Source organism: Brassica napus, chromosome C7 (genome assembly GCF_020379485.1).
Source record: "Brassica napus cultivar Da-Ae chromosome C7, Da-Ae, whole genome shotgun sequence".
Lineage (NCBI taxonomy): Eukaryota > Viridiplantae > Streptophyta > Magnoliopsida > Brassicales > Brassicaceae > Brassica > Brassica napus.
Window position 1 is genome coordinate 47,971,087 of NC_063450.1, and position 69,711 is coordinate 48,040,797.

The window sequence follows — 69,711 nt, forward strand, 5'->3', positions numbered from 1 at the left end:
TATAAGCTAAATATATCATACAACAAACAATTAGACTTCGTGGCCCAATGGATAAGGCACTGGTCTACGATATATCACACAACCAGAGATTATGGGATCGATCCCCCGCAGAGTCTCTTTTGTTTTTGTTTTAACGCTATCAGCCTCAACAACACGGCTCCTTGTTCAAATTGTTCCTTTTGATTTACACCAGTACGAAGAGGAAAAGATCGGAGAAAGATCGTGGGAGTAGGAGAAAAACGTGGGAGAAAATATTCTATGAGAGATTTAGGGTAGATTTAGTTTAGATTTAGGAAACATCTTTAACCGAATATGGAAGTTTCCATATTTTTCGGATTTGTCTAGAATATGTATCCTACCTTACGCAGAACATAGTAGAGTAGATGAGAAACACATTCTTCATTAAGCGTCACACAAGGTAAAAGGCAAAACATATTATGACAAATAATATAGATAAGGTATATCATTGCGTTGTAGCTATATGTCGTTATCAAGCTGTAGGTAGATTGAAGACAATTTTCTTGATTATAACGTAACAGATTATAGTTTCGTTAGAATATATAAGAAATGTTAGTTTACGCTATATATCCTGGATATATCTATGTATAAAACTTAGTATCCGATTTCTAAATTAAGTAGATTACTAGAATGTGTTTTCTAACTGTAGCTAGAAAATAAAATAAAATATGATTCAACTTTTTTCAAAAAAAAAATTAAGCATATATATTGTCATACTTATGTTTCCAATAGTCTTAATATTTTTTTACATTTTTAAAATTCAGTTTACTATTTTTCCCATAAAAGAAGGGTAAAACATGTCTAGAATTGCCAAAAATATCAGAAGTCCTAAAAAGACAAATAAAAGTTGAGAGTGTCCCATTTTTCCAATTTTCCCTTTAATATATGCGTTTCAATCTATTCTATACAACTTATAGTCAATATCCTCTTGTGAATAAGAAAAATTTCGTGGACCAACTATGATTTTGACTCGACGTAATATTCTACACAACTACTCCATTTTTTTGTTAATCTTACTAATATATATTGTTCAATGAAAGAAAGCTGATTCGATAAAAACCTCTCGTAAGAGTAAAAAAGGTGTGGTCTTCATCTCTGTTTTAAGACACAATTCGATTCAGGAAACTGCATCGACTTCATTGAGGCACTCAAGATGGGAAAGGTAGCTACTCTTTTTTGAAAAAAGTTTGTTACTTCAGATATTTTTCAATGGGTATTTTGGTATATTTAGATAGCGAGAAACCAGCTAGTTTTCAAAAGGAGAAAGATCACCCCGGAAGATACAATATCAAAAGCCATATGGAGCGCAAGAGAGTGGAATATGTCCCAACCGGATACTCTCATTCGGACTCAGAGACATTGCTCAAACAGTTCATTGATCACTCCCGACCTGTTTCTCAGATGCGGCATGGAGACACAAAAACAACATGGCAGGATTCGGATGTATCTTCAAGAACAAAGCGGGTGGTACTGATCACCAAGCTACTCAGGTGTATCTAAATATCGCCTCACCGTTGCAGAAGCACTGACTCTTCGATGGGCTCTCCTCGCAGCTCACGCACAAGACTACTCCAGAATCTGCTTCAACACAGATTGTTAAACACTCTTAAAAGCAATCACTTCGAAGGCTCCTCTGGCTGACTTCTACAGGATCATCTAGGACATCGATCAACTATCTCTATTTTTCATCTCTGTTTCCTTTAAATAAGTTGCTTGATTGTCAAATTCAGCAGCTGATCAGCTTGCTAAGACTCATGGCAGTGCCTGATAGGAAGCAGGTCAAGCATTGGCTTCGGGGCCGGTTAAACTAAATATTATTATGGGGCCAATTTGCCAAACTTTTCTTTGGTTCAGTGGTTGAGTAAAGTGTTTTAATTGATCATGTCATGAGTTCGAGCAAGCTTAGCACCATTTTTGTATTATTTTTGTTTTTGTCAGTTATTTTAGATTAAATATTTTATATTAAAATAATTAAAGGGTCAAAAATAAATTCTATGCTTCTAACCTAGAAAAAGTTAAGCACGGGCCTCTGCTAAGACTGCATTATGTAAGGCTATTTCATCTCTTTCCTCCTCGGGGGTCTGAGCTTTTAATCAAGTTACTATATTTTGAGTTTATTTTGTTTTTCATTTATTAATCGAAAACTGATTTACAAATTACCATTATTTTTCATTTCGAACCATAACAATTGATTTTTTAGGTTTTTATCATTTGTTTTTTTTCTCTTCAAAATATGGTATTTGTTCGAAATATGGTAGCTGTTCTATAATAATGTTTGAGTTTTAAAATTTGTTTTCATATCTGACCTAGATTCATGTTTGAACCTATAGACCCGATACATTGTATATAATCCTGTTCGGATTTAATGAAAAATTTGTTAATTAAAAATCCGATATAACCCGGTAAAAACCTAAAAACTCACTATTAACCCGCGATCTGATACTATTGATCCGATAACAAAATATCTTATAGTACTTTTTAAAAAAATTGATTAAATTACTCATATATTTATTAATATTACATAAATTAGTGATTCCTTAGAATTTGATAAAATTTTATCATGTTATCTAAATAAAAAATGATAATATAAAATAACTTATTGATATGACAATATTAGTTTATTTTCGTTATTAATAACCTATTATAAGTTTGTGTTTGTATTTTAGATTTAAAAATTTATTTTAAGATAGTTTTTAAAATATTCTTGAACACTCGTAATTGCCATATTAATATTATGTATAAAATGACATTATACACTGAAAAATGATATTCAAATATGTATATGATATATGGTGTAGGATATACGATTTTGGTTTGTATTGAAAATATGTATAATATTCAAATGATCTATTTTGAATATTGATACGTATATTTAAGAAAATAATATTTTCATGTTTCTTAATTCATTTATTGTTCATAATATATTTATACTTATATAAAATTTAAAATTAATATATATTTTAAATATATATATAGACCTATTATTTATAGATCCATTTAGGTGTATCTGTAGGCCCAAAACCAAAAGACTTAAATGCCATTAATGAATTTTATTAATTCTTTGTAAAAAATAAGGGTATTTTTGAGAAAACTGCAATTTTCATTAAGGATATAATTTGAGAATGATCCTCTTTTAATGGTATTGATGTTTTGTGTTAAAAAAAAGGGAAGAAGAGTAAAATAGATTGTCATGTTTGGGCTTCGTATAAGCCCATTAGGTATAGTAGTAGACACGGAATTTTTATAGTCTAGATAATCTGAGTAAAATATATGCATCTTGTGGGATTATTTCTCTAGTATAAGTCTAGTTAAAGTTGTTTGGTCTTCTTGATAAGGGTGAACTATCCAAGGATTTGAATTATTGGATTTTATATCAGAATGATAAAAAATGATTTATGAATAAAACAATAAGAATCTAATCAGAAATGTTGTTGACATTTGTTACATTACCTACTTTAATTCTTTTCCAAAAGGTTTGAATTCAAATTAAACGATAAGAAATTTTAAGAAGGTTTCGTGACATGAGATGATTGACGGACGACGAATGCCCTTTGCTGAAAGAGAAGACAGTGAAGCTTATACTTGCAAAGAGGGCCATCGTGCAAAGCTCCATCAAAGTAAGCTTTACCCTCATGGACTTAAAACGCCAGTCTTAATTTCTCTTCACCATTAAACTGGAAGGGACAGTTTTGCATCATTGTTTCGTTTAGTCCATGACATTGACAGGTTAGGCCCGGTCCACTTTTTGTATCCCCTAGGTTGATAGAAGAATGCTGGCTAGATAAACCCGCCACGCGACAGAGATATTAACAAACGGTTTGAGTTCATTCTACATCATATGGGTCACAAGAGGCAATGAAGGGTCTCTCTCTCTCTCTATTGCGCACACAGTTCCTTCATTGAGATTGTTGTTTATTGGCTTCTGGATTATGTTTTATTTGTCTCTAACATGCTTCTTCTTGTACATGTTTGTATCAGATGAGGCCATTGACATATTTTCAGAATTTCGAACACAAGAAAAAACATAACTGGGATATGAGCAGGAGCAGCCATAGGCCCATGACGGCTCATCATCCGGTTCACATTTGTGATTCTTTTAACCGGTTAAGAAATTATTTTTTGTATTCCTTCCGATTTAGTGCCCCCCTGTAATTTTGTTCTATTATAGAGAGTCTTCGTGTGGATAAAAGCTGAATTTTTATTATAGTACTAGTGGTTTTCCATCACTACGCGCCGGTTTCATATGTTTTATTCTTAAAAGAATTTATAATTTATTTTATGGTTTTAGTAAAAAAATATGTTCAAAAAATATGAAGATGAAAATACATCGAAAGAAAAAAATATTTTTTCTGTACCATTTGATATTTGATTAGCGACCGTAGTGGTATTATTTTGTTTTGAAGTTGTTTAGTTCAAAATGAAATATCATAAGTGGTTATGACTGATTGATTTAATAAAAGTAGAATAAAAAGATGATAATCGTAACAAAATTAATTTAGTTAAACTTTAAACATAAAGTAAAGTTGATGTTAGAGAAAGAAAATGTAAAATGATTATGTTAGTAATGGCTGTCTTATGCCAATTACATTGCATTTACAGTATGCATTAAGGATTCATTTGGGAGGCGTATAGTCACCTGCCACCTGCAACTGTAACAGTTTAATTTGTGTGTCAGGATAGTAATTGTTGACGACGTTTAACGTATCACTGTTACTAATATTGTGAACCTTATCTTAGCTCTAAATCTGACTTGGAACATGTTTCAAACTGTCATTGGCAAACGCGGAGTGGCCAATACGTTGAACGCAACGATGGTCGTGTTTTTTCAATGTTATTGTATTTAAATCTTGTGTGCTTGAAAATTTTGGTGTGTGAACTTCTGATTGTGTAATTGTGTTTTATTATTTTCAGTTTATTATTCTTAAGCTTGCCCTGAACACCATAAATGTTGGGCCAAAATATGTTTTGCGAACTCAGCATGTTGCTTATGGGTGCCATTGGAAAGTAAACACTTGTCTGTAGCCTAAACGGTTTTATAAGCATTGTAAGTTTGAACGTCCATATGCAAGGGTACATGACTATTGACTTTACAGATCCACGTGATGTAAATCTTTTGTTCTGAAAGTGATTTCCATTACTAATTGGAACAACAACCACCACGTAGAGTTTAAAAAGGAGAAATAGAGCTAAAGAAATTTGAAAGTTTTAAAATGAGAAAATAACTAAAGAAAATTGAGTATTTTAATATAGATTCAAAGAAAATTGAAAGAAACAAAACAAATTATTTGATAAAGAGAAGACGTGGTTGTTTAATAAGTTCTCATAGTATACTCATTCCAAACGTGGGTTCTACGGTGGATTCTCATCCAAAGCAATTTGTTCTTTGGCTGATGCTTTACTTCCTGCAAGTGAACCATCAGATGTTGATGGCGCCTCTGTAACACAGCAGGTGTTATCAACTTTGGCATCTGATCCTGTTGCTACAACTTCAGGCTGCGCTGCTTCAGGGGTGCACCTTCCTTATTAATAAGGCAAAAAACACAGAGATTATATACTTTAGATAGCAGCAAATTGACATTAAGAAAAGAGACCAACATTTACAACAAAGGCTGGCGCAGGTGCAAGCTCTTACGAAGGAAAAACGCAAGAAACAGTGAAGGTTTGGTGCTTTGAAGTAAAATTGAAGTCCTTTAACTTGAGCTGGAAGGTGTAGGTATTCCCAAAAATCTCAGCAAAGGACCGAGGCAGGTCCGTGTCAACCTGAGCATCAACACCTATCCCCTGCAAACCAGTTTACAACATTGTATATGAATCATCATGGAAAAGTAATAGTAAAAGTTAATTGTTAGTGCTTGATTATAGGTTATACCACAATCTGTGCAGCCTTAGAAGCTTGAATGTTTCTCAGTTTAGCCACCTCCATATCAAAACCAAGGAAAGCCGCTGTATCAGTGGCGTCTGACACTGTCAGTATCACTCGGTACCTGTTGTAAGGGAAAGGGTAAGTCTACAACATCAGTGCCTGGAAATATATGGCATTTGCTTCTAATAAGTGGAAGATGCAAAGTTCCAAATTTTCTTACACGAGTGCAGCCACAACATTAGTTTCATTACATGTGACACATGTGAAGGAAGATATCTCTCGGAAAATTTTCTTTGAACATCCGGAGCAGCCAATATAACACCAACCCTCATCTTGCTGAATTCCGGTCACTTTAGCCATACTCAATTACCTGTTAAGTGACAAGTGCAGTAGAAGCAAACAAATAAGAAGAATAATCTCAAAGAATATTAAATTTAAATAGATCAAATTTCACCTGAGGATCAGCAATAATAACATATTGGTTAAGCTCAGCAATGGTTAGAGGTTCAACTTTTTGGGCATGAACCAGCTTTGATGAAGACGTTGTCTGGTATGTACCATCGCCTGTCAATCTGCAATGGGATGAGCATGAAAAACAATCAACAAAGCAGAAATTCAATTTCATCAGGATTAGACTGAAGTTGCGATTATCTAATCAGAATGAGGGCACTTACTTGTCAAACTCTTCTTTTCATGCAGGTGTCTCAGAATCAAAGTAGATATATGCGCCAGAAGAGGCGTTCAGAAATAACCGGCCTGACAACGCATATGGTTTTTTTAAAGAAAATGTCAGTTCAAAACAAACACTATATTGTATAGATTTGTTGAACCTATGTTAAATGAAACTACAGTGAAAAGAGATAAGTCTCTTACCCCCAACAATCTTAGGATTGATGCTGGTGGAACGCACAATTTTAGGCTCTTTCTTGTAGCTATCAAATATTTATGAAATGCAAGAGCCAAAGAATCAAACATACAAACACAAACATTTACATCCATGAAAAAAACCCAAAGATTTAGAGTCACATGGTGATATATTTAGAGTATCTATTGTAAGAAATGAAGATTTAACAATTCAAAGTACCTTTATAGACCCAGAGTTAGCATTACATGATGGGTCCCCGGTATACCGTCGGTGATTGTGCTCCTGATTGCACTTAGCTCACCAATTATATCCGAAGAATCCTACAAAACCAGTATGATGTAAGGTAAATCTAACAATTTCAGAATGAGGTCAAATAAAGAAACTGAAAAACAACAAACACTCACTTTTGCATATAATATGCAAACCAACCAGCAATCATCAGAGACGCTTTCTGCAGGCAAAAGGTCCAACTACATCTTCGCCAATCCTCCAGAAAAGACAAGAACAACTCGACTTCTGTTTAGAGCCGTCAAATCCGGCCGCTATTTGACGGAATCCAGATAGATTGAAACAAGGAAGAGGCGGGTTGGATAATTGGCTACATGAGGGGAGGCAGAGAACGGAACGCTAGTTGGGGTGGCGACTGACAGTTGAGAAAGCACTGCCCACCATCGTGAAGGAAGTTATGAGAGACGCCGAGAGAAGAGGTCGAAGGGGAGAGAACCGAGAGAAAGTCTGTCACCTCTCTCTAACTTTTTTCTCGCTATTTTGACTTAGTTGATGTTATTCTTGGCAATCGTCTTTTTACTTGTTACAACTTTACATTTTAATTATTTTCTTATATCTATTATTTTCTTCACATCATGTCTCACGTTATGTCTCATTGTTCTGACTCATAAGAACTAATGTTAGCTTTTAAGGTTTCGTATTAAAATCACTTAACTGAGCAAGTGGGCGATTTGACCCTTACAGTTATGTTTGTAAATGCTGAATTAAGCGTAAATTGTATTTTAAACTTCTAATTAACTTATTAATTCCTTAACAAAACTGTTGCAGTGTAAAAGGGACAATCGAGAGGTACAAGAAGGCAATATCGGATAATACCCCTGTTCGGGAACGCGCTAGGCGCTAGTCGGACGGTCGGGTTGGACCTAGCGCCTAAAGAGAAAATCGGGGATTAATCGGAAATTATGCGGGGCGGAATTTTTAGATGGTTTACTATGTTATAAACATGTTAATCTTTAATTGTGTATAACATTAATACATTTTCATGTTTAAGATTGTATAAAACACACAAATAGAATATATAAACTTAATATAGTGTAATTTTCATCAAAATTATGAATATAAATGATATTTTTAAATTTTAGATCAAATAAATAAATAAAAATATTATTAAAAAAAATAAAAAAAAATAAAAAAAAATAAAAAAAAATAGATTAGGCGGCTAGGCGGTCTAGGCGGAAAAAAATCGGATATCCGATTTTTTAAAACGATTTGACATAAATCGGGGCAGAAAAGTGACGCGGCCGCCTAGGCGGCTAGGCGGCCGAGTTTTAGAACAGGGGATAATACTAACACCGGAACCGTGGCAGAAATTAACGCACAGGTAACTTAAGACCACACATATGAAATCCCCCCCCCCCCCCCCCCCCCCCCCCGGGGCCCAAATTTGCGTATTAATATGCCATTTATAATAAAAAAAATTTATACTTTTTCTGTTCAAGTATTACCAACAAGAATCGGCCAAATTGCGTCAACAAATTATCAGCATACAAAACTCGAATAGGTTAATATTACCTAAATAACTTGAAATTGATTAATTAAATTATTTGTTTTTAACTATTTGATATATTAATACTTTTGAAAACTTAATTAGGCAATTGATGGGTGAGACAATAGGGTCAATATCTCCCAAAGAGCTTAGGAATTTGGAACGCAGGTTAGACAGAAGTATTAATCGAATCCGATCCAAGAAGGTAATTTTATTTAGTAAATGTTCTCCGAAATCAAATTGTTTCCTACAAAATTATTATTTATATATTCATGTTTGCTAAATTTATAAATTATTCTTTAAAATGTTTTTTGCAGAATGAACTCTTATTCGCTGAAATTGACTACATGCAGAAGCGAGTAAGGCACATCTTATTATTTCCATTGTTAATCTGTATATATATGGTAATTTGGCTCATTTCATTTGTAATGAAAGTCTATGCAGGAAGTTGACTTGCATAGTGAGAACCAGCTTCTTCGTGCTAAGGTAGATTCATATTGTCTTGATTTGTTTTAACGTCCTAACGATTCGTTTCTAAATATATAACTAGACCAAAAAATTATTAAAATAATGAAATACTAAACAAATATCTATGATATATTTGGTATATAGATAGCTGAAAATGAGAGGAACAATCCAAGTATGAATCTTATGCCAGGAGGATACGAACAGACTGTGCAGCCGCTTCAAACGCAATCTCAACCGTTTGACTCACGGAACTATTTCCAAGTCGCTGCATTGCAACCTAACAATCACCATTACTCATCCACAGGTCGCCAAGACCAAACCGCACTTCAGTTAGTGTAATAAAACAAATATTGGTGTTGGATGATCAAAGCCACTTTCAGCATTGATTTGATCAAAAATTAACTTCGTTTCATTTTTTTTCAGGTAATATTGGGTGGAAGCCTTAAGGGACGAGGAGTAAGAACCGGGGATTGGGTTAAGGAATGAGCAATATAAAGCTAATGCAGTGTTATATATAAATGTGTAATATCCCCTAGACTATATTTGCGAAGTGATTTTGCCACATGTCATTTGTCCAATCAATTTCACAAAACAAATATGACATGGTTATTGAAATTAATGACATGTCTTATAGTTTAATATGATATGGACAATTGCATTTAATATTAATTTATATTTTTGGTAAACTTTTTAAAATATGGTAATAACTCATATATTACATTTAATGTCGATTTATATATTTGGAAATGTTTTTAGAATATGAGAATAACTCACAAATCATCATTAAAATAAATATATTCAAATATGGCATTATAAATTTCGAAATATAATATAATTATATATTTTTAAATTATAAAATTTTATTACTAAAATTTTCAAAAATGTATACAATTTTTTAGAAAATAATAAAAATTTAATCATAAAATCATTATTTTCTTACATATCTACAAATTTTATAAATATTGTTTAATTTTAATTTTTGGTAATTATGCAAATTTTACAAATCTATTTAATATATTTAATTAAAATAAATAGATAAAAAATCTATCTAAGATTATAATTTCAAATATATACATGCATATTCTTAAATATAATTTTTATGTTTAATTAAATCAAATTTATATTAAAATATTGATACGAAAAGAAATTTACAATATTAATAAAATTTTATTTTTAAAATATAATTTATATTTATCTGTTAAAAAATATTTTAAATTTTTTTACACCTAGTCTATATTTATATCTCACGAGTGTTGTGTCAGTGATTTTTTTTTTTTGATCAACTGGATAATTTCTATTAAAACAGGCCTAAAGCAGTTCAAGACTGGGCCCAAATAGAGAGTTTAGAAGACATGCATGATTTAGAGAGCAGATCCGCGAGCCCATTAGAGGCCCGGGGGATGAAAGTAATGCGACAAAAAGAAAACGAGACGATAGTCGCTTCAACATCCGAAAGCACTCCGTGAAGTTCCATCGGTCGTCGAGAAGCGGAGATGGCTTGTACAAGCCCTTTGCAGTCTAATCGAAGCCAGATACTGGTGAAGTTGAGGGAGGATGCGTGGAGAAGAGCATTTCGGATTGCTAGGGCCTCCGCCATGCAACATGCTTTTGGAATTGGGTTCCCCTTGCTAGCTCTTGGGATGATAGATCAGTGAAAATCCAAACCATACCCCCTTCTCGTGTGATAGGGTTCCAAGCTGCGTCGGTGTTGATGAAGACTGTTCCTGCCGGTGGTGTCATCTGTACTTGGAGAGCCGTCATGTTGTGATTTATGTTGGGAGATTTTGATTGGGCGAGTTCCCATTCCCTCTGAGATGATATTGCTTTGGATATCGTTTAAATTGTTTATGGCGATGTGAAATTCTACCTTAAAGACATTTCATTAATGTGTATATAAGTGTATTTTTAGTTCAAATGTTTTACTTTACCAATTCATGCCCTTGTTTTTTTACATGATGGCTCCATATCTACTCTTAAAACCAGCAAATAGTGCTCATTTCAAGCCTATTTTCCATGCCTTCCTTTACAAGATTTGAAGGGAATGCAACATCTGGCTCCATTGCTACCAGGAGCTGTACTTAGTATAATCCATTTTGGGTTTCTAAATTTTTTTTTTGTTTTTGTTTTATCTGATTAAAAAAAAAAAAATTTAAAACGGAACCAATCGCGGACCGCCACGTGTCATGGGGCCCGCAAAATAGTGTAAGAAACTGGCCAAAAGTGATCCGTAATTGGCGACGTTGGTGACCGTTTTTTAAAGAAAACGTGGGACCCACACACTGATTTCATGCAGAAACTCATTTTGGGTTCCGCCATAATCACGTTCTTAGTGTCTTATCATTCGACTAGTATACCCTTTACACTTAAATTTTGTACATTAAAGCGTAACTGAACTAAAAGTTTTAATATTTAACCAAAAATATCATCAAATTACCGTTCCACTCTGGTTTTCAATTACATTTCAACTTATGTGTAGCTTGAATTTATGGGTCATATATTAGCTTTTAAACATCAAAACACTGTGCTAGGCCCGTTTTCCTCTCATGCGTTTCAAAACAAGAATATTCAAAAGGAAGTTATCATTTTCAACACGTAAATGTGTATTATGACAGAACAACATCCAGTGAAAAGTTAAGTTGGTGCTTGGTTCTTCATAGATCTATGCTAACAAAGATGGTCAAAACATCCCAAATTTTTAATCATACATAAAAAAAAGAACAGAAAATTCATGTCATTATATAGAACAATGATACATTAGCTCCACAACACAAACAATTCTTCTGCAACAACAAAAACAAGTATCAAACACAAGCAAAAGATTATACATCTTTCTCTTTCTCTCTTTGTGTGTTTGGAGTAAGTTTCATGGACTAGAGCAAAGCAAGCTGCTGGATATCATAAGGGTGAGCATCAGATGGAGATTCTCTCCTAAAAGATCGACTACCGATCACGATATTCGCTGCTTCTCCCGGATGAAACGCATCCCAGAACACAAACTCATCCCTGTTCAGACATGGAGCTTGACCTGGAAGACAAGTTATCTGTCCATTGTTCCTCCCAACTCCACAACAACCCGCGTTTGTCACCCTAAACCCTGAAACCATTAATGTAAACTAATCAAGAAAATGTCTCATGTAAAAAACGATTCATTCATGTGATGGTTAAGAGGTGAGACTCTTACCATAGCGAGAAGGGTTAGCTACCATGTCTTGGAAGATACCATAAGCATTGATGTAAGTGAACTTAGCATCTGGAGTGTTTTGGTTGAAATGGTCCACCAGAGACACCAGCTTGCTGTTAAAGATCCTGTTTGCTGAGTTGATCCTTTCGTCACAAGTCGTCCCGTCTCTGCTGTTCTGCGCCAGCTCGTTAGGGCTACATCCTATTGCGCCGATACCAATTAGCGCAAACTTCCTCGCTCCATTGTTATACAATATCTACTCCAAACCAAACAAAAAAAAAACAGAGGAAACAGAAACATTAGACACAAAAACAGAGGATATAGCACGAGTAAATGAACGGACCCTGAGTTGCTCAGTGTAGCGGTTGATAAGGTCGTTGGCAAAGGAATCTGGAGAGTACTGGTTCCCGGTGGAGTAATAGAGAGGCATAAAGTAGTTATTGAGATAGTCGTTACTTCCCAAACCAATCGAGTAGATGCATTTGCTTAGGTAATTAGCAGCTTGGTTCTCGTCTCCGAGAATGTTCACCACTTGCGACACAGTGTTCACGTGATTAGCTACTTGCCCTGCAAACGTTATTCTAGCTCCCTGAAACCAAACAATGGAAACACAGTTATGCTTCCTAGTCAAGAAACCTAAACCTAAGTGATATGAATGACTTACCAGCTGACGGCCGGTTTCTTCTCGAACTCCAGCAGCTGCAGAAGCGTAGTTTACTCCTCGTAGGATGTCTTCTCCGCTTGCTTGAGAATATGGTGTAATGTAGTCATCGAAACCAAGAAGCTCAGCTTTTCAACGAAAACAGAACAAGTTAGTTTTGTTTGTTCAGTTACATGTTTTGGAGAGAAAAAAAAAAAAAAAAAACAAGGGTGTTGTTATAAGATTACTGATGGCATCGACGGTTGTTTTTCCATTACAGAATCTGCCTGTTGGACCAAACTGGAAGTCGATACCGTAAGGGAAGTAGTCAGCTCTTGCTAAGGATTGAAGCTGATTGTTGTTTCCACTGTCAACCAAAGAATCACCAAATATGAAGTAACACGGTGCTATTGGTTCACCTATAGCTACGTTCAAGATCATAGCTACCATCATCATAATCATTACACAAACTCTAGCCATCTCTCTGGAAAAAACCTTATCCGGTAAGAGAGAGAGTGCGTGAAGAAGTGAAGAGAGACTGCTTTGAGAACGTGAAGAATGTAAATAGGTGTATATAATAGAGGTCAGAAGAATATGGAGGGAATTACAAAAGAACAAAAAAAAAAGAAAAGGAAAGTTGGAGCTTTTGATAGTTGAAGAAGCATTTAATGTCACGCGGTGATAATGTTTGTGTAGATATGTAAAGTAACTGTATAAATATGGATCTAGAAACAGAAAAAGTGTAGCAGAGTTATTAATATTCAGGGCCACCTTGTATGTAATGTGATAATTCTGTTACACTTTGCCAGAAAAATTAAGAACTTTATCTTAAGAGGGAACTACATGTTTCAATCATGATTGGATTGTTGATGGGTTATTTAAAGTATTAGGAAGTTGATATTTGAAACCAAGATTGAGATGGTGACAATGACTTTTTTTTATTTTTTTGCTAAAATTTGGTGCAATGGTGACAATGACTTACTCTTTTGTTTAGCTTGTTTTACTATGGATGGCAAATTGTAATCAAATCATGAGATGGGAGTGAGTGCCACTTGCATAATCTTGATCATGTGTCCTGTATCCTGGGATTGTGGCTATCTAACGGTTAAGACTTATCATGGTTGGGTTTGAGGGTGAGGTATGGATGTATGTATTAATTGAGGTAGATGGAAGAAACATTAAATGGGAAGAGGAAGAGACACTATGTCATGAAGATGATCATCATGATGTATAAAATATGGTAGTTGAAGTTCATAAATTCTTTGTCTTTGTTCATGCTTCTTGTTCAGTGATAAAGAAACAAAGTAATCACTTTGGGACACAGATTCAAGTTTACTGTACTTAGTAGCCACCAAAAGAATTAACAAAGACGAAATTAGAATAGGGTTGGTAAATAATGAAGATTGAATGGAGAATTTAAAGAATGATAAATGAAGTTGTTGTTATAATGTGACTTTGAAGTTTTGAAGTCAGTGATTCATAAATTTGAAGCATGATCTATCTTGTGGGGTTTTGTGACGGGGTAAGTTAGTTAAGCAGCCACTCTGGATTCTTTACCAAAATAAAGAAACCATTAAAAAAAAAAAGATAAGAACAGAAGAAATGATCATGTCTACACCAACCACATGCAAGTATTTATGAACACTACAAAGCATGAGTGTCATTTAACACTGACAATTCATTTGTTTTATCAAGAAAAATGATAAGTTTATTAATGTAGATTCTTTCTAGCATCTTCTTGGTGAATTAACAGTTTAGATATCACAATCAGGATTTAAGAGCTTTGGGGTAATGTTTTTCACTAGACTACTCAACTCGTGACACCATCGATAGCAACACTTGCACTTTGAGGCATAGGTAGTCATGTTGCTTACTTGAATCACACGGATGCCATTGGCTTGTCTTCAAAGCTCCATAAACAGCCTCTTTTTTTTGCTTTATTACCGTTCTATGATGTGCTTTCTTCCCTCACTTTCTTTATCTCCTTCCTACAATAAACAAACAAAAAAACTTACTAACTAATCAATCAAGACAAGAAAACAGAAACAGTTACTCAAGAGACAATTTGGAACCAGACTTTAGTCAAAACTACAAACATTCACTTGTTTAATACAAAACAGCAAATCTACTATTCACAGTGGATCCATGACTTCCGTTAACCTTCCTGTCGTGCTCCTCTGAGAACTTGAAAAACAAAGTCCACCATTGTGACATGTTGTGTTTCATCTCAAACGAAGCAAGTTTTAAAGCCAAAGAGACACTAAAACAGAACAACAGTAACTACAAATACTTTTTCTTTGCCTTTGCCCTGATGCAAAAACCAAACCTTTTCGCCTTCAGACAACTTGTAAGTTCGAGCAATGAAAAGTTACATAGGGCCATTGTTAGATAAGCTTGAGTTGCAAATTTATTTTCCTTATTTAAAGTTATGATTATCTATAAGGATTAGGATATTATGTTTTGTGATAATACTATGAGGATTAGGAATTGTCTAAGTCCTATATATAGTGATGCATATTGTGATGCATAGGTGTGTGAGTTTGTGATCTTGATATTGAACTTGGTGATTGAATAATAAGAAAGAACTTCTTATCGATATTGTGATTCTATATTTGGTATCAGAGCTTCAATTAACGCAATGACTGATGCAAAAGACGATCTCGTGCTAAGCAACAAAGATGTCGGAGCCGCCTCTGTTAAACTTCCAATGCTCACTTCTTCTAACTATACAGTTTGGGCTATGAGAATGAAGATAGCATTAAAGGTTAGCAAAGTCTGGGAAACAATCGACCCCGGGAGCAAAGCAGAAGATAAAAACAATATGGCCATCGCCTTGTTGTTCCAATCAATACCTGAAGCTTTGGTTCTTCAAGTCGGGGAATTAGACGACGCAAAATCTGTTTGGGATGCTGTGAAATCGCGCCATATAGGAGCAGAAAGAGTACGTGAAGCGAGACTACAAACTCTGATGGCAGAGTTTGATAGACTCAAGATGAAGGAAGCAAACACAATCGACACATTCGTGGGAAAACTTTCAGAGATTTCCTCCAAGTCAGCTTCCTTAGGAGAGACGATAGAGGAACCGAAAATTGTTAAGAAATTTTTGTCAAGCTTGCCAAGAAAAAAATATATTCATATCGTTGCTTCACTTGAGCAAGTATTGGATCTAAACTCAACAAGTTTTGAGGATATCATTGGGAGATTGAAAGCTTATGAAGAAAGAGTCAACAAAGATGAAGAAGAAGCAGTTGATGACTCTAGTAAGCTGATGTACGCAGATTCAAAACAAGAGAGCTATGGCAACAACTACAATAACCGTGGACGTGGGCGTGGTGGTCGATCGGGTTGGCGAGGAAGAGGTCGCGCGCGAGGTTCGTTTCAACAACAAAGAGACGCGTATCGGCAAGGACGAGGTGGGGGTGGAGATGCATCTCACATTACCTGCTTCAATTGTGATAAGCTTGGTCACTATGCTACAGATTGTCCCGATAAGCTATTAAATCTTCAAGAAACTGTCGAGAAGAAGGAGGAAGACACACATGAAGCTGATGCTCTCATGATGAATGAGGTAGTTTACCTTAATGAGAACAAGGTGAACCCTAAGAGGTTTGAGGCAGAATCTGACACAATGGATGTGTGGTATAATGAGGTCGAAGAAGAACTCGATAACGGCAACAATGGCAGCAGCGAAGAAGACGAAGTCGAGCCATTACCTAGACGATCAACAAGGATCACCACCAGACCCTCATATCTCGATGATTACGTCCTTCTTGCTGAGATAGAAGGAGAGCGACTGCTGATGATTGTTAACGATGAGCCTTGGGATTACAATGAAGCTAAGAAGATGAAAGTTTGGATTGATGCTTGCAAGGATGAGATCTTCTCTATAGAGAAGAACAATACTTGGGATCTTGTTGAGCTACCGGATGGTATAAAGCCAATAGGCTTGAAGTGGGTCTTCAAGATCAAACGCAACGCTGACGGGACTATCAGCAAATACAAAGCGCGGCTGGTAGCTAAAGGTTATGTTCAAAGGCATGGAGTGGACTACGACGAAGTGTTCGCTCCGGTGGCTCGTATTGAGACTATACGGTTGATTATTGCGCTGGCTGGTTCACATGGTTGGGAGATACATCATCTCGACGTCAAGACCGCTTTTCTCCACGGAGATCTGAAGGAGGAAGTCTTTGTGAAACAACCTGAGGGTTTCACGGTTGCAGGAGAAGAACACAAAGTCTATAGACTTAAGAAAGCCCTGTACGGTCTACGGCAAGCTCCGAGAGCATGGAATATAAAACTTAACATGATCTTGCGAGGCTTAAACTTCCAGAGATGTTCCAAAGAACCCTCTCTTTATCGTAGAGAAGAAAATAAGGAGCTTCTCATCGTGGTAGTATATGTTGATGACATGCTAGTCACCGGCTCTTCTCTACGAGCTATACTGTAGTTTAAGAAAGAGATGGGAGCTAAGTTCGAGATGAGTGATCTTGGGAAGTTGACGTATTATTTGGGAATAGAAGTCTTGCAGTATGACGGAGGCATCATACTCAAACAGGATAGATATGCGCGACGGATCCTTGAGGAATGTGGCATGAGCTCGTGTAACCTAACACATGTACCTTTGGAACAGAACGCACAGTTCTCTAAGGCGAATGACGAGGATAAGGTTGATGAGAAGGAGTTTCGCCGGAACATTGGGTGCTTACGCTACTTGTTGCATACACGACCGGATCTTGCATTCAGTGTTGGAGTCTTGAGTAGATATATGCAAGATCCTAAGGTATCACACGGAGCTGCAATGAAACAAGTTCTTAGGTACCTTCGAGGTACTGTCTCTCTCGGCTTGCGTTATGAACGGGGAAAAGGTACTGGTTTGTTAGGTTACAGCGACAGTTCATGCAATGTAGACATAGATGATGGTAAAGGCACAACAGGACATATATTTTATTTCGGTGAGAGTCCTATAACCTGGAGCTCGACAAAACAAGAGCTGGTAGCTCTTTCGTCGTGTGAATCAAAATTTATGGCTGCAACAGAAGCTGCAAAACAAGCTATTTGGTTGCAGGAATTACTAAGCGAAGCTAATGGAGAAGCTAGTAAACGTGTGGTCATTAAGGTTGATAACAAGTCAGCAATTGCGCTATCAAAGAATCTGGTGTTTCATGGACGAAGCAAGCACATTCATAGGAGATTTCATTTTATAAGAGAGTGTGTCGAGAATGAGTTGGTTGAAGTTGAACATATTCCGGGAAGTGAGCAAAAGACGGATATCCTCACCAAATCACTTGGTCGAAATAAGTTTAAAGAGATGCGAGAACTTATTGGAGTTCAAAATGTGTGTGAAGACAAGTTTAAGTTTAAGGGAGAGAATGTTGGATAAGCTTGAGTTGCAAGTTTCCTTTTTCTTTATTTAAAGTTATGATTATCTATAAGGATTAGGATATTATGTTTTGTGATAATACTACGAGGAGGATTACGAATTGTCTAAGTCCTATATATAGTGATGCATATTGTGATGCATAGGTGTGAGTTTGTGATCTTGATATTGAACTGGTGATTGAATAATAAGAAAGAACTTCTTATGGATATTGTGATTCTATAGCCATCACTGTTCTGATTGAAGATTTCTTTTATGAAAATGGAACGACGCAAATCGATTCAGGGTTCATAGATTCGAATTTCAGTTATGAGGTGATGATTAGAGAGAATAAGATATTTTGGTAAGCAGAGGCAAATCGGTTTATTTAATTACTAAACCGACCAAGAACCGAAGCAATTTGGTTAAAATTTTAAGTCAACCTAATGATTAATATTGGGCTTTTAAATTAAAGATGGGCCTCATATGAACCATTTTTAAGCATTGCTTATTGCTTGTTAATTGTTTATGAATTATGACTGAAGATTTTTTTGACTCTGATGCAGCGGTTGGAGTTCCTCGGTCACTCGGTGTTCTATTATCTAGCACATATGATCTATACATAACATATTATATTTTAGTCATCTATTAGTTTTACTTGAATTGATCATTCCAAAATTTAGTTCTACAGTATTGGATTTCACCTTTTTAGAGTATGTTATATATCCGTGATATTTATTGCATTGATTAGGACGATTTGAGGTGTTTCTTTTTATTACCTGATGACTATCGTCTAAGACAGAAAATCGAACAATGTTCATTGTATCTCTGTGAACCTGAAACTAGGAGGCTGATTATACCATTAAAAAAATGTAGATCATCTCTTTCAAAGAAGGTTAGACCTAGGAATAGAATAGTGAATCAGCTATTACTATTTCACTGTATGGCACATGGATTTCCAATTTACCATGATATTAACAGATTCTAGCAAGACCAAAAAAAAGAAGTATTCTCTATTAAGAAAAAAGAACTCCAGGGAAAATTAACATCAACGTCCATGTGATTAAGAAAATTTCATACAAATTGATACTTCCCTCCGTTTCATATTAAATGTCGTTCTAGAAAAAAAAAATTTGTTGCACAATAAGTGTCATTTTAGTATTTCGATGCAGAATTGATTTACTTTATTTTGCAGTTTATTTTTCTATAAGTTGAAATAGGAGTAGGTGTATGGGCAATAACATTTTTATATGGAAAAAACATGCAAAATTAAATGATTTCTTAATCTGTGTGCAAAAGTCTCAAATGACACTTATAATGAAACAGAGGAGTATATAACTAATTAGAAAATAAACACCTTGTCTCTATCTTCACTTCTCCCCAGTTAAGTTGTATTAATATCATCTGAATCCATTTGAAATTAATCAAGGCACAATCTATGAGTCATGCATGATATATGACTATAAACATATGACATATGAAAAAGAGAAGAAAAATGCATCTAATGCACCGGATTGCATGCATATACATTTATTTGAAATTAATTAAGGGATGTAATTATTGTAGCACTAATGCACTGAATCCCATAAAAACTCTAGCCAAGAAATAACAGTTTTTTGGCTTTTTTTTTTCCTTGAACTATTACTTTCACTTTTTTTGCTAAACAGAGATAGCACAATTTTTAAATAACAAAATGTATAGTGGAAATGATAGCATTTTTTTTTTTTGAAACACAGATGGAAATGATAGCATAAATATGAAACAATAGTAAAATGAAAATGACATTACGTACATAGTGTTAAACAACTGTTTCACCTTTTTACCAAAGAAAACAATGGCTTCACTTTCGAAATATAAAGTAAGAATGTTGTTTATGTTTTTTTCTTAATATTAGCAACACCAAGATCACGAGGCAGGATACGTAAAACTAGCAAAATAATTATGTGAGTTTGTATGTATTTGGAATGGTTTCAAATTATGAGTATCCAACATCTGAAATTATCGAAGGGACCACTAGGAGTAGAAACCACACTTGTCCAAAAATATTCTAAGTTTTGTCAAGTCATTGTCTTTATGATGAGATTATATGCATCTATCAAATGCCCCAATTCGTCCAGTGTCCAATTCACTCGACTCTATCTGTCTACCTTTTTGTTCATTTTCATCGTCTCTTTTCATTTTTAAGATGTATAGTAGGATAAGCACAAAATTTGATTTCACCGAATTGTTCCAACATTAAATCATATAATAAATAATGGTGTGTGCAATGATGCTTTTACGTACCGTGTTTGTTTTGTTGTGAACACGTAAAAATGTAAATACAAAACTACTATACATCTTAAAACGAAGTGTTTTGTTTTGTTGTGAACACGTAAAAGACACCACTAGTCATATAAATATCTATACTACAAAAATACAAAAAAGGAGCATATAACAATAACTTGTGTCATCCTAATTCGAAGTATTGTTTTCTGAACAAAGAAAAATCGTTTTAATCATTCGAGATTTCAAAACTATTACCTAACTAAAGCCTGGTAATTTGTATACTTCTGAATTACCACTTAAATACATTTTTTGTTTACTTAACGTTTGATCTACTTCCCATTCAATATTTCAATTTTTGGTTTGTTTTGTTTGCTTTGCACTAAATGCATTTATTTCGTTTGCTTTGTTTCACACCTATCATTCTCTAATTTTAGTTTTGTAAGATTTAACACCTATATAATCAAAATCACAAAAGAAAATTTTGCCTCAATCATCAAAGGTTCTAACTCTATGATGGTTTGATGGAATCAATCATTTTCAGTAACCCTTTTTGTTATATGTACTGCTCAAGGCATGTCTTGCTCACTAATAATTGTGTCTCAATTAATAAAATCTTGCTTTTGCGACAACTTCACGGATAAATTTGTTTTGTCAAGAAAATATAACTAAATATAGCATTAATAAATTTTAAATTTTCCTTGGAATCACTCAACCAAACCCAGAGAAATATCAAAGAAGTTTTATTATATTTCAAGAAATTCCTCAATATTTTACTTTTTAATAACTTTACTTGTTATTTTTAATTTATTGAGTTATTTTGTTATATGATTGAAAGATTAACTTCATTACAACTTCATTCCGTGATAACTTAATAGTTTGTATAGCGCGTTAATAATTATCATACACACAGTTTGTTTCCTTTAGAATCAACATTAATATGTAGTTTTAAGTTTTTAACAATTTAGAAGATGACTTTTTAAGCCATATTTGATATTTTCCCTTTTCTTCTCCGAAAGCAACAAATTATTGGCCGTTAACAAACGCCGCCAAGTAATCGCCAAAGACCCAGTTCTGGATAATTCGGACACGGCACCGTGTGGTACAAGTTAGCGCACGAGTGGAAGGGAATATCATAGCGTTGAGCGAGTAACCGCGTAGCCACGAAACGCGCAGGACTTGCTTTCAGTAGCGTTACACCTACTCAGCTTCGCAATCATTGAAATTTCGTAGTAAGTGTAAATATAATTTTTTTTCCTGAAGATGTAAAATAAACTTAATTTAATAATCATCAGTACATGAGTTAATTTTTTTGTAGAAGAGTTAATTAGAATACATACATCAACAATATATTTATTTAAACAGCTAGATGCAATGTCAGATAAAGAAAATGTTAAGAACTTCGAAGTTCGAACTATAAATTACTAAAATATTTTTTATTTGTATTTATCTTTCGATCCACATAATTTATATGCTAAATATATTCGAATAGTTACAATTATTTTATAATAATATATATACAGGGCCGGACCTTAATATTTTAGACCCTCAATCATATAAAATTTTTTGGCTCATTAATATTAGCTTTTGAAAAAAAACTCAAAAACGGATTTGAATTCGTGATCTTAACTACGCATACAAAGACAATTACCAATAGTGTTATACTCCCTCTCCCTCTGTATCATTTTAAGAGGTGTTTAAGATTTTTGCACAAATATTAAAAAAATACAACCCCAATTTATGTAATTGGCTTTGGTTACATAAAATAACATTAAACAAAACTAATTCAACCAATTAAAAAAATGCAGTACTTTATAATAGGTCAAAAATTTCAAATGACATTAAATTTCACCTAGAACTGTGAGAACATCACTTATTTTGAAACAAAATCAAAATCCTTAAACACCAGTTAAACTGATACGGAGGGAGTATGTGTTTTTTTTTAAACTATTTTCCCCTTAAAATATTAAAATAATTTTACCCCCAAATACATATTTCGACTAGCTTCTAGTTAGGCATGCATGTGTATGGTTCCGAATGGTAAAAGCAGTTCAAGCGGTGCAGATCAAGCGGATCATGCAGATCAAGCAGGAGAAGTGCAGATCAAGCGGATCATGCAGGAGAGGTGCAGATCATGCAGGAGAGATGCAGATCAAGCGGATCAACTAATTTACTATATTTATGAATGGCAAAAGCAGATTGAAAATGCAAATCATATATTTAAATAAGAAAAATGATACTTACAAAATATCAAAACACTTAATATATAAACAATACATAAACAAAAGTAAAATAATTTACAGAAAAGTATTTTGATTTGCCTACAAAATAATAATAATACTAATAGTATAATGTTTTCTTAAATAAATATGCTCATATATATATATATATATATATATATATATATATATAAATTTACTCTTACTTCTGTTTTACATTAATTATATAAATTTTTGTATGCAATTTTTTTTGAAATTAGTAATATTATTCTTTATTTTACTATGTAATTATGCATGAATTAAAATTTTACATATTTTCTACTTTCAGTGAGAACATATATATACTTTATAATTTATATTTGCATGCATGTATTATAGGTACAACTACAAAATTACTAGTGCATCAATTCTGAACAAAGTAGATAATATTTTTTTTACATCATTATTTTTATTACACAGTGGCTAGTTCCATTTCTGCTAGTAAATTGGTTTAATTTCAATTAAATAATTTCAAAAATAAAATAAATAAAAGAATGTTTCTTATGACCTAAACTTATAAAAAGATTTGCATAGTATGCTAATTAATGTTCTGCCAAGTTTTTAGTTTAGAATAGATCAGCTATTGGTCAGAAAAAAATGACTGTTTATAGCAAAAAAAAAAAAAAAGAAAAAAAAAAAGAATTGTCGAACAGCTCTAAAAATTGGGTGAACCACATGAGGAGCAGTGGAACTGCTTTTTAGTAGAAGAAGACAAAAAAAATGACTATAGGTGCAGTTCTCCTATTATGTTTTTTAAAATTTTAAAAAAATTTGATTGGCAATAAATTTCATATAAAAGGCAGATGCAGTTGACCTGTTTTTATCATGCCTCCCCATTCAAACACTATATATCACAAATTGAGAAACTAATAATAAAATACTATATTTGTTTCAAAATAATCCATGTTTTATAGTTTTCAGACATTAATCAAATATATTAATTTTTTATATAAATGCATTTTTATGATGACAAAATGCATTATTTTCTTATTAATTACTCAATCCGTTTCAAAATAATGTATATTCTAGAATTTTCACACTTATTAAGAAAACACGTAAAATTTTGGCAATAAATGCATTGTTTTCCGTATTTAGTTATTTCTTATGATTTTTAACCAATCAAAATTCAGTAAATACAATTAATGTTTTTGAAATTTATAATTTGCCATTATTACATACATTGAAAATATAAAATATGGATCTTTTATAAACAATTTTTATTTCTAAAACATGGATTATTCTGAAATGTAGGGAGTATTTTTTACAAATTTTAGTAAATAACAGTTCAGTAAATGCAATTAACTTTTTAAAGTTTCTAATTTACCTTTATTTCCTAATAAAAAATTTAAAACATTTTTTTCTAAACATAGTTCATCTTGAAACTAGTAAAGTATATATTTAAGTTATAAGTTTAAAAGTAGAAACATTGAAAATTATATATTTTGCCCCGTTCCTAATAATTGTGGCATTGTTCAAATTCCCTAAACGTCTTTTATGAGGAACTTTGAATCAAACGAGGCATGAATGCATGATGTTACTAATTAGTAATTACATACCCACACGGATTACGATTATTTTGTGGCAAATTGATGTGTAAGTGTATACAAAGTCTTGTGTAATTCACGATACTTGTCACATTCTTAATGATTAATTAATTATTACATCGAATCCCTTGACTTCACTCAAACACATTCACGATGACGCCATCTGATGCACACAAGAAAATATTAATACTCACGTATATACGTGTAAAACATGAGATTCTGTTAGCGATTATATAAGTTCCACTTTCCCCCATAGTTGTGTCTTCTTGTCCTAACCACGCTCTTCAATAAAGTCATTTCCCTAACGTTCTTGGCAAAGATATTTTCGACCTTTCAATGTCAGAACTTCAAGAATCAGAGGTTATATTTTCCGATGAATATTATACTAGGAACAACAAGAAGAGTAGCAACGACGAAAGCAACAAAACAAAGACGACGGCGATGGAGAAAAAGTCATCTCCGGTGAGAATCCCGTCGAGAAGTATTTTCCGGCGTACGGAGGAGGAGGAGGAGGAAGAAGAGAAGGGAGAGATGACTCCGCCACATATAATCATCGGAAAACGAAGAATTGAGGCACAAATGGCGTTTTCCTTTTGTACCCTCAAAGGAAGAGAGTTGAGTCGTCACCGTAACTTTGTTCTTAGAATGACCGGTTTTTTGGAAGTCTAATTGAAAATTTTTCCGGTTTAGTTTGGTTCGGTTTCATATCGTTTTTCTCAATTCTTCCTTTGGGGTGTATACAACAGCACAGAAATGAAACAACGGAGAACGATTTTTTCCGTTACTTGGTGAATGAAAGTTTCAAGTATTAGGAATATATTTTCCCATGTTTTATCAGGTAACAGTAAGATGTTAATCTTTTAATATTATTTAAACTTATTGTTTGGTTTCTTGAGAAGAGGAAAAACCATAAGAATCAAATCTTATGTTAAATTGAGTTATATATGGGTTTGCTTGTGAAGTTATTGGTTTCTTGGCTTGTAAATTTTGTTTTTGGTCCACATCCATGGGATTCTGCAATTTGCTTGCTAATATGAACCGTAAAAGCTTTTTTTAGAAATCGATATCTTGGAAAGGACTGTTAAATTAAATACATGATTTGTTTAAATAAACCAAATTGATACCTTAAAAAATCAATCTGGCTTTTGGTTGGGTATATGCAGATGATCCAAATATACTAATCAACATGGACTTTATTTATGTTCATGGAATGTTACATGTCATCTATTAAGCACACGAGTTAAAAAAAAAAGTAGTTGCTTACGATTTATAAAGTTCAGATCAATTAGTCATTCGAGTATACGACTAGTCACTAATGACTAATATATCTGACCATATAAATTGTCAGCAAATCACTCGTATACTCGTAGCAGGAGTGGGCACTTCGGTTATTTTCTCGGTTCGGTTCTAGTATTTTTCCAACTGAAATAAATCATAGTTAGATTGGTTTGGTTCAATTCGGTTTGTGTTCGGTTCGGTTTATATTCGGTTTGGTTTGTGTTCGGTTCGGTTTTTATTCGGTTCGGTTCGGTTGGATTTATTTTTTGGATCAGTTTATTTAGGTTCTTCTTAATTAGGTTTTTCTCTTAGTTTAATTTTTTTAAGAGAAATTATGTTTTAAAACATAAATTATGTAAACATAAACTATGTGAACTAAATTCAATATAAAACTGAAACAAAAACCTTTAAAAAGTCACAAAAATATATAAAAATTAAAACAAATGAAAGTTAACTAAAAAAACAACATCATTAGTAATGTCTCTTATATCATTATTAAAAAAAACTAGCAATGAATCATCTTCCATGTGACGCTGTGGAGAAAAACTTTTGTTTTTAATAAAATTTGTTTTACATTTTAGGTTTAAATTTAACATCCATGTTTACATATATAAGAATATAAAGATACATACTTTTCTATTTTTTAAATGAAATATTTTAATGATACATATTCGGTTAGAAAAATATATATATGTTAATAAGTGAAAAATAGAAAATATGTGGTATGATATTAGAATTTTAGTATATTAGTATTACTAATATTTTTAATTTAAATAATTACAAAAACACATCAGTTTCTCGGTTTGGTTCGGTTTAAAATCGAACCATTCGGGTTGGGGAAATCTTCAACCGAATGGTTTGAAATAGACTTTGGTTCGGTTTGAATCGGTTTTGGTTCGGTTGATACGGTTCGACTCGGTTCGGTTCGTTTTTTTTGCCCACCCCTAACTCGTAGTGTATGTTTAACTTCAACTTGTTTATTCATTAGCTCCTTCCCCATATTTAGCTTTTATTGGTCCATAAGGACTACTTTTTTTTTTTTGAGAATTGGCTTCCATAAGGACTAACTACTTTACTACTAGATTAAGGCTAGTATAAGCTTAAACCTATTTCTCAAAAGCTACGATCTCAAGCTATATGACCGTTAGTCATATCCATGTAAAATTTATTTTGCATTTTAATAGAATACCATTAAACAAAATAAGGTAATAAAAAAATAAAATAGCAGATTAAGATTTTTATGGTATATAATAACGCAACAATGAAGCTTACGTTTTGGTAGATTTCGATTTTTTCATTAATTATAAAATTTTAACATGTGTGCTCTATATAAGAAATATTTTAAAATGTAAACGTGAAAACATGTTGAAATCTATAACAAAAACACTATATATATACATACTCGGGAATCAATTCAACTAATTAATGCTATAGTTCAGCCGATACCACCGGCGTGGACCGGTTCCGCCTCCTTTTTTTACGTGCTCTATGCACTTTAGTATGACTACCACCGAACTTCAACCGTCCTGTATCCCTAAACCGGTCCTTCTCAGCTGTCAAAATCACACATTCCGGCGGAGGCACCGCGTATCGTACGGTATCATAACAATACGAATAATACATGTAACGTTCTCGGAACCGTCGCATTGCAGCTGCTTGTTTAGGACTAATTGTTGAGTAATCGCTGGTCATGAGAAGTTGGTCAGAGGCAGAACAATTGATATTGTTGTAGTTATCTCTGGTCAGAGTGGTCAGTGACTCGGAGACATTACAACCGTCGAGAGCAATGTCTTTGAACTCGGAGACGAAAGGTGAGAATGTGTAGTCAACGCTGAATTTACCGCCGGAAGTTGCCCAGCTTGAGGCGTCCCAAATGGTTGCGTAGAGAGACATTGGCTTTTGTGGGTAGTCTCCATTCATTTCTTCTTTTCTTTTGATTTCTCTTATTGGCACATCGTCTACCCAAAATCTGCAAATTGTAACTAAACAACATTGTTATATTGAACTTTTCTATACCATATTTTATTGGCTAATTAGAGCAAGTTTTACCATGTGGTTTCAAATCTTGATGACCTAAACTGATTCAATCTTAATCAAACTAGGTTTAATCCCATATACTTTACAAATGCATAAATAAATTCAGTCAACAATGAAAAATTATTACCCTCATGCATGTAAATCAACAAGGTGTACATATATATATTGCGTTCACTAAAATACACAGCATGTCAACAACCACTTACGTTTCATGCACAGTACACTATCAAAGCTATTCAAACCACATGCACTATCTTTTTCTTGACTTAGAAAAAAAACTCCTTTTCTAGATCACCTAACTATGAGTTTTTCTTTAATAAAAATTAGCTCGAAACAATACTATTTTACTCTCCAAATCATTTACCTAACAATTTTTAAAACAATGATCATAAGTTGTTGAGAAAAAAAAGAGTGGGAAAGAGGAAACTAACATTATTTTGGTAGGGTTCCAAAGGATGCTATAACGGTGAAACTCCTTGGAAGGATCAAACCAAAGACGGTAACGTTCTTCGCGGCCACGGCTTGTGCTACCGTTTCCATACATATTCGTCTGAAACCGCCACGGCTTCCCTTCAACGTTCCCTAAAAACTCTATGTCTAATTCGTCGTGGTTCTTCACAAACACATCGCCGTTTGATGTCTGGATTGAATGTTAATTCACATTCAATCACTTTTTACTAAATTTTAAGAAATTGAAAAAGATTAATGACTTACATAGAAGGCGACTACAAGACCGGCCGTGTTAGCTCCAGGCAACTTTATCAACGAACTGAAAAATCCATGTTGATACATGCTTGAAGATATGAATCCTGACCCTATCGAATTCATTTTGAAATAATTTCGCATTAAATCTATATAATTAAAAACCCAACGACTTTAAGTAGTAACATATTTTCAAGAAACTTTATTAACAAAGTTGACAAACGGTGAAATAAATAAATTGCGTATGTCACATCATTTACTTTTACATGAACATGATGATTGAATCTAGATCAAGATTTTGCAAAAGTCTTTTTTCTTTTTAACTTATAATTTTGCAAAAGTTCATGTTTGGTAAAAGATGGTATAATCGCATTAAAACCATTGTAACATGATACAAGATGGTTTAATCGCATAAGTATGTTAACACCATCGAGTTATCGTTCCATTCCTATCCATTATTATGTCCATGCAACTCACAAAATGAAAAGTAGAGATTATCATCATCATCAAAAACCTAAAACTCGAGTCTCTTAACGTGAAACTAATTGTATTTCCTGAGAAATATTTGTACTAATAATATCTAAATAATTACTTAAAAAGACAAGAAATTACCGGTGTATTTGTCGAGGAGTAATCGAACGCTGCGATCATCAGGAGATCGAATGAGATTAGATTCACCAAATAAATGAGAAAGACCTTCATCAAAGAAGATCGGGTTCATGTTCTCCAATCCCAAAACACATCTCCAAGAAACGATCACCATCACCATCACCATCACCTTTAGTCGACGATATATTAAATCTCTCATAACTTCTTTTGTTCTCTTGAAACACAAAGAGAAGATTGATTTGTTTTTCTCTTCTATGACTGGTCTAAGATGTTTGTTATTGGTTCTTCTTCTCTTATGATGCGTCAAAGTGGGAACGAAGACCATGGAATTGTCTAAGTTTTGCTCCTCTATATATATACTTTCTTTTTTGGTTCTCAACTAATTCCTTTTTCATGCAATAGATAAGTAAATGTTACTTTTGTTATATAGTAACCTACTAAACTCATATTGAACTTCTATATTAGACTTTTTTATATAATAAAGATAGAATTCTAGAGTCGGTTAATTAAAAATGATTAATAATTTAATATGTTAGAAAGAATTAATTCTAGAGATAGTGATGGCTGGAAGATCTTTCTGCTTTTGTCTCTATTGAAGTGTTCCAAAACCAAAGAAGAAATCGAATGTAGGCCCTTCAAGTTTACAATGACGCATTATCATCATCGTCGGTAACTCAAATGTCATTGTATACTTGAGACTACTCATGGTTAGTTACCAAGCAGCTTAAAAGTTGTGCATTTTACATTATTGACGCATTGTAAAGAGGATATATAACAGACATATATATTTTTTCACCATCAAATGAAATTACAACAGTGAACATTTCCAAAGAGCCACCAAAACACTTTGATATGACAGAACATATATGAAGTTTGACAGTAATTTCTAAGGGAGGTGTTAAGGAGTCATACACTATATTATTAACCTGACTCCAGATTTGGAACTATAGCTGAAGAGAGTTCTATATGCGAAACCCGAACCGCACCTATAAGCCTCTCTGGCAATTCTTCCGGTGCATTTGCCTGCCAAAACCAAACCAGATTTGTTCGTATACATTAATACAATAACCCCAACTACTTGAAAGCAAAACCTATAAACATTATGTGTCCGTTTGTCACCTGTACAAGGAAAGCCATTTCGACAACCAACGATGTGATTACACCAATGACGAGTCCCAACACTCCATTTGCAACAGTTGATGAACCAATATCCACATCAATCTACACGATGAATCATTTGAGTTATTAATGGTTACAGAGAGCTTCGAATTCAACACTATATAACTTCACTCACTTCTAAGTATGTCGGGCCACGAATGTAGTTGCAGTCCACTGCTTTCCCTAGGAGACATGGAGTGCTTCCCACGCTTTGCCTTACTATCCATGACCCCTTGTATAAAAATAATGTCAATACACTTGTTAGTGGTAATCACAAAGAGAAAGAGAGACGAACATACCTTAGGAACTAAAGGTATAAGCTTTAGCCTACTATTCCGGAACTCATCATCCCCATCAACAAATCGTTGCAATAAGGACCCGGGTACAAGTTCTTTCGTCACGAAATAAAACACCATACTGTAGTGTGTTGACCCTGGAACCTATTATACAAACAAACATGACTTTGTGGTTTGTACATTATGTTCTGAATCTTAATAATAGTTTGATCGTTAAAACTTACTTGTACATTTACAACCATTGAGAATAGACCTTTCTCTGCAGCAACCTGAACACGTTTATCAAAAGACTCAATAATCATGGATATTCCTTTCTAAGACGAATCCAAAGGCAAGAGACTAGTATGGGAAGGGAAGCATTTGAAGATTTGATTGTAATAGTCTCTCCTTTAACGAACAAAAAGTCAAGATGTAATGTATCTTACTTGTGCTGCACAGCCCTTACGTCTAGCCACATGATCTATTCGTTTACTGTCTTTGAACCAATCGACAGCAACGAGGTCCATAAGATGCTTCCCAGCAGGAATCTTCAGTATAGCATTAAATGGACAGGAACAGAAGTTAGCTGGATGCAAGAACTGAACCATTCTAAAGAACTAAGACAAATAGGTTCACCGACCTTTCTTTTATCATCACAAAAGTTCTTGCTACGAACTTTGAAGTTGTTCCCGTCAGAAGTCCTCCAGCAGTTACGAGCATTTTCATTTTCATTCCGCTTTAGGTTACCCGAGAAGCATGACAGATCAATCTTGTGAGCAGGTTCTTCTTCTGAAGTTTCAATTCACATAAAACTATTAGATTATCTTTCTTGACTCAAGGTAGAATTTTTACACTTAAATCATAGGGTGCTCACCTGTTTTCTTGACATCAGTCTCTATCTTACTTGTTTCACCCTGAAATTGTACACAAGAATGACGATTCAATACCACATGCAGCTTAGTATTAGATGATGTAAATGCTTGGAAATTCAAACCTCTTGTTCTGATTCAGCGATCTGAAACTCATCATCATCATCAGAGTCTTCATCCATGAGCACAGAGTTTCTGTTGGCAGCATTTGTTTGATCAACAGAAAAGGCAGACTGATGCAGAGACCTTCCACTCTTACTCAAGCTCAAGGAAGATGATGCCATGTTAACCATAACAGGGATCCGGGTATGAACACCTCTCTCATCTGTCTGTGAAAACCATTCCCGCAAACCTGTGATGAGAGCATTACAACGCATGATAATAAATAGCCAGCAAGGACCAATGGGAAAGAACTTACCAGCAACACTATTCAGCATTTGAAGAAGACAATGTTGTTGAAATGCTGGAAGGTAGCCTGCACCCCACCCTTTTAAATCAATTTGTATTAGATGTTGCACCTGTGTTCTAGGCCTCCCATTTCGTGGCTTTAGTGGGGCAATATTATATCCTCCACCTAAGATAAACAACAAAAAGATAACAGTACATCAAACATTATAACATTTTAGTTAATGCTGAGATATGTTTAGGTTCATAGACATACTCTCAAGATGAGCACGGACACAGCCAGGTTGTGGACCACAGTTATCATGCTCCCTAGAACGGAACAACACAACTTCACAGAAAGAGCGAGATTAATAACCAACAAGCTATTGTAAAAACTACCTTTTCCAGATTATAGCTCGAGTAAAGAGGAAAACAAAGGTACCATAACTCCCATCATCATTACGGCGCCAATAGCGGACATAACAGAGGTCACGAGGCCACACAACCCTGGAACCATTTGATATAATTAGGATAAAACTGGAAACAACATAATATTCTAAAGATCACAGATGACAACAATAACTAACTATAATCCTGAATTGTTTCCCCTGAAACCAGTCAATTTCAACATGTTATCATGGTAGAAATAAAATCACAGACACTCTGCATACAATCTAGGCCCTTCAGGACAACCTAGTTTATTTAGCTAGGTATGTAGCATATAAGATTTAATTCAGTTGGAATCAAAGTATCACTTGTTTTCCATTCATTAAAAAATTATGTTGGGAAGGTGTGACTGTAACTGGACGATAATATTTTAGGTGCAACATTACATTGGAAACCAGTCGAGCAAAAGTCTATGATAGAGCACTGCTGTGTGACCATCCACCTCTTCCACTAAGCTACCATACTGAAAGCTGCAGTCCCACCTGCACCACACAGGGGAATAACTTCAGGTACAGACCAGAACACTTAGAACAAAACACTTCTGGATGCATACTATAGACAGAAATGAAGAAAAACAGAAGGCAGAGAAGCACCTACTCATAACGAGTGCCATCCATGCTCATTACAAGTTCGAATACTTCCTCACATGTTGCCTCCACTACTCCAACAGCTTTCATTGCCCTGCTGCAGCTTCTCGGCTGCACACGTAGCACTGTAAGTTACGGTTCTTGTCTAGATAAAGTTTCTACATAATCAGAGGGCAATCACGCCACACAAAAATGACAAGCTATTAGAAACTTCCATACAAGGTAATCAACTTCAAGAAGCTCTTCAAAAAATCCGAAGACCTGTCAAATGTATAAAAAACACAAACAAAGAAGATTAAGGTCAAATTCTAGCTCTTTCATTTACCAGTTACTATAGCAGATAACTAAGGAGAGCACTGGGTTCCACATAAGATATATATATATATATATATATATATATATTTTTGGGATTTAACATGGGAAAATAATAAACTATGTTGCGTAGCAACTTTGCAACCCTGCAACACCACTAACCGTTTTGGCACTGAAGTAGACGCCAGTGTTTTCTCGAGAAAGCTTGGTTATCAGAATTCTGGTTCGCCAACTCTGCATCAAACTCCTTAGTCCAGTCAAGTACAGATGGCGGGGGACCTGCACATTTGCTTGAGGTGATTAGATTACAGTCAGGACTGCAGCTGACCAGATTAGCTCATAAATAAATGAACTCGGAACAAACCATTTCCAATAGTAGTCCTTCTCACTAAACGACGCCTAGAGTCATCTTCATCTTCTGGTGCACTGAATCTTAATAAAATTGAAGATATTTAGTCAGAAAGGTCCTAAAAGTTTCTCCTGGACCAGTGAGTTGTTGGCAAACTGAATTTAACATGCCATCAGAGAGAGAAATTATATCGGATAGGGACTCACTGGCTTTCATAATCTGAAGATGAAGCAGTCCTTCCAGTATCCATTCCAGACTTATATTCAAATGCAACATATTGCTGACCATTTGGAAATTGAGACTCTTGATGCTGCCCCAGTGCAAACACACAGTGAGGTAAATACGATAAAAGCACCAATGTACGCAAGTATAGATAAGTAAATAGGCATATGACAGACCTGGTCTATAACAGACTCAATTTTTTCCTTCCACATAAGTGCTTCCTGGATGTTGAACGCTGCCATCTAGGAAAGAATATACTACTCCATAATTAACTAACAAGGTTAAAGGTAGTGCTGGCTATTTGTGGAAGTAAAGAGAAGATACCGTAATTCTATGGTGCTTTTCTTTCTTGTTATAGACAGACAACACGTAAAACCATCTGCAGAAAAGAGTTGACAAGCACAAACAAATTTAAAAGGGTATTATTGATGGTACAGTCAAGGTTATGATAAATAGGAAGTTAACTTGGCATGAAGAACCATCAACTGATTCACAACAGACATTATCAAATGTCTTTAAACTGCAGAAAGAGATTGGAAATGTTTTAAAAAAATCTGCCCTTACACAACCTTTAGATGATCCCTCTAACTTATTCGTTTAAAATGTGGGATTTTTATAGCATACATATAAGTATCATGTGTGCATTAAATGTTAATATTATCAAGAAATATGGAGCCCTATTTCTCTACCAAGCAACCACTCCTACTTCCTGTAATAGAGTCTTCTTGTCCTACTCATTTAAGTTCAAATATTAGCCGGGAAGAGAAAATTAGCGTAAATAATTTTCTGCAGCAATCCAAAGGCAAAGAGATGTGTTTATAAGAAATCTAAGCTTAAATACATCATGTCAAGATGAGTGGTTGCAATTCACAAAACTATATACCGTCGATCTATAAGCACTTGGAGTAACAAAATAAAAAGAGAAAGGGTAAAGTTAAGACTACTGACATGACCAAGATGTGTCTTCAAGCCTCGGTCTTCAACTCTGCAGTTGCCATCAATTAACATGGTCTTGATAGGAACCTGTATTCACCACATGTAGAAAGCATCATTCATCACTCACCCATGTTTGTTCAAGAAGAAAACCTTGAAACTCAAATGGCATCTACACACACCCCTATAAGTTTATAGTAGACTTTTTTTTCCTATAAGCATAGTGCCTTACAGTCCAACTCTACGATCTCACAAACATACTTGGAAACCCAGAGACATATAATACTGATTTTCAAGAAACCCAAAAGGGAAAGTTTGAAACTTGCAAAACAGATACAAAAAAAAAAAAAAAAAAAAAAAAGTAAAAAGACTTTAGAAGCGGTTTTAGACCTGAGAATCCTGAGGTTTCTTCTTGTAATAGGCCAAAAGACGAGGCTCCAAAACGAAGTACCTCATGTGAATATACGACCGTCCGATCTTCCTCCTTCCATACCTCACCATCCACCCTTCGTACACTACTTTTGACATTGTTCTCTGTCCGCACGAGAAGGAAGAAGAACAAGGGCACAACTTTACTTTCCCCACGGAAAATCGAAGCACTGGAACTATATGTATTTCCGCGGGAGATGATCATGTACTACTAGGACATGACCTGTGTTGTTCATCGGAGCTCAAAGTTCCGGAGAAAAAATCAAGTTTGTAGACGACGACAAAAAGAACAAAGAGAAAGCGATTCAACTTTGACAGAAACAGAAAATTGATTTATTCTTCAGGAAAAAACCGTAGAGAGACAGAGAAATAAAATAAAAACTGATTTAAGTGGACAACAAAAACTAATCACGCCAAAGATGTCTTCTTGTTGGATAAACAAACAAAACATAATTAATATGGTAATAAAACATAATTAATTTAAAATTAAGACATGTCAAATCAGTTCGAAACACACATTTCCGATTTGTCCTCATGTATGTATGTATACTATCAAAGGTCGCTGACGGCGAGCTTATATTCCGTTAGACACGACGACGTATCAACATATTAGATGACGTGCGAGGGGTGTTCAATCCGGATATCGGTTCGGTTTCGGTTCAGTTTTTTTGGTTTTTCGATATTTCGGTTAGTAAAATACAACAACCATTCTAAATTCATATTTACTTCGTTCGGTTCGGTTTATATACCGTCGGTTTTCGGTTTATTCGGTTTTATACCAAAAAACATAATTCTTTATTTTGAGATCATATTATATGACACATTCATTTATTAAAAAATATTATAAGTTTAAATAAAAGAACAAAAATAAAAAATGTTTCTATCTTCTAATAAAATAATCAAATCTATAATTAAAATCAAAGCTCAAAATTTTGGTAATAAAAATAAAAAAAACAAAAAATAAAACAGAAGCACGGAGCACAAAAGAAAAGTTTTTCTATTCTTTCATATTTAGCGTTCATCAAAGTCATGTTTCTTCTATTAAACACGAAACTCTATCCGTTTATAGATTAAAAAAAAAGTTGTGAAGAATTTCCACTAATTGTTATCATCAAATTTATAATCTTTATTTCAATTTAGTCAATGCTAAACTAAAGCAAAAAGATCAAAAGAAGACTAAGAAAATAAGAAGCATGTTTGCGATGAATTGTTATTTAATTATAGTTCAAGTGTTTTACAAATCAGAACTTTTTTATTACTGTAAAAAATATGGTAATAGTTATTAGCAAAAAAATTAACTTATGATTTTCATACGTCGTTATAAAATATATACATATTTACATGTTTTTATTTTTTGATCGGTTTTATTCGGTTTATTCGGTTTTATCGGTTATATACCGAACCATATCCAAATCCTACGGTTTTTTTAAAAATCATATTCATTCGGTTTGTATGGTATATACCAAATCCAAACCATATTATCTATTTCGGTTTGGTTCGGTTCGGTTTTGCCATATTGAACAGCCCTACGTGTGAACCACAATCCAAAGAAAAGTTTATTTTTTCTTTTTTTTTTTGCAGCGAATTATTCCTGCGTCAAATTAAAAAAAAAAAAACTCAAGTAATTTCAAAACTAATTACAGATCAATAACTGCATTAATAATTTTTTTTTTTTTTTAAAGAAATCACAGATCAATTTTGCAGTGACCAGATACGTATAGATTTAGCAGTGTATTGGAATTTTGTTTTGTTGTTTTATAAACAGAAACAAATTTGAAAAAATATTACATGGTCCAGTGTCTTGCTATGTGCTGAGCTACAGATTCTAAACCTCTTAGTCACTTTAAAAAATTGTGAGTTAAAGAAAACTTATAATATACATGAGCGAAGAGGATGAAGTGCTTGAAGCATAACCACACTTATGCACTCTATTTTCCTTTACCTAACCTGAACTGTCTGTCCATAAATGCTACTGCCAAACACCAAACCTCGCACATGCAACTATGTAACTGTAACATGGACCCGCACACAAATGCTTCAGGTTTGTTTCGTAGTGTGCCCTCTAACCAAGACAGGAAAGTAATAACTACTCAATCAAAATCTCGACAGGAGGGTCTCAAATGCTTGAGATCCTCGTGGTCTAACGTCATTACATAGCTGATGAATCTCCACGGTTCTTGTCCTCCAAACCTGAAAATAAAATCTGATTACATCTTACTGATTTCTCTATCCAGATTGTCCTAACAAACAAAACCATCGATTCTATCCACTAAATAAGAGTAACATCTCCAAACAGCACGAGACTGAAAAGTGTTGGAATGCTCAGGATACAGAAGCCATAATTTATTAGCTTTTCTTGTATTAGCAAAACGAGAAATCTTAAGACAATGTGTCTTATCACCAATGACAAGAAAAACTATTGAGAAGAACTTTTGAGCATTAACAGAGAAAATACATTAAGACAGTGATATGTACCTTTGCGCATATGGAGAAGATGACTCCCAGATCTCTCACAATCATGTGGAATGAACAAAGGCAAACTTTTTAAGTCAATGGCATCATCCAAGAGAGGCTTCTCGTTGAAACCAGAGCACATCGCACTGACGTGTCTCTTCAACCCAACAAATTGAGGCATAACATCGCTCCAACCATCAACTGAAAGATTGTTACCAAACAACTTAAAAGCACCCTTTCTAGTTGCTTCTACAGCTGAAAATTAAAAACACGAACGAAAGATTACTTGTAGACTAAATGACCAGTGAATGCATTCAAGAAAGATCAGAAATAAGAAATGTGTCTGAGAAAGAGAGAGAAGGAGAGAGTGTATATACCGTTATAAGGAGCCGCAAGAAGAAGGTTTGTGGGGAGACCAATGCCGAGACCAGCGAGTGTAATGCCAACACTGAAACCAACGCCGCAGCCAGCACCGACGTAGCCAATGACCTCAGGGCCAAAACCAGGTCCCCATCCGACGCCACAACCTATCCCAATCCCCATTCCCCAAAAAGCTCCATAAGTAGGATGAACCGGATTCCATTTCTCATACCTCCTGAATATGCCCTTGATGATCATCACCACCTATGAAGAGGTTTGAAACACAACCGTAAGATTACCATTGACCCCACGAGAATGATGATCTTCAATACCCAAATCCAAAGCACGTTGAAAGCTATAGACTATTAAACCAACACTATGTATAATATCACCAGCCAAGCATAAAGTAGATATGAGAAACCAGTTCACTTGGTGGCAAACCAGACAATTGATGAATAACAAACATTCAGACCAACTGGGATAAATCTAAAGAAGAAACAGAGACAAAGAACAGAACAGAACATCTAAGGTTTACCATTAAGGGATTGCTGTTTCAGTTTTTCTCTTCCGTTTCGATCTTCGCTCCTTCTTTGTTTTTCACCTTTGATTGGATTTGCAAATGCAAAACACTCTTCGTTAGCCTTTCCGCCGACGAACACCGATAACCCATTCGTCGTTTAGCGCTTGGATAAAAGAAGAAGAAACAGAACCGGTCCGGCCATGCTTGACGGTATAATTCGACCCGGTTTACCATCCAAAAAAAAAAAAAAAATTGAAATTAAATCAATAATTGGACCGAGTAAAACGGATGTATACCGGATCCAACCAGCATTAGAGGATAAACCTTATGGTCCTTATCCATTTCTCCCACTCGAAAACAGAACAAAGAGAACACAAAAATCGGACGATGCGGTTCACTCTGTCTATATTAGGTTTTACTTCTTGTTTCATGTCTGCTCTGATTCAATGGCTTTTGTACCATGTCCCATCATCCTCCTTGAGCAAGAGAGAACAAAACAAACACAGCTCCTTTGATATTTTTCTTGAAACCAGTACAAGAAGATACTTCAAGAGTGTACTTCTGCCAATCCTCAAACGCAGCTATAGCAATGATTAGGAAGTAACCAAGTACAACACAAATAGTCCCAAGTCGAACTTTATTGCAAACCACCAAGTTAATCGTTACTCATAATACAAACCATCACACGACCGAAAGCATGAAAAGAAAATGAAACAAGGGCTGCAGACGACAGAGACCGTCGTGTAACTGAAAAGACATTAAGGTATTTGATTTTATGGACAAACCAGAGTATAGAGTAAAGATATTTATAGTAAAGAGTATTCTTCAGAAGAGGCTTGTGTTTGAGGTTTTTTTTTTGGGTCAGCCGGCGACTTTCCTAGAGTAGGCGTTGGTGGTGGGTTGTGTTGGTCTAATGAACATGTCACGTGTTTCTCCTACACATCCTGCCTTCATCTGCGGCGGCTTCAGCTGCTGTTGCTGCATCACAGACACTGAGTGTCTTCTAGACACGGTTCCTCTGATGCTCATGTTCGAGAGCTTATCAGCAGTTTCAGATACACCACGAGCGACACGGTTCTTGTTCACCGATGAACCTGCTGCATTACCTCCAATTGAATGGTTTTGTTTTAATCAAATGAAGAAAAACAACCATTGTACGTGTTATAAGACATAAGGGGTGGTTTTAAGGTTTTTACTTACAAGGACTCTTTCTTCCGGGTGGTCTGTATATGGAGTCTTTGGCTGAACTTCTCGCCGGTTTAGTGTTTCTCGTACCATCTTGCTTAGCCAAATCGAGTTTCCTCTGAACGCCACTACCAAAAGCAGTATTCGACTTTGGAGAAGCGTGGCTGTTGAATGTCTTAGCTTTGGCAAGAGACACTGGTTGCCGTTTAGCTGGCTGCTGCTCGAATGATCCCCTTGGTCCAACTAGAGATAACCAAAGTACGAAATTTAGATTTGTAACAATCTCAATAAAGATATAATAATCCACATCCTGATATTGGCAACCAACAAACTAAAAATATTACCAGGCGGAGTTCTTGCAACAGATGGCTTGGGTCGGAGAGATGGTGGGACATAAAAGCAACTCTGCCACGTGAGAACATGTTTAAATCAGCTGATCATGAGTGGAGCTATAAGAAGAAAGTACTCTCCGGTGTACCTGAAAGAACGGGTGCTGCAGGGCCTCTGCAGCAGTCGGTCTGTTGCATGGATCCCAGGAGCAAAGCCTCTGAACAATCAGGAAAAAGGTAAAGATTAGTGTCACGAAATACGTCCACAGCTATAGGGCCCTTTTAAAAAAGTGTTAATTACCGTAATAAGATTAATTGCATCTTTACTAGCAGATGGCATCAAGCTTGAAAGAGGCACACCAGAAAGCTGCAAGCTGACAACAGTTAGTCCTGAACTATTGAGGCTCAACACACATTATTCAAGCTCGAACAATACCTGAGGGAATTGATAGTTTATGGTGTTAGCAAGATTAAGTCCCTCTAACCAGGTCTCTTCAGTTGGACTGCCTATGACATCACAGATTTTGTAGATTTCATCTGCTTCACTACAAGAATGATACGACAACATTTTCACTTGGTTATTAGCTTTGAACTCTGCAACATTTCAAACCACCAAAATACAAATCAATCACTGCTAAGTTACCTAGCCCCTGGAAATATAGGACGCAGAGACAACAGCTCAGACATAATAGCTCCCATCGCCCACATATCTGGAAAAGGAAAATTACCACATTGTTTAGCACTAGATCAAGAAAATTACCACATTGTTTAGCACTAGATCAATAAAGAGAAAATATATTTATTTCTTACAACAGTATGGATACTAACCAACTTTTGATGTGTATACGTATGACTGAAGGAGTACTTCGGGTGCCCTATACCTATTAGTAAAAAGACTTTTGGGTCAGTTAGGCAGTAATTTATAGCATCTACTCGACATATGACTTATGAGTAAAGAAAGACTCATTGCAACATAAAAAAAAGGGAGAAGTGAATCTTACCAGCGTGTAGAAACATACTCGGTAAAAGGTGGACTCGAATTAACCTCCCTTGCCAGACCAAAATCAGCAATCTTGATGATGTCTTTAGAGACTAATAGATTTTCTGCAACAACCAACACAGTATAAAGATAGATTCTTGACAAAGTATTGAACCATGATCGCTAGAAAGACAAAGTGATTAAGGCGATCGATTACCTGGCTTAAGATCGCGGTGGAAGTAACCACGCTGATGCATATAAGAAAGGCCTTGGAAGACTTGAAAGCACCAGTTTCTAATATCAGCTTCTGCGAAAAGCTTTTTTCGATCCTTCATAAGCTGATAAAGATTGCACTCCTGATCAAGTAAGAATGACATGCGCAGATTCAGTTAAAAGAATTAAAGTGTACGCAAAAAAATAGCAATCTACAAGCGGGAAGAAGTATACCATGTACTCAAACACAAAGTATAGGATATCATGTTCCCGGATGACTTCCTTCAGCTTCACGATGTTTGGATGATTCATCCTCCTAAGCGACTAGTAGGAGAAAAGGGGAGGAATCAGTAAACATACGCTAAACAAGACAAAAGAGCATGTTAACAAACGCAATTCACTACCTTCACTTCTCTCAGATTAATACATTCTTCCCATGAGTAGTATTTCTTTTTCATTTTCTTAATTGCAACCTGCTCATTGAAAACTTCAGTTGGTAAGAAAACCGAGCACAGAACATTAAGCAGGCATAGAAAGTTCTCAAAGAAAGAAACTTACAACTTCACCCGTCTGCTTATTGATAGCTCGCCAAACAGTACCAAAAGTTCCATCACCAACCTCTTTTATTAACTTGTACCTATAAATTCATGTCAAGGAGAAGCAAACTTATAATAAGCAATATATCAAGGAGACATATACCAAAAGGTGTTAAAAAAAAATTGAGAGATCTTTGAGCTACCTGTCCATATTCTTTACGGTAAAGCAAAGTAACCTCTTTATTTTTTATTTTTTTATGTATGTAAAGAACTTCTGAAAGATTTATATAGCATTAATCTTCCAGTAGTTCGTAGCAAGGACTGGACACCAAAGCAGTTAAATCAATGATTCTCCAGCTGGGTAGACTGACCGTTATTTACTTTGAGAACCAAGGGGTTGACCATTAAGGGAAAAGAAAGACAGCAAGAGAAGAGGAAAACACATACTGAGAACTCAAAGCAACCAACAAGAAAGAGTGTGTTGGCTGACAGGAAGGACCCGAAGCTCACAACAACTCACTCAGGGGTTAAGACTCAAGAAAATAGCATCATGTAAACTTGAAAACGAAACTGATATATTCTTCTTCAACCAGCGCCCATAAGAACAAGAAATGGAAGAGGGGGCTAGCTAACAGAGCTTTGTCTGCAGGGGGCAGATAAAGAGGTTTCTTTAGGACTATGCGAAGCAAGAATTTGCAGACTTCAACCCTGCAAAAGAAACAAAAAAATTCCTAACTTTTAGCAGTTTTACCATTTCTTATATTGATTTTGCATTTACCAATTAAGAAAAAAAGAGGAAAAATGGTCTAAATAAAATCAATTAAAATCTGTAATTGGCAGCATCGTGTAGAGCAAAAACAAAACTGTCAACAGCTTCAATATAGGAAAAAAAACATACCAGTCTCAAAAATTTTTGCCTTCCCTAAAGATGACAGGAGAGTGTTTGAGAACTAAGTGCAGTTAACGAAGGAGCGAACAAGGAAATCAGAGGGAACAAGAAACCGCCAATCAAGCGCTTCTTGGAAAGAGAAAAGCCGATGATGGAAGCAGCTTGGCCAGACGAGAACTTGCTCCATATCTCAGAAAAAAACGCAATCCACCCAAAACTAAGCCTGATAGAACCTGTAGCAACGAAAGGAACCAATCAGATATCTAAGCAAGTGTTTCAAGCTACCATTGATCATGCAAGCCCCCAAACACCTAGCAGGAACAAATCAAAATGCATGATGAGTTCACAAATCACAAACATAAACTCCAATTTAGCTCACAGAACATTTCTAATTCGAACCCTAAACCCTAAAATTGGATCAATACATCAAACCAGCCTCCCCAACACACGATTCCAGGCATACAGATAGAATTAAGAAAGAAGAAAAAACGAAATCAGATCCAATCTGATGAAACGCGAAAAACACATCAAAGCAAATTGATAATCAAATTCGTAATAAGCAAAGACCAGAGTCAAAATCACGAGACGGAGATTTGATTTGAGATCAAATACCTCAGAGCCAACAGGCATAACCACCGACGGAAATCCAGAGCTTCTGCTACCCTCTTTCACCTTTCTACTTTTCGATTCCGTTTCAACAAATATCAATCCTTCCCTCTCTCTCTCTCTCCCCTCTCTTTCTGTGTGCGGTTATCTCGTGAAAAGAGAATATTTTTCCTTGCCTTTGATATTGTGGTCTTGTCGCGTTTAAAAAAACTTATAATCTTCTGTGCATCGCTGCAGGAATATACTGTGCGCTTTTATAGATAACCGTCAGATTGTCAAGTGGTGATGTCGTTACTTTATATGAACCGTCCGATTACGAGGATTTTCACGGTACCTTTACGTGGCCGGCTCTTTACTCTTTTTCTTTTTATTCTTGCCTTCCAGTCTTCCACGATGTAACTGATAAAAATACTTTATTTCTTTGACCTTTCGTGATTGTATTAAATATGATTCAGTAATCATAGGGGGGAGATTAACAAAAGTTGATTTGATTACCTTCCATTTTGCTTGTTAATAATTTCACGAACAAATAACTTCTTTAAAGATTTTAATGAATTTTGAGGTTTGTGGATATCATTATTATACTCTAAAATGAATAAAAAAGTCGGGTTGATATGAAAGAAAAAAATGGCAATCATAGTCAAATAGTAGACTTACTTACCTCTGGTACTATGTTTTATTTGGAGGGAAATAAGTTTTAAATAGTTTGGGTGTAGAAAAAAAACAACTTTCGTCGCTTCCCTCTAATATAAATTTAAACTTGTTGCATAATACCCGAATATACGTTTTTGGATGTCTAAACTAAAGGAGATCGTTTACTTTAGGTCTTTATTTAGATTTCATGGACTAATATCCATTTTAGTATGTTTTAAAATTGTTATGTCATATTCAACTACGAACCTTTCACCTAACCAAGCCGACCATATTTACTCTTCAGTTTTAAAATATTTCCATCATTGGCTCCGATCGGTGACTTTTGACTGTAGAGATTTTGACTTTAAAAACTGTGACTGTGACAGTTAGTTACAATAATTTTATAAATCTGATTGTTGTAAAAAAACTGTAGAGGTTGTAGAAAGAAAACAAATTGTATACACATATTTGAGGTAATGAAACACGGCACCAGAGCCGTAACATTACAATGCTTCGCTATAAGGTCCCTAGTTTAGCCGTGCTATATCAAAATTTTAATTTCATGTGCCTGTTTAGTTTATTTCATCTTTCTCAAATACAAAAAAGGCGTGAAAATATAAATTTTTGAATCAACAAAAATTGTTAGTTCTTGGAACAATCCATTCTCCCCGCTCACTTAATAGTAAGTATCATGAGAATAAAGTACACAACTCTTTCGGTCATAAGGAATTTTTTTTGTTTATGAGAAATGGATCTTAAAATAAAGTTAAAAAATAATTGTTAACTAACTAATTTATTCTTTGCGATAACATATATAATAAAGGTAGAGATGTGTTTCTATTCTTCTGGTAAGAAACGAAAAAAAAAAAGGTTTATTTTTTTTCTCAAAGCCACGATAAGCTGACCTTTAGAAAACCGGTTGGAAACTTAAAAAAGAGAAGAAAGTGGCTGTGATGGCTTTAGACAAATAAATGATTCTAAAAGCCCGATTGGAGAAAAAATGACCGTAAAAACTGTTACAAACCATACAGCCTCAACAGTTCTACTACCAATCGGACCCCTTGTCTTTTTACTTTTTGGCTACAATATTAAAAACACGAACCAAATCCTTACCGCTAATGGTATTTGTTCTTTGTTTGGTATATAAATTGTCGGAAAGATAAAACAAAACACACAACTATTTTCTTTACGCAAATGCAAGAGAAAAGTAAGAAATTCTTTTGTAATGGATTAATGGACCACTGCAAGTATTAACGTGTAAAACAATACAACTGTATCTCAAATCAATACACCTAACTTTGGAGAAATCTCGACAATTTAAATTTAAAATTACAGTTTAAACAAAAAGATCAATAATATATTTCTCACCAAGCATGTATTATCTATCTATTATTATAAAAGAGTGTTTTCCTCTCTCCAGGACGTGTCACGTCGGATTCCAGCTAGATAAGTCGTTTCACGACGTGCAGACAAGTGTTCTGTTTTGTAAAGTGCAGCGTTTCATTTAAGTTCTTTCGTCATGGGCTTTGTTTGTGTATGTTGGGCTCTGAAATTAGAAAGTGTATCCGGCCTGGTTAGATTGATTCTGCCCTCCAACCCTAATTATGTTCTACGAAGATCATCTCTCTTCTTCGTGCGACGACGAGTTGACGTTTGCGCTTCTCCATACGATAAGAAACGGTCTGAGTTATTGGCTTCGTGTTTACTCCCACTGATTCACTCAACCCACAATGTTGTCTTCAATGCTTTGTTTTGATCTTTAAAGCGGTGTCTCTAATCCTATAAAAGGTAAACCTTCCTTTTGGTAGAACATCATCATCTGTACTCTTGATTTCGAATACGTTTGTTGATTTTGTTTGTATTTGTGATTTTGTGTTTTCATGTTTCGATTAGATTGCATTTTACCCTAGATTGAGAAACTCGATTTTGTGTTTTAGATGAGCAGTAAAGGTTTCTTCAATTAGTTCAAAGTATTTTGCAGCTTTAGGACACATCTCAGCAGTATTATCTCAGTTTCTAAGCTCTTTCTTATATGCAAAAATGTGAACCCTTTTTCTTTGATCTCTAATTTCTTCTCTTTCTCTTTGGCACAGCTAATGCATCTGCAAATTGTTTAAGCTATCCTCCATGTCATCAAAAGGTTGGTGTTTAGATCATGAAAATATCTTCATGTCACTTTCATTGCATACAACTAAGATCCACTTTCCTCCCGATTGCAGAGAGTTCGGAATCACGCTGACTCTAAAGACTCACCAAGTCGAAGGAGTCTCTTGGCTTATGTACAAATATCTTCTCGGCGTCAATGTCCTTCTCGGTAACTCTCCGCCCTTTTTCTTCAGATATAAACCAGAACTCAAAAACTTTTTTTAGTATGATTGCAGGTTACGAGGTACCACCACTTTTTTTTTTTGAATCGCTATCTTTGTGATTGTATCTATGTTGAGACTAATCTACAGATTGAGCATATGGGGTTGGGGAAGACTCTAGAAGCATTTTTTTTTTTTGAGTTATCTGAAGTTTATTCAAGGATTACGAGAGCCATTTTGTGAGTCAATGAGATCGGCTTCTTAAAGATTTGTCCTTTGAGCGTAACGGATGGTTGGGTGTGAGAGACAAAAGGTTCACTCCAGAACATGAAGTTCTTAGGTATGTTTGTATTGCTTTGTTTTGATCTGTAAGGCTTTGTGTAATTATATTGTTCTGTTTGTTTTGTTCCAGGAATCTTTGTTACTGTTTAGTGTGTTGTTTACAACGTATGATATAGCATTGCTGGATCAAGACTTCCTTTCTCAGATTCTGTGGCAGTATACTGTAATTGATGAAGCTCAAATACTCAAGAATCCCAACAGATTGAGTAGAAAGAGATGGGAGTAGTATACGTAGATATTGTGTATGTTGTCGCTCGCTTGGGAATCAATTGACATATATTGTATATATAGATATAGATTTGTAGTAGCTTTTCTAATTAATAACTATGAGAGTCAAACTTTTGTACTCTATCCTTTTGGAATTTTGTTAGGCAAGAAACTTTTCCACCAGCATAGAGCCATAGATCAAGAGTCAGCTATTGCTTTACCTTTCGCAGACTCACTAAAGCATTGTTTATCATTCCTGTATTAACATTATTTTTCTTTACTCCCACATTGAAAATCTATCACTTTGTTTATAATGAGGGTGATGCAATCATATATGGCTTCGGATTTCCACTTTTGGTGAAGTCTTTGTTTGAAAATAGTAATATCACCTTCATTTAAAACTCATCTTTGTTTTCCAAGTGATTATATAGGATCATCGTTCTCTGTTGTAACTTGAATGATGAATCTTAATAATTAAACAACTCCCGATAACCACAAAATAAAGCACCAAGTTGTTGACATAGTTTTTGATTTTCAGATTGAACGAATAAACAAAAAGAAGATGAAAAAGTTGGTTTGTTTACATGACACCAAAAAATACCACTGAAATTCATACCTAAAACTAAAAACGAACCTTGAAATTTGGTTGTTTATATGATCCATCAATAATATCCAAACACATGACAAAAAAAAAAGTAAAAAAAATAATATCCAAACATATTGGGATGAGTCCTTAATGTTTTGGTTTACACGTTTGCAAGCTATAACAATACAAGTTTTTCTCCCCACTCAAGTTACAAAATGGAAATTATAAAACCAAAGTAGTAACACATTAAGCAAGAGATTGCTAAAGTTAGAAGAAGTGTCTTTTTTTTTAATTTAAAAAAAATTCATTAGCATAACAAGAAAACAATGCTCAAATCAGCTTTTCCAGTCAGCATCTGTTTTAACACAAGAAATTGTCGGGTTTAAAATTGATTTTTAGGCTTGATTTATTAGAAAACCAGTAATTCGACCATATTATATATACAACAATAATTATATTTAAGTGAGAGCACTATAACTGTAACTTAAGATCAATGTTGAAATTGATTTTGAGAACAAAAAGGTTAATTTAAAATTATTCAACAGATTTCTAAAAATATTGTCAAAAAATAATAATTGAGTGACTATACATAATATAGTTCAATAATATAAAAAATTCCAGCAGTAAATAGAAAACTTTTGTAAGGAAAACAAAAAAGGAGGAAATCTATTTATGATATTGCTTTTTTGTTTCATCAAGTTTAAAAAATTAACAAGAAAATTATTGAAAACAACAAACACAAATTAACACATAATCAAAAAAAAATATTTTCAGAAGGAAGTAGTTGGCAAAAAAAAAAACTGATCTAATAAATGTAACACTAACTAAAACACAAAGGAAACTATTATATTTAAAATAAAAAATGATTCCTTACAAAGAAAATTAATCTACTGATCCAATAAAAATATTCAAACAGAAATTTAATACTGATATATATATATATATATATACAGTATAAACACGCAACATAAAATAAAACAAGAAAACTAAGGTTGTACAGTATAAACATTTTTAAAAATATTTATATTTGTACAATATAAACAGAAATTCAATGTAAAACAATTTGACCAAAAATATATAAAGTATAAATAAAATAGATAAACTACCATAAAATAAATATTTTAAAAATCTAATTCGTCAAAATAAAAAAAAATAACATAAATATATTAAACAATTTTAACAATTTTATTAAATAATTAACTTGATGCAACGAAACTAAGGCTAATATTTTACCATCAAAACTTTCAACTGAAAGAGGTCATAAAACTAAATAATAGCAATTACCCAATAATAATTCTCATATGATATAAAAAATCATTAAAAGATAAAAAAAAAACAAAATACTTAATTAAAAAAATAAAACTAGAAAAGAACAACTGAAAAATAGTTGAGTGTATAAAAATGAAACCATATATAATACCAGAACTTATATTATAATCAATTAGACTTTCAAATCAAACATTGTGCTACACAATTAATCGACATCTCACGCATAGCGTAGAAAAACTACTAGAATCATAATTATTTTGTAATTATTTATTAATTTAATTATAGTCCAATTTTAAAAATATTTACTATATATAAAGAAACAATGTTAAAATCATATTCTAAAAAATAATCAAAAACATTTACTTAGAAAATTGTAGATGTTTATTTAGATAACATGATTTAGCTAATCTACAAATATAGTAGCATATAAAAGAATCAATAATGTATATTTTTATCACAACAATTTGACTATTTTCACATTGTTTAAATAAGCAATTAAAAAAATAAAATATTAGAAAATTCAATAAATAAGTACAATTACATAGTTATATACATCAAACATAATTATATTCTGCGCGTAACGCGGACCGACCCTAGTATACTATAAGCAAAAATCGAAAGTTGATAAATATGCTGGGATAATAAAATAAGAATTGGCAGCTGCTTTAAACACCTTCTTGGCTTTGAAGCAAGACAAAGAACCTATACTTTGCTGTAGTGACTTTGTTCTCAAGAAACCTCCAGGACACACAAAACCAAGGCTTTAAGCTTAAGCTTTAGATTTCCCCCCCCCCCCTCACTTTTTTACTATTTTGTTTCTGACGTAGCGTTAGATGAATACCACAGCTTCTTCTGGCAAATCAAGAGCTTCTCGTTCTCTGACTCAGACTCTGTTTGTTCCTTACGGCAACTCCATCTCAGTCCTTTAGCGACGGATGCAATATTATCCACGAAATAGCTCGACTCGCGTATAATCGCATACCCATTAGGACGCAAGATCCGATCCATTTCCAGCATCACATACTTCATCTCACACCTGCGTAATACCAGATCATTACTTAGCACTATATCACAGCATCAATGAGTTTCAAAGGCTTTGAGATCTTACCTTTGGCTCTCAGATGTAAACAAACCGTCAACGTGAAGAAGATCGTAAGTTCTTGGATACGTCGAAAAAGCCTCACACCTATGTCACAACATAACGCATTATGTATGCAAATTCAAATTGATTAAAGAATAGGCTTTGATAAATTTTACCAGTCGTGATACGTTCCAATCAACCCACGATCAAACACAACGGGAAGCGTATTCGCAGCGTAAGACGACACAACGTTCATCACCCACAAAGGATCATCCACCAACGCAGCAGCCAAACCACCGTAAGCAGTGTTCATATCCATCACATTCCTTATCTTATCAGACCCAAAAGCAGGCAACAGCTTCTTGTAATGCTTAGCCCTCGCTTTCCACTTGCTACCGTCGCGCTTAAACAAGCCACCGTTTCCTCCAGGAACATCGGAGATCCTCTCAGGAGTCGCGTGCAACCTCTGAGGCCATTTGGGAGTAGACTCCAAACCCGTCTTCCTAAGCTTAGGGCTCGGAACCACCACGCAAGGGCGTATGGGGGTGTACCAAGCGGAGTCGGGCTCGAGGCTGTCGTCGCATTTCGGCGGGTACGCGTCAGGGTCGTTAGACAGCTTGTTGTAGCACGTGTTGTCTGAAGATTTTTGCCACACAGCGATGTCGTCTTTCTTGGCGTACATTTTGAAGCACATTGAGGTTAAGAGATCCTGGAGCTTCTCGTAGTTTGATCTCTGCGCTTCGACGGTTGTGTCCCATCCTTTCCAACGGTTCTCGTAGTTGACTGGGGGGCCGGATAAGACCCAGAAGCCACCGGGTCTTAGGATACGGTGAACTTCCAGGAGATAGACTCCACCTGAAGTCAGCAGCAAAGAGAAAAATACTTACATGAGTTTTCATCGCATTATCAGATAACCAAAACTTGGTCTAATTAAATGGGTAGCCGACAAAAAAAAAAATTAGAGAATCAAGATAGCTCTTCATTACCAAACTCAGTCCATGGAATAAGGCATCTTGAGCAATGAGCCATATCGAATGAGTTTGAAGGGAAAGGGAGACGTTGAGTTGAGATGATGCCGAGTATCGCAGGGATTCCACGTTCTAGAGCAAACTGGACTTGAGCTTCGTGGTTATCTCTTGGGGCGAGTGACACTGTGAGTATACCACGGTCCAATAAGTCTCCTCCCCAGCTTGCAACCTTTAAAACAGAGCAAAAATGTAGGAAGTTGAAGAAAAGGAACCTCTAATGTTTTTAAGTTGAAATTTCAAGAAAATGTATAAACTCACCCCACAACCAGTGTCAATGGCAGTTCGTATAGTCCCATCTTTCATTTCAGGGATCAGGTCTTGCATCAAATCGACGTAAGCACTAACTCCATTAGGAAACATTGTGCCTCCACCAGGGAAATGGAACTTATCACCCTCTTTCTTTAGCCAATGCTGGTTAGATTTTTGTTTGTTAATCCAATCATATGGCACATTCCTGAAATTAAATCACATCAAATTGTCACTTAATTACTTCAAATATCTGAGGACAGGAGAGATCTAGAGAAGCAAATATTTACCTGTACCAACATTCATTTTTACTCTTAGGCCATCTTATTGGTGACTTATACCCATTAGGAGGAGGGACTAGACATTGCTTTCTATCAAACACAGGAGGACAATGACGTTCCATGAAAGTAAGCCTGTGAGTACCATACTTCTTCCATTTCTACCACCATGCCAAAATTGAAAAATAAAAAAAATTAGCTAAACTATTTTTACAGATTCAAGGACTAAAAGTATACTTAAGAAAATTGAGTGTACCCTTGGATCCGTGCAGGGAGTGTAATCTTGGTAGTCACTACTGCACTCCGGAAAAGAAACAGATTTGACTTGAGGAGAGTTATCAACAACATCCAAGGAAGATCCAGCTTTTGCAACATCGTTGACTTGGAGTTTGTTCTTTCCACAGTAAAGTCCACCAAGATAGAAAGAGAGCCCACATAGCAGAATCAGCAGAGCAGTCTTGGGCAAGATCTTGGTTGAACCTCTCTCAGCTTTCTCGTACTTGTCATCGTTATCCTTCATCGTCTTTGGACTGAATTAAAGATATAAATAGAATTTTTTTTTGGTTAGAAACTTGACAACACCTGCAAGAAACCAAGAACTAGCCGTAGTCAAGAACAAATATAACAATTACTCATGTAAAAGGGTCAAACAACAGTTTGGATCAAGAAATAGACAAGTACAGCATGAAACACTGCCATTACCAAAAGAAATTTTACTAAAGAGGAAAGATAACTTTTTGGGTAAATCTTGAATAAACAAATGATGGGACAGACACTCTTTTGACAAATGAGTGACTTGAGGAAACAAAAGGACGTAGAGATCTAATAAAGGGACAAAACAAACAACGTTGCCGACATATAGAGTGTTGCTTTAATGTTAATCACATGGTGTTTTGGGACCCAGACTCGACCGCCATAACATGCTCTATCAAAACTCGAGGAGGACAATAAACAATTTGATGGATAATAAATGCATACACATGAATGATTTTATTTTGTCACTGACACATGAATGATTTCTATAGTAGAGATAACGTTTAAAAGTGTTTCTTCAGTTTCGCATTTAAAGTCTGAAAACAAAACCTACACAAGAGATAAAAGCTTGCAGACAGCTAAAAAGGCACAAAGGGGGGGGGGGGGGGGGGGGGGGGGGGGTCAGGGGAAGAGAACTAGCATTAATCATTACTTGGCAGACACGGAAAGTCTTTAATCTTTTGTATTTTACACATACAATAAAACCAGAGAAAGCAATAGATGAAGACGAAACACACAGAAAATTAACAATGAATGTGTAAGTACTCACACGCGAAAGCAAAACTTAATGATATGCAATCAAACGAACACAAATGAAGAAGAACCACAGAGAAAACTTTAGATCTGGTTATACCTCGCCTTGAACTAGAATAGAAAATCAATGAAGAACACAAATTAAAAACGAAGTATGTAATTACCGTTGATAACAATTCGAATGGTCTCCTACAATTCTTGAGGAGAGGATTTTCTTGCGACGGGGAGAGACTTCGATTCTCTCTCTTTTTCGAAAATCCAATGAAAAAATATATATTATGGGGAGAGCGATGAAAGATTGCAGAGAAGCTAATGTTAACATATATAGCTTCTTGGATGTACACACAATTATTAATTATTTTCTTCTTTTTTTTCCGTTCACTCTCTGTCTCTCCTTTCGTTTTCTATCTTTTTCGTTAGTTTAATTCTGACTATTATTTTCCACTTAATTTCACTGTTTTTTTTTTTTCTAAATAATAGTCACTTGTTCTGTTCTTAATTACGATTGAATACTATTCTCTACCAAAATACTTTCCGGTGGATATAACTAATTTCTAATGAGAATTTTACCACACACTAAAAAAATAACTGTAAATTATAAATTATCTTACGTGTAAGAAAACATACTCCAAAATACGAATTTCTATAAAATGATAGATCCTCCTCGTCTAGGAAATATCACAACGACTGTTTTTAGATCGCCATTCACGGAATTCTATGTTAGTTTGGAAAAGTATATTAATTGTTTTCCTTTTACTAAAGTAGCCAATCGTCTCTTTTAGGATTCTTATTTAGATTATTAAATTAAATATAGATAGTACAAGTGGTTCCACCACCGACAAAAGGAATCACCGTCGGCATCAGCGTTACGACTTTCCTCACCATTCCCATGCATATCTACATAAAATGGAAAATACCAATTTTCTGGTTATTATATTTTGGGGATTCAAATTTGAATACCTAAATGAATAATAGCTGTGAATTTTCCATGTTTTGAAATATTTTTATAATCTAAATTCATAAAACTGTAAGACAGACGAATCGAAATTTGAAATGATTTTTTTCTTTGCACTTTTAAAAGTTTGTTACACAACCATTAACCAGACAATATGCTTTGGATGAAAACCAGAACAACATTTTTTCAAACCAAAAAAATATAATAACTCTGTAACCTATATGTAGGGTCTGGAATTATATACATAAAAATCTAAAAACTATGAGAATATTTTTTAATATATTCGAAATTAATTAATTAATTACTAATTAATAGAAACTGTTGGGATCAGACCGAGTTGGTCGGTGGGTTTGTCACTTGAGATAGATCCACGAAGACACTGAATTATTAAGTGTTGACTAATTAAACCGCGTTTAAGTACACACATACTCTTCAGTTATAAAAAAAGAAAAGTACACACATACTCTTCCTCCAAGACTATAGTGTATTTAATGCCTTCAGTAAAAAAAAGAGTCTGTAGTGTATTTGTATATAAATATATAAATATTCCAGATTATAATGTGTATATAAATATTCCAGATTCTACAGGTTATGTAGATATTAATTGACAAGAACAAAAATTAAAAAACTATAATGTGTATATAAATATTCAAGAGCCTACAAGTTATGTAGATATTCCATTCCCAATTTAACCAACATCGTCTGGTACACAGGTGATGATTGTTTGGATGGTTTTTAGATTTTGGTTTTTGGTTTTTGGTTTTTAATTTTTAGATTTTGGTTTTTAGTTTCTGATTTTTGATTTTGCAGTAGATTTTTGTTTTTGAAAAAACACGAATGGTGATTTTGATTTCTAACTTTTGATTTTTGTTTTTATAAAATAATAAAATATTTATCTAAAATTTCTGATTTTTGATTTTTGTATAGTTTTAGTTTTTAGAAAACTTGAATGATTATTTTTGTTTGAGTTGAAATAAAAATTAATAGTAAAATATTACTTACTATGAACAACAAATAATACAAAATATTACCACTTAAAAATAAATTTATTTTATAAGAGAAAATAATGCGAACTAGATAGATGAACCATAATTCTGATACATATATGACAACATAATTAATGTAGTTCAAAAATGAAAATACATAATTAAAAAGTTAAAAAAATATTTATATTTTTAAAATATTTTATAAATCAAATATTATAAATAAAAAATTATCCTTTTGGTTTCTCAAAAATTTGATTAATGATTTTTTGGTCTGATATTTAAAAAAAAAGTAATTTAGAAGTTCATTTCTTGTTTAAAAAAAATTAATAAAAGAAATATATCACGAATTTTAATAAATAGTACCAATAGTAAGAAAATGAATCTTACTAAACTTTTTTTTGTTTACAGTAATTATCATTTTTGCTTTTTTCTTATATTAAAATATAAATAAAATAAAAACAATTTAAAAAAATTGGAAATAAGAAAAAAACTATGAAAACTTGGCTTTTGGTTTTTGTGTTAAAAACACAGTTATTTGCAAAAACTAGTTTCCCTACATTTTAGAGAAACTATTCTTTTAAAATCTTGATTGGTTGCAAAATGGTTTTTGGAAAAACAAAACCCAAAAACTAATCCAAAAACTACAAACAATCAACTTCGTAATGTATCGTTCATTATCACTATGTAAGAGAAATATGATTATTTTAGATCTTGTTTTTTTGCCGACAAGAACTATGGTTAACTACTTTTCTGTATGTGAAACCCTTATATATAACCAAAGCTGTATAAAAACAAATTCTGGTCAAAGACAAAACTACAGTTGACTTTTATTTTACATGTATTTTTGTCTAAATTTCTTTTTTGACGACTATAAATTTTGGAATTCATATAAATTCATAGTTTTCTCTATTTCGTTTAATCTTATAAGTTCTACTCATAATTGCAATCACAAAACGTCATAGCAGCCGGATCTAACATCGAATTATCAAGGGTCATAGACTATGAATTGTGACACACGAACCAAATACTTTTGAATAAGTCTAAAGTTCGAGAAAAAAGCACGAAAACTGACCTTTATTTCCCCATGTGGAATCGGTTAACTTAATGGTGCATCATCTTCCCATGTGAGTGATTAGGTCTTTTTACACAAATTATTTGTCTTATTTTTATAATTAAAGAATAGGAATAGGCGAAACCTTTGTAGAGGTTTAATGTCGATCATAATGGCAAGCGATGCGATGCAATGCATTTCAACTTTTTGTTGTTGTTGTGTGTTTGCACTGCAGCGTGAAGATATTTATGAATTTCAGTAGCATAACATGTCTTCATTAAAAAATTCTCTGTATCTTTTAACATTTTGTATGTACCACCGGACTTCTTTGGTGTAGTCGATCTTAGCTATAATCTGATTTTTGTTTATAAAATTTAAGTATCCGGTTAATTCTTTATTTTTAATTCGATTTCATGCAGATCTACTTATGCTGAAATGGATTTTGAACGCTGACTATATAATTTTTTATTAGAATGCTAGTCATTTGTTGATGTATCTGGTCGATGAATGTCTTCTAAATCTTACTCTAAACATCTGTCCTGCCTTTTGGGGGACCATTGGAGCTTCATTTTTTTTCTTTTAATAATGAATGTTAGATTTTATTCACCAAAAGACTGTTTTACAATGAATGCTTCTTTTTGTTTGAAAAATGATTGAAATGAAAAGATCAAAACAGAACTAGAACTGGGGCTGATATCTTCAAGTGTTTCTCCTTATACAGTTCTCATGTTGAACCACTTTCACGGTGCCTTGTTGAAGCTCCGGAGCTTTAATCTTGGGACGAGTAAAGTTTTGAGACAGTAACGTCTATCATGTGATTGTTGGTAAATCTGCTAAATCAACCGACTCTGTTACTGAAGGTCTAAAAGAGAACAGAGAAGAGGTCACAAAAATTGAATGCTTCGCTTCTCACTATCTAAATAGGATTTTGCTTCTTGGTTCATGTCTTGTCTGGTTCAGTGGCTTCTGCACCATGTCACTCCAAGCTCTCTGCTCTTACCATATCTTCTCCAAGCTCTCTGCTCTTACCATATCTTCTTCTTCCAAGGCAACCTTCTCTCTCGATCTCAATATATCCTTCGGTGTAGTATACTGAGGCTGAGTCGACTTGTTCCTTCTCCTCTTTCTGTCGATCAATCTGGTACCATTGATTCAACTCGTTCCTTCCTTGAAACTTCTTTGGTTTAGCAGTGGTCTCAAAATCACTACTTATATAGGAGCCGTTAAACGATGATGAAAAAAAAAAAGATACAAGATTGGTGTCCGAGAATTGAAGGCACCTGATGGAATACTTTAGTATTGATACTAACCAACTTTTGATGCATAAGACTGTAGAAATACTTCAGGTGTCCTCTACCTATCTGAACAAAGCTTTTAGAGTCAGTTACGCAGCATCTAATCGACAAATGGGACTCTAATTTACCTCCCCTGCCAGTTCAAAATCAGCAATGTTAAAGATGCCTTTAGAGACTAACAGATTTTCTGAAACGACTAACACAACATAAACGTACATTCTTGACAAACTATTTAACCATGATTGTTAGAGAGACATAGTGATTAAAATCAAAACTGTCAATCTTCATAGCAGATGTTTGAAGTTGTGTATCAATTAACACACCAATGCTATCAATTACCTAGCGTAAGATCGCGTTGGAAGTAACCATGACGATGAAAGTAAGAAAGGCCTTGGAAGACTTGAAAGCACCAATATCAAAATCAACAAAAAGCTTTTACCAATCATTGGTAAGCTGGTAAAAAATTGACTCCTAACCAAATAAGAATTGGCATATGAAGATTCAGTGCCAATGAACCAATGTCAGCAAATATCAAACTGCAAGCAGGAACTACAAGAAAACGTGGGAGTAACGACTACGATTTACGACTACAAATGTGTAGTCGTAAATTACCTTCGACTTTACGACTAAGTTACGACTACCTGAATGTTCGTCGTAACTTAGACATAATTTTGCTACTAATAGTTCTCGTCGTAAATTGGTCGTAAATTAACTTCTCGTTTACGACTACACTTTCATGTAGTCGTAAAGTAGTCGTAAATATACGAATAAGAAACATCGACACCGTACCATCTGATTAACGACCAATTTACGAGGAATGCAGTTGCACATTGGTGGTTACGTTATTATCAAACGTAAATTCGTTGTAAACCTACCAAAATCAAAATTTCCCTATAAATATGATCTTCTCCCTCATTCTTAAGACGCACCAAAAAAACGAGAAAGAGTAAAAAAAAAATGTCTAGAAATATCTATGAGCTTCGGAGTTGGATGTATGTGCATAAAGATTCAAGCGGAAGAGTAACAGAAGAATTTCTCAACGGAGCAGAGATGTTCATGTACCACGCCGGACAGACGTCTCTCACACTAGAAACGAGTAAAATATTTTGTCCCTGTCGTAAATGCAACAATACCAAGTTTGCTGCTAGTGAAACGGTTTGGAAACATATAGTAAATAGAGGATTTACTCCACATTACTATATCTGGTTTAACCACGGAGAAGCTTATAATAGGAATGAAGCTAGTAGTAGTAATCAGGCTGAAAATGTTTGTAACAGAGAGGAACCACATTTACCTTCTGAAAGTTGTAACCTTCAAGAGGATCATATAGTAGATCATGATAGGATGCATGATATGGTTACAGATGCATTTCGTGAAACAAGATCAGTAATAGAGGAGGTAGAAAATGTAGAGGGACCTAATTTGGATGCAAAAAGATTTTATGAGATGCTAGCAGCAGCTAATGAGCCAATTTATGAAGGTTGTAGAGAAGGTCTTTCTAAATTATTATTGGCAGCTAGGATGATGAATACCAAAACTGATCATAACTTACCTGAAGTTTGTATGGATGCATGGGCTGAGTTGTTTAAAGAGTATTTGCCTGAAGATAATCAGTGTGCTGAATCTTATTATGAGTTTCAGAAACTGGTTCATAGCCTTGGTTTACCTTCGGAGATGATTGATGTGTATATAGACAACTGTATGATATACTGGGGAGAAAATGCAGAATTGTTAGAGTGTAAATTTTGCAAGAAGCAACGATATAAACCGCAAGGACTTGGGCGGAATAGGGTATCGTACCAGCGGATGTGGTACTTACCTATCAAGGATAGACTAAAGAGATTATATCAATCTGAAAAGGCGGCAGCAGCGATGAGATGGCATGCAGAACATACTCAGAAGGTAGGCGAGATCAATCATCCCTCTGATGCAAAAGCGTGGAAACACTTAAATTCGGTGTACCCTGATTTTGCAAGCAACCCCCGCAACGTTTATCTTGGGCTCTGCACAGATGGCTTTAGTCCATTTGGAATGTCTGGAAGACAATATTCACTTTGGACTGTTTTCTTAACGCCATACAACCTTCCACCAGAGATGTGTATAGGAAAAGAATTGCTTTTCATGAGTATATTGATACATGGGCCAAAGCATCCGAAGAGGTCCCTTGATGTTTTTCTACAGCCTTTGATAGAAGAATTGAAGGAATTATGGTCAACAGGCGTGCAGACATATGATTGTTCAACGAGAACAAACTTTACAATGCGAGCAGTTCTTTTGTGGACCATTAGTGACTTTCTTGCATACGGGATGTTGTCAGGTTGGACGACGCATGGAAGGCTATCTTGTCCTTATTGTATGGGAAGCACAGACGCATTTCAGTTGAAAAATGGTAGGAAGACATCCTGGTTTGATTATCATCGGAGATTTCTTCCCATTAATCATCCGTACCGAAGGAACAAGAAATTGTTTGGTCAAAAAGGGTTGTACGAGACACCGCTCCGCCATATTTATCTGGAGAGGAAATCGAGAAGGATATTGATTACTATAGTGCACAAGACATAGTCAAGAAAGGGGGTAATTGACATACTACTGCAAATATGTCTGCTGGTTACGGGACACGGCATAATTGGCACAAAAAGAGTATATTTTGGGAACTTCCATATTGGAAAAATCTACTTCTACGCCACAATCTTGATGTGATGTATATAGAGAAGAACTTTTTTGACAACATCATCAATACATTGTTAAACGTCCCCGGGAAGACAAAAGATAACAAGAACTCAAGGTTGGATTTGCTTGCATTATGTTCTAGGATTGAGCTGCATATTAGAAACGATGGGAAAATTCTGATTCCCATTTTCAGATTGTCAGCAGAAGCAAAGCAGCGTTGTTCAAGTGGGTGGCATCAGATGTGAATTTTTCTGATAGATATGTTTCAAATCTATCAAGATGTGTTGATCAGCATGGACAGAAGTTTTCAGGGATGAAGAGCCATGACTGTCATGTGTTTATGCAACGAATTCTACCATTTGCATTTGCGGAGTTGCTTCCAAAAAATGTTCACGAGATACTTGCAAGTAACAAATAAAGCTATTATTACTTCTTATTGGAAAAAAACTTATGAAAAGTATCTTACGTTGGCTTGTACATTTGTAGGCATCGGAAATTTTTTCAGAGATCTTAGCGCACGCACCTTAACTGTAGATGTCATCAGACAACTTGATGAGAATATTCCGATCTTGATGTGAAACTTGGAGAAGATTTTTCCTCCGTCATTTTTTGACGTCATGTAACATTTAGTTGTCCACCTTCCGTACGAGGCATTGCTTCGTGGACCTGTTCATAACGGATGAATGTATCCTTACGAGCGAGCCATGAAATATTTGAAAGGGAAAGCCAAAAATCTGGCTAGGGTGGAAGGTTCAGTAGTTGCTGGGATTTTGAATGAGGAAACATCTCACTTCACCTCGTACTACTTTGGGTCCCAAGTCCGAACACGGAAAATGACTACGAGCAGATATGATGATGGTGGTGTTATGCCGACATATATTGTTGAAGATTTTCCAGACATATTCTGTCAGATTGGACGTCTAGGTGGGAAATTGAAAGAAGTTTGGTGGTCGAGTGAAGATGATGTTCACAGGGCCCACACATATATAATTCTTAACTGCGAGGAGATTGAGGCATTTGAAAGGTAATTAAAATTAATTTGGCCGTTACATATTTTTACCACACATATATATATATATATATATAGTACTCTTTAATGATATATATTGGCATAAAACAGCGATTTCGTTGCCCAAGTCGAAGAAGCTATACCAAGGATATCAACCAATGATCTCAACAAAAGGAAATACCAACATTTTGTGAAGTGGTTGAAAACGCAGGTATACACATCACAATATAATATTTAAGGTTGATTATGAAGATATATATATATATATATATATATATATATATATATATATATATATATATATGTTGATGATCCAGGTTGATTATAATGATCCATTCTATCCTCAATGGTTTCACGAAATGATACAAGGTCCGGTCGCTAAGGTCACCACAGCATCAATGTATTTCACACAAGGCTACACTTTTTACACTTACGGATATGGAAGTCGGCCAACAACAATGAACTATGGAGTATGTGTGAAAGGAGAAACTGATTTCTATGGAATCTTACAAGAGATCATCGAAGTAGAGTTCCCCGGCCTGGTGAAGCTGAAATGCGTTCTCTTCAAATGTGACTGGTTTGACCCCACCGTCAATAGAGGTGTTCGGTATAGCAAGTTTGAAGTTGTTGATATAAATGCTACACGGAGGTACAACAAATTTGAACCCTACATATTGGCATCTCAAGCAGACCAAGTTTGTTTTATTCCATATCCGAGGATTAGACAATCTGGAATATCTTGGTTAGCCGCTATAAAAGTTACACCTCGGGGTCGAGTCTTGACTGATGAACAACCGCCTTTACAAGAAGATACCGTAAATGAAGTAGAAGTACCAGAGCAAGCTACAAATGATATCTTACTTGTTGATCCATACAACCAGGGATATGAAGAACTTCCAGACGATGCAACAGACGAAGCCCACGAAGATGAATTTGAAGAAAACGATGAAGTGGATGATGTTTCTGATGATGAGTGATCGAGTTTCTATTGTATTATTAAACACTTTGTATTACATATAATATTTATATAACTTATTCGATCATGTTTGTTCAATTAGGATGTTTGAGGTTTGTGGTTTGGGGTTTGGAAGTGTATAACTTATGATGTTTGTGATTTGGGGTTTGGGGTTTCGGTTTTAGTGTTAAAACAAAAATCGAAGCTAATTAGTCATAAATTACGACTCTCTTACGACTAGTATAAAAGATAACGAAGCTAAGTAGTCGTAAATTACTACTCTCTTACGACTAGTCTAAAAGATAACGAAGCTAAGTAGTCGTTAACTACTACTAATTTACGACTAATATAAAAGGTATCGAAGCTAAGTAGTCGTAAATTACGGCTCCGTTACAACTAGTCTAAAAGATAACGAAGCTAATTAGTCGTTAACTACTTCTAATTTACGACTAAATGAAAACGAGACGACGCATATTAGTCGTAAAGCCTCCGGCAGTTTCCTATAAAAGCTCACCACTTTGCTTCCCAAATCAAACACAATTCCAAACCAATTTCCTCATCAAATCATAAAGATATGAATAAAAAAAGAAGGAGAAGAAAGATCCTAGAAAACACGTAGTTGGAGACAAGGCGAGACTTACGTATGTTTTACGTAGGTCTCGCTTTGTCTCTTTCCACCTGTGTTTCTAGGTATCTTTCTTCTCTTCTTTTTTTATTCAATTTTTCAACGGTAGTCCCTAATTAGTCGTAAAGACTGCGTCCCTTATTGGTCGTAAATGTACGACTTATTTACGACCACTAGTATCTGATTGGTCGTAAAAAAAAGTAGTCTCTCATTGGTCATTATAACTCTTGGTCCCCCATTAGTCGTAAACTTACGACTTATTTACGACTGCTAGTCTCTCATTGGTCGTACATTTACAACGAATTTACGACTAACAGCAAAACTCTATATATACGCAGACCTCGCGAAGCCATTTAGTTGCTCATTACCCTCTCTCTAACAACGACCTCTCATCTCTCTAGATTTTTTTTTTTTTAAGATTTAGGTGGTTAGTTAGTTTAGGTTTGGAATTAGTTTAGGATGGAATTATATTAGGATGGAGTTAGATTATGATCAAATTAGAATATATTTAGATTATTTTTATATAATAAATTTGAATTGTTTATAACCATGTATTTTTTATGTTTATTTTTTCAGATTGACGATATTGCTATGGCTAGCGGTAGACAGAGACTTAGGAACCTTACGCCTACAAACTCTTACGCGAGTAACTTTCTTCCACAGTCGGATCCATCGGCTTCTACTTCCGGCACTGCATCCGGCCAAGAGAATGTGCCTGATAGCCAATATGCCGATCCGTATGTGCCTCCACAGGCATATGACCCTGAAGCTTACTATCCGCGGTTCGAAGACCCTGCTCAATTCTTTCCCCAGTACGATGAGCCTCCACAGCAGCCTCAGAATGAGCAGCATCATCCTCCACACCATCCTCAGCAGCAGTCCACCGCACCCGAAGCTGCTCCGGCTCCTGCAGCAGCTCCGGCCCCCGCAGCTGCTCCGGCTCCTGCATTTGTTCATCCAGATTTGATGGTGCCACCAAATGCACCATATGCAAGATATACAGTGGAAGACCTTCTCCATATGCCGGGACGAGAAGGTTTACGAATCATCAACCCAGATCGACCACCCCACACTTACTGGTAATTTTTAATTTATTAAAGTTTTAATTGCATTTAAATATACTAATTATACAATTGCTCTAAATATATGTATTCTTTCAAATTTTGTAGGTTTTCGACGGACAATTGTGTGGGACAGAGCGTTGGAGATATCATCAGGACAAACTTCCGGGAAGCGCATCCGAACTGTTCTCTTACAACTGACCACGTTCAGAGGACTTGGTTCAAGTGCTTCGCGATTAGTTTTAAATATCATTTTTATTGTTTATTTTAAAATAATTATTTATTTAATTTAATTTTTTTTTATTGTAGCAAAAATGGAATTGGTCCATTGCTGTCAACGAAAAGGTAAAGGAAGAGTTCTACAAAAAGGCGATGGCTCGCCTAAAGAACATTGTTGGTGATTGGAAGGAGAAGTGGAGGGTTTTAGGGGACGACGCAAAAGAAGCATACCTCAGCAATGACGTTTGGAAGGGCTTGAAGGCTTATTGGAATTTGCCGAAGTCAGTTCAGAGGTCTCTCACTTGCTCTACGGCTCGGTTGACCCGCGATGATGATGGTAACCTGCCAGTAACTCATACTTCCGGAAAGATTCCACGAACTGGGAGGGCACTACAAATTGTAAGTGTTCGATCTTTCTTAATTTTTATTAAATATATATTAATTGACTATTTATTTAATGCGTGAGTTTAATTTAAATTTTTTTTTATACAGGCTGTCCAAGAAGGAGCACCACCATCTCTAGCCCGAATTTACAAGACGACACACCAGCATTCTGATGGCACCTTCTCGCATCCTCGAGCAGAGAGGATCTACAACACTATTGAGGCTCGCATCCAGGAGGTCCAGACTCAGTTGTCACAACAAAATCCGGAAGGTGCACCGGTCCAGCTGTCCACCGTCGAACAAGACAAATTTTTTGAGCAAGTTAAAAATTTGATCTCTTAAATATATATGTTTATTTATATTTTTTATTCTTTAAGTTAGTTTTACATATGTACTAATTAAATATCTATTTATTAATTGAAGGTTGCCCCGAAGAAAAGGGGACGTATTATCGGGATCGGGTCTGTCAACGATGTCCCAAGGGCAAGAGCTGAACACGCTGCAAGAATGGAAGAAGAATCTTCTCTTCGTAGGGATTTGACTGCGGCCAAAAAAGTCATAGCTGACCACAGGGACAAATTTGCATTTATGGCAAATATGTTCGATTTGATGATAGAGACAACCCCAAACATCAACCCGGCTCTTGCCTCTAGGTGGCAGTCTCTACGTCCGAGCTTTGTCCCCGAGCCCACTCCGGAAGAGCAGGCAGATTTAAAGCGACGTGCGGATGAGCATAGCTCCGGCCTCTTCGACGAAATAAATCTTAACACTTAGTTTTTTTCAGTTTTAGTTAATTAGTACTATGAATGTTTTATATTATGGATACTATTATGTTTCTGAATGTTAGATATTTTCTTTTAATTTTATCAAATTTTAAAAATTAAAATAAAAATAAATTTAAATATTTGATTTTAATTAATATATTAAATTCGTAATCAAATACAAAATTCTAAAATAAATAAATAAAAGGGTTAATTTACGACCAATGAACATCTAACGTCGATGTAAAGTAGTCGTTATATTACGACAAATAAACATCGACATAGAAGCAAATTGGTCGTAAGTTTACGACCTATGTACATCTAATTTGCGAGACGTAAATGTGCGTCACATGTACGACTAATACTTTTACGTTGAACTTACGACCAATTTACTTAGTCGTACATTTACGTCTGCTTTACGACTAAAGCCATTAATCGTAACTTTACGACCAATGTGCCTCGAATAATTATTTACGACCAGCTTCTAAGGACCAATCGTTTTTCGAAGCTTATTGGTCGTAAAGCCTATATTACTACCAATAAGCTACTAATACTGTAGTCGTTAATGTCCTGTTTTCTGACTGACCTCTTTGATTAATTTGTACATATGAGTTCAAAGCCAACTCATTAGTCATAAGCCACATGTTCATCGTGTTTCAAGTAATATGCAAAATCTGAGCTACATGTTCATCGTGTTTCAAGTAAAGCAAAGTAGCCTCTTTATTTTATGTATGTTAAGAACTGCAAGATTTATTTATTTTAACTTATTGTTTGGTTTCTTGAGAAGAGGAAAAACCATAAGAATCAAATCTTATCTTAAATTGAGTTATATATGGGTTTGATTGGAAGTAATTGCTTTCTTGGTTGTAAATTTTGGTTTTGGTCCACATCAATGGAATACTGCAATTTGCTTGGTAACATGAACCGTAAAAGCTTCTTTTTTTTTTGGCTATTGTTAACTCATCAGAGGGATCAATATCTTGGAAAGTATTGTTAAATTAAATACATTATAATGATTAGTTTAAATAAATCATATTGATACCTAAAAAAAACAATCTGACTTTTGGTGGGGTATATGCAGATGATTCATATATACGAATCAACGTGGACTTGATTTTATACTTATGAAATGTTACATGTCATTTATTGTACACGAGTTTTAAAAAAAAAATTAAAGTAGCTGCTTACAATTTATAAAGTTCACTTCACTTAGTCATTCGAGTATACGACTAGTCACGGGGCTGATTTAGCTGAGTTTTGATATGGTGGATACAATTTATTATTTAATCGATCAAAATAAAAAGAATTATGAGTATGCAAAATCAATTATCATATAAATTTTTACATTGAAAGTATTTAAAAATCATACAAAGTTGAAAACAACAAAATCTATTTTAAACTGTTTTGATAAATCATGAATCAAAATGATGCAATTATGCACTTGCTGGGACTACGAAAACATCTGGTATCCTACTTTTGGAGCTTCTTGTTGAAGTTTACACAGGTGATATTTACCTAAACGTCTTTGTCGGGTATGTTGGTGATCCATAGCTAAGAAATGAGAGACTTTGGAGATGCATTATGGTAAACAAACTACTAGTAAGCTATTTTTGTAATCTTATTCCCATCTCATCTTATGTATAGTTATAGGCCATTCTTCTTCTACTTCCCAATGCACTAAGTCTGTACTAAATTTCTCTTGAAGAAGAAAACAAGAAAGAGAGGTATGAGAGGTAGGATGATCTCTGATCTTAGTTCTTCGTAGGCTCTGAAAAATGTAATTTGATGTTTGTATATTTCCATATACAAATTTAAAAAAGAATAGAAATGATTAGTTTTATGATATTTGGTGAGATGATTGAATTTGGGAATAACATTTTATTATAGTCAAATATTAGTCAAAAAGATTTAAAGCATATATTTACTCAACCATTATCATCTCTTCTTTCTGCTTGATATATGAAATTGCTAATTAGTCTTAGATTGTTATAGTAATTAAGGGAATTACCTCTTTTGTGTTAGACACGGTAAAAAGGCTGAAAGATAATAACACTAGGCAACACTTGTACATCAAGTCACAAAACTATATAATCTGGTGCATGATTACTTATTTATTTCAATTTGGTGTGATCGGAGTAACAACTTTTTATTGGATTGGATATATATAGGCAACATAGAAAGAGATGAGCAGGCTTGGCTCTTAGATCTAAACCAACCATGAGCCAACCTTTCTTTTTCTCCTAAAATTTGGTGTTCATTACTATAGATTATAGAATTAACCGGCTCATAAAATACTCTAAACGCGTGTATATTTAGCATGTTATGTTGAAAACATTCAATCATTCAAGCCCATCATCAGCATTGGCATTCAGGTATTCAGGTTCGGTTTCAGATAGGAACTATTCGATTTCGAGTATATCGGATAAATTATTTTTATATCCAATAAATATTTTTGAGATTTCGGGTACCCATTTAATATATGAATCAAGTATATATATACAAAATATATCAACTAACATGTTAATATAAGTGGTCTAATGATTACACACTTGCATATTTATAAATCCAACTAGAGTTCGAGTCACTCAAGTGCTTGTTTTATAAGTATTTACTCTATTTTAATACATAAATACCATATAAATATGTATAATATAAAAGACAACATAAAAGATAACATGGTCTGGTGGTAAGAATGTTCTTCGTGTCTAACTTGGATTCAAATGGGGTTGATGACATTTTATCATATATTAGAAAGCTGAACCTTGTTTTTTTTTTCCAGATATTCGGATACCCGTTCGATTCTTTGTTCGGTTTCGATTCTGGTTCGGTTATTCGGATATAGAAATATAAAAACCATTCGGATATTTGAAGATTTTGGTTTAGTTTTTTTTTGTTTCGGTTCGGTTTTTGGTTCCGGTTTTTTTTTGCCTAGGGCTACCCATCATCGTTAGCCATTGATTTGGTTGAGACTGTAATCTTTACTAGATTTTACTTCACGCATATTATGTATTATAAATTTGTCTAATAGTTTGATATAAGAACAGTGTGATTAAACTATATGTTTTGTTGTTACAGTAATAAAAAAGTAGTGTGATAAAAGTATATGTCCATCAAATATAAAATAAATAAATAAATAAATGTTACACTACTCTTTTGTATGTGAAACCCTTATATTTTAAGAGTTCTATATTTAACCCATGCTGGATAAAAACAAAATTCTGGTCAAAGTAAGACACAACTACAGTTGACTTGTATTTTACCACAGATTTTAGTCTAATTTTAAATTTTGACGAATATAAATTTTGGAATTCATATAAATTCATAGTTTTCTGTATTTTGTTTATTCTTATAAGTTCTACTCATAATTGCAACCACAAAATGTCATATTAGCCGGATCTAACACGAATGATCAAGGGTCATAGGCTGTGAATTGTGACTTACGAATGAATAAAGTCTAAAGTTCGAGAAAAAAGCATGAAAGCTGACCTTTATTTCCCCATGTGGGATCAGTTAATGGGTGCATCATCTTCCCATGTGCTGTGATTAGGTCTTTTCACACACATTATTTGACTTATTTTTATAATCAAATTAAGCAAAGGAATAGACGAAACCTTTGTAGTGGTTTGATGTCGATCATAAAAATTTCCAACTTTTATTTGTTGTGTCTGCACTGCAGCATGAAAGATAGTTATGAATTTTAGCAGTAATAACGTGTGTTCATTAATAATTTTATAAATCTTCTGCTTCCATTTTACAATCCTTGATGGAAGCTACAAAACAGTGTAGTTTTACAAAAGTATGGAAAAGCTAAATTCCGAAGTCTGTTGCATCAACTGCAGAGCCATTACACGCAACAATGAATAGCCCGAGAGGCTTTGTGACCGATCCTAAGAAAGCCAAAATGCAAAGACCAGACTGTTCTGAACTTGCGATGATGAAGAATCTTATCGTGACCAGCGGAATGGCTTACAACTCTTCATTGGTCTGATACGTATGCAACTCTTTATAAAATATCTTTAGATGGTTTCTGTTTTCATGCCAACACATATACACTTTTGCCAAAAAATCACCATACTTAAAATGTGAACAAAAACTAGTTTTGAAGTTTTTGCAGAATGACAAAGAGAACATAATGTCATAAATAACCTACAAAGGCTCCAGAAAAGCCTGCCATTATACCAAAAGCATACAACAGAGTGAGAGAATCATCAAACGATGATTGTAGTAAATTCAGTAGCTTCCAACATGTTGCCTTGGTAGTCCTCCTCCATAACTCCCCGAGCCTCCATAAGATCCTCCACCCATGTACTGCCCTTGAGGCCCACTCCTAGTGTTTGGACAGTTTGCAGAAACATGACCCGTGTTTCCACAGACATCGCAGCTCATAGCACCACCACCACCATGAGGCCTAGCGCCATTGCTAGACTGATTCCCATATTGATCTGATTGGTTTGCAGGTAAACCAAACTCCCTTCTTTCCACTGATGAGACATCTCTTGTTCCTGAGGTTCCAACACCAGAGCTGCCAGCCTCAGCGGTCCTGAGTTTCTCCATAGCATCTAGAATAGTCCTGGTATCTGATGAGTAGTTTACCTTGTCTACTTTCACAACCGTTGCTTTCACAGTAGGTTCATCCCCATACGTCTCTTCTTTAACCTTCAGCTTGAAGATGTATTTGGTAAAAGCAACCTTACGGATGATATCTTCAAACTTCTCCTCATCATTGTGCTCATGCTTCACATAATACAAATCTTTAGCAGGCATCCCCATTATCTCCTCACCAGCCTCTTGAAACGCTGTGACCCAAGTCAGACCTGTATGGTCCTGCAACTGGAGCTGCAGTATATACCTGTAGTCACACTCATCCACGCACTTATCACACTTCTCGCACCGCCACGTCCCGTCTCCGTTATCAGTCACCTTTTTGTTGCACTGACGATCACCGTTCATGAGAGGACAAGCCGTGTAGTAGAAGTTGTCCACCTTCATGTATATAATAGTGGCGTTGACTGTGATCCAGTCAGGCTTCTCCGATGTCCCTAGCTTCTCGTCTTTGATTTGAGAGATTGTTTTGCGGACATCTACTCTGCCGCCACCGGTGAACTCTCTCGATATGGAGATGCAAGGAGCGCTCCTTCCTTCTCTAGCAAACCATTCCTTAAGCTTCTGAGCTTCAGCGAGGTCTGGCTCAACGAAGAGCTGGCTTGACCCAATGGTGCTCACCGCCTTACCATTAAACTCGCTGACCCTCCCCGCCTTAACTGCAAGAACAGGAAACTCACCAGAGTCGCAGAGACTCTGCAGCTTCTGTCCCTCTGCGTTGCAGAAGCTGCCCCACATGGTTACCTCAACGCTTCGACCAGACATGTCCTTCAGCTGAAGAGATCTCTTCTGCGTCTCGGTACCCGTTTTCTTCATTATTGTTCCAGTGGGGCTGATGGACGAGACAACGCCAATCACATCGATGATGCTGTTAGTCTCCATGCTCTCGATATCACCTATAGGACGGAAGTTGTATTGATTCTGAGGGATGGCAGCGTCCTCCTCGTGGCATTGCTGTACCGTTGACACGTTGTCCAGCGAGAT

General features: G+C 34.9%; 9 protein-coding genes and 1 pseudogene across 16 annotated transcripts in view; 2 read left to right on the forward strand and 8 right to left on the reverse strand.

Annotated features, from left to right (window-relative positions):
* Positions 1-5,129: 5,129 nt before the first annotated feature.
* Positions 5,130-6,939, reverse strand: LOC106403165. 3 transcript variants are annotated; one of them, XM_022707348.2, is made up of 7 exons: positions 6,755-6,939; positions 6,556-6,637; positions 6,336-6,453; positions 6,102-6,251; positions 5,888-6,002; positions 5,651-5,799; positions 5,130-5,537 (listed from the first exon to the last, which is right to left on the reverse strand). In XM_022707348.2, exons 4-7 carry the CDS (start codon positions 6,239-6,241, stop codon positions 5,522-5,524), a joined length of 420 nt encoding a protein of 139 aa, XP_022563069.1. In that variant the 5' UTR covers positions 6,242-6,251; positions 6,336-6,453; positions 6,556-6,637; positions 6,755-6,939; the 3' UTR covers positions 5,130-5,521. The 3 variants fall into 3 exon arrangements, 2 of the variants coding, with proteins under 2 accessions (XP_022563069.1, XP_048618914.1); XR_007326275.1 differs by having other exon boundaries at positions 5,130-5,533; positions 5,614-6,002; XM_048762957.1 differs by having other exon boundaries at positions 6,336-6,637.
* A 55-nt stretch (positions 6,940-6,994) lies between these two features.
* LOC111208120 (floral homeotic protein AGAMOUS-like) lies at positions 6,995-9,327 on the forward strand. The gene is made up of 8 exons (XM_048764319.1): positions 6,995-7,005; positions 7,803-7,838; positions 8,310-8,355; positions 8,474-8,535; positions 8,626-8,725; positions 8,838-8,879; positions 8,965-9,006; positions 9,133-9,327. The coding sequence occupies exons 1-8, from the start codon at positions 6,995-6,997 to the stop codon at positions 9,325-9,327; spliced, it is 534 nt and encodes a 177-aa protein (XP_048620276.1).
* A 2,376-nt stretch (positions 9,328-11,703) lies between these two features.
* On the reverse strand, positions 11,704-13,407 carry LOC111207541 (GDSL esterase/lipase At4g18970-like). The gene is made up of 5 exons (XM_048762958.1): positions 13,058-13,407; positions 12,834-12,958; positions 12,513-12,758; positions 12,170-12,425; positions 11,704-12,082 (listed from the first exon to the last, which is right to left on the reverse strand). Exons 1-5 carry the CDS (start codon positions 13,287-13,289, stop codon positions 11,859-11,861), a joined length of 1,083 nt encoding a protein of 360 aa, XP_048618915.1. The 5' UTR covers positions 13,290-13,407; the 3' UTR covers positions 11,704-11,858.
* An 11,029-nt stretch (positions 13,408-24,436) lies between these two features.
* On the forward strand, positions 24,437-25,194 carry BNAA03G43860D. Its single transcript, XM_013885897.3, has one exon. The coding sequence runs from the start codon at positions 24,566-24,568 to the stop codon at positions 24,896-24,898; it is 333 nt and encodes a 110-aa protein (XP_013741351.2). The 5' UTR covers positions 24,437-24,565; the 3' UTR covers positions 24,899-25,194.
* Positions 25,195-26,392: 1,198 nt separating this feature from the next.
* On the reverse strand, positions 26,393-29,098 carry LOC106405205 (probable xyloglucan endotransglucosylase/hydrolase protein 29). Of its 2 annotated transcripts, XM_022705971.2 has the most exons (4): positions 28,859-29,098; positions 28,259-28,359; positions 27,976-28,184; positions 26,395-27,476 (listed from the first exon to the last, which is right to left on the reverse strand). In XM_022705971.2, the coding sequence occupies exons 1-4, from the start codon at positions 29,052-29,054 to the stop codon at positions 26,936-26,938; spliced, it is 1,047 nt and encodes a 348-aa protein (XP_022561692.2). In that variant the 5' UTR covers positions 29,055-29,098; the 3' UTR covers positions 26,395-26,935. The 2 variants fall into 2 exon arrangements, with proteins under 2 accessions (XP_022561693.1, XP_022561692.2); XM_022705972.2 differs by lacking the exon at positions 28,259-28,359 and having other exon boundaries at positions 26,393-27,476; positions 28,859-28,948.
* Positions 29,099-29,603: 505 nt separating this feature from the next.
* Positions 29,604-35,210, reverse strand: LOC125590044 (annotated as a pseudogene).
* A 1,340-nt stretch (positions 35,211-36,550) lies between these two features.
* On the reverse strand, positions 36,551-38,332 carry LOC125574931 (cadmium-induced protein AS8-like). Its single transcript, XM_048762964.1, has 4 exons — positions 38,170-38,332; positions 37,652-37,898; positions 37,296-37,529; positions 36,551-37,010 (listed from the first exon to the last, which is right to left on the reverse strand). Exons 1-4 carry the CDS (start codon positions 38,170-38,172, stop codon positions 36,970-36,972), a joined length of 525 nt encoding a protein of 174 aa, XP_048618921.1. The 5' UTR covers positions 38,173-38,332; the 3' UTR covers positions 36,551-36,969.
* A 442-nt stretch (positions 38,333-38,774) lies between these two features.
* On the reverse strand, positions 38,775-43,098 carry LOC111207445 (cyclin-dependent kinase F-4). Of its 3 annotated transcripts, none has more exons than XM_048762963.1 (16): positions 42,898-43,098; positions 42,295-42,518; positions 41,600-42,104; positions 41,419-41,497; positions 41,265-41,333; positions 41,095-41,184; positions 40,865-41,003; positions 40,670-40,772; positions 40,497-40,549; positions 40,312-40,378; positions 40,105-40,213; positions 39,970-40,035; positions 39,818-39,886; positions 39,684-39,744; positions 39,355-39,582; positions 38,775-39,248 (listed from the first exon to the last, which is right to left on the reverse strand). In XM_048762963.1, exons 3-16 carry the CDS (start codon positions 41,605-41,607, stop codon positions 39,016-39,018), a joined length of 1,374 nt encoding a protein of 457 aa, XP_048618920.1. In that variant the 5' UTR covers positions 41,608-42,104; positions 42,295-42,518; positions 42,898-43,098; the 3' UTR covers positions 38,775-39,015. The 3 variants fall into 3 exon arrangements, with proteins under 3 accessions (XP_048618920.1, XP_048618919.1, XP_048618918.1); XM_048762962.1 differs by having other exon boundaries at positions 38,775-39,251; XM_048762961.1 differs by having other exon boundaries at positions 38,775-39,260.
* A 5,638-nt stretch (positions 43,099-48,736) lies between these two features.
* Positions 48,737-52,531, reverse strand: LOC106432201 (probable methyltransferase PMT21). 3 transcript variants are annotated; one of them, XM_048762965.1, is made up of 8 exons: positions 52,319-52,530; positions 51,124-51,397; positions 50,880-51,028; positions 50,602-50,797; positions 50,302-50,512; positions 49,492-50,170; positions 49,343-49,420; positions 48,737-49,270 (listed from the first exon to the last, which is right to left on the reverse strand). In XM_048762965.1, exons 1-8 carry the CDS (start codon positions 52,474-52,476, stop codon positions 49,042-49,044), a joined length of 1,974 nt encoding a protein of 657 aa, XP_048618922.1. In that variant the 5' UTR covers positions 52,477-52,530; the 3' UTR covers positions 48,737-49,041. The 3 variants fall into 3 exon arrangements, with proteins under 3 accessions (XP_048618922.1, XP_048618923.1, XP_048618924.1); XM_048762966.1 differs by having other exon boundaries at positions 51,124-51,449; positions 52,319-52,483; XM_048762967.1 differs by lacking the exons at positions 48,737-49,270; positions 49,343-49,420 and having other exon boundaries at positions 49,488-50,170; positions 52,319-52,531.
* Positions 52,532-68,178: 15,647 nt separating this feature from the next.
* LOC111214264 (replication protein A 70 kDa DNA-binding subunit E-like) overlaps positions 68,179-69,711 on the reverse strand; it is a 2,773-nt gene continuing 1,240 nt past the window's right edge. Inside the window, exon 2 of the mRNA XM_022716805.2 lies at positions 68,179-69,711. This exon is cut by the window's right edge and continues 799 nt beyond it. Within this exon, the coding sequence (XP_022572526.2) occupies positions 68,356-69,711 (1,356 nt within the window). The 3' untranslated portion in view covers positions 68,179-68,355.

Bases quoted from the DNA above. Each gene is read 5' to 3' on its own strand.
- LOC125574931 (XM_048762964.1), bottom strand. The intron at 37,530-37,651 runs GTATATACACTC...TTTAATTTTCAG, and splicing joins TCTTGCGGCTCCTTATAACG to CTGTAGAAGCAACTAGAAAG. The intron at 37,011-37,295 runs GTACATATCACT...TTTTATTTTCAG, and splicing joins TCTTCTCCATATGCGCAAAG to GTTTGGAGGACAAGAACCGT.
- BNAA03G43860D (XM_013885897.3), top strand. From the start codon at position 24,566: ATGTCAGAACTTCAAGAATCAGAGGTTATATTTTCCGATGAATATTAT.
- LOC111208120 (XM_048764319.1), top strand. The intron at 8,356-8,473 runs GTAACTTAAGAC...TTTCTGTTCAAG, and splicing joins TGGCAGAAATTAACGCACAG to TATTACCAACAAGAATCGGC. The intron at 8,726-8,837 runs GTAATTTTATTT...TGTTTTTTGCAG, and splicing joins ATCGAATCCGATCCAAGAAG to AATGAACTCTTATTCGCTGA.
- LOC111207445 (XM_048762961.1), bottom strand. The intron at 41,004-41,094 runs GTATACTTCTTC...TTACTTGATCAG, and splicing joins ACTTTGTGTTTGAGTACATG to GAGTGCAATCTTTATCAGCT. The intron at 40,214-40,311 runs GTAACTTAGCAG...TCATTCTTGTAG, and splicing joins CCTATATTTCCAGGGGCTAG to TGAAGCAGATGAAATCTACA.
- LOC106432201 (XM_048762965.1), bottom strand. From the start codon at position 52,476: ATGTTAACATTAGCTTCTCTGCAATCTTTCATCGCTCTCCCCATAATA. The intron at 51,398-52,318 runs GTAATTACATAC...TCTTTAATTCAG, and splicing joins CATTCGAATTGTTATCAACG to TCCAAAGACGATGAAGGATA. The intron at 50,798-50,879 runs GTAAATATTTGC...ATTTAATTTCAG, and splicing joins AAAAATGAATGTTGGTACAG to GAATGTGCCATATGATTGGA.
- LOC106405205 (XM_022705971.2), bottom strand. From the start codon at position 29,054: ATGAGAGATTTAATATATCGTCGACTAAAGGTGATGGTGATGGTGATG. The intron at 28,360-28,858 runs GTAATTTCTTGT...TGAATTCGATAG, and splicing joins ACTCCTCGACAAATACACCG to GGTCAGGATTCATATCTTCA. The intron at 28,185-28,258 runs GTAAGTCATTAA...CATTCAATCCAG, and splicing joins GTCTTGTAGTCGCCTTCTAT to ACATCAAACGGCGATGTGTT.
- LOC106403165 (XM_022707348.2), bottom strand. From the start codon at position 6,241: ATGGCTAAAGTGACCGGAATTCAGCAAGATGAGGGTTGGTGTTATATT. The intron at 6,003-6,101 runs GTAAGAAAATTT...CCCTTACAACAG, and splicing joins AATGTTGTGGCTGCACTCGT to GTACCGAGTGATACTGACAG. The intron at 5,800-5,887 runs GTATAACCTATA...ACTGGTTTGCAG, and splicing joins CTAAGGCTGCACAGATTGTG to GGGATAGGTGTTGATGCTCA.
- LOC111207541 (XM_048762958.1), bottom strand. From the start codon at position 13,289: ATGGCTAGAGTTTGTGTAATGATTATGATGATGGTAGCTATGATCTTG. The intron at 12,426-12,512 runs GTCCGTTCATTT...GGTTTGGAGTAG, and splicing joins GCTACACTGAGCAACTCAGG to ATATTGTATAACAATGGAGC. The intron at 12,083-12,169 runs GTAAGAGTCTCA...TAATGGTTTCAG, and splicing joins AGCTAACCCTTCTCGCTATG to GGTTTAGGGTGACAAACGCG.